This window comes from Hevea brasiliensis, chromosome 1 (assembly GCF_030052815.1).
Source record: "Hevea brasiliensis isolate MT/VB/25A 57/8 chromosome 1, ASM3005281v1, whole genome shotgun sequence".
In the NCBI taxonomy this organism is placed as follows: Eukaryota; Viridiplantae; Streptophyta; class Magnoliopsida; order Malpighiales; family Euphorbiaceae; genus Hevea; species Hevea brasiliensis.
Genome location: NC_079493.1, coordinates 10103519 through 10175607, shown reverse-complemented (window position 1 = coordinate 10175607; position 72089 = coordinate 10103519). Strand labels below are relative to the sequence as shown.

Genomic DNA, 72089 nt, shown 5'->3' with positions numbered 1-72089 from the left:
TCTATTTATACCCGTCTGAGTATTAAATACTCACAAAGTCCCAGGTGACCAATCGGTTAGCGGAACCGGGCTACCTCATTGAAGAGTCGCAAGAAGGTTCCAGAAATATAGTAAAAAAATAGGATAAATGAGATCGGTCAATTAAGGTCATCGGATTGAACAAATTTCCAAACCCACGAATCGGCGAATGGCGATTCGTCTAGGGATCAGATCGAGTACACTTATCAGAGATCGAAAAAATAACCAATGCAATAGCAAAACAAAAACATTTAAGTAAAAATTTCATTTCATTTCCAAAAGGTCATATTACATCATTTGGGCGATCTCAAAAGATTAGATTACATCATTTGGGCGATCTCAAAAAATCTGATTACATCAGTTGGGCGATCTCAAAAGATTTGATTACATTAGTTGGGCGATCTCAAAATATCAGATTATATCATTTGGGCAATCTCTCAAAATCAGCACTATTCCAAAGCCCAGAATGTTGGCCTATGTCAAAGCCTAGTCTTGTGGTTAAATCAAAAGATGTGTTTGATCAGAAAGCCAGCAATAAATACTGGGCAGATGTACAACTCAGATGGGGTGACTATGACTCTCATGATATTGAGCGGCATCATTGTTGATGTCATCAACCAAAACCGAGCTGCAATCAAGACCCTCGAGATGGTAAGGAACCAAGTGAACTTCAAGGGGCGGTCACCGATATTAAGATTGAAATTAGCGGTCCTCTTGTCAGAGATCGGTCTATGAGCTATGCCCATGGGCTGATCCGAGATCGGTGTGTTAGTTAGTTTTGACCTTGATCGGTTAATTAGTCCAGTTCCCTCACCATCATCAGATGACACCCTCATAAACCTCTGATCACCGGAGTTGCTTATTTTCAGGAAATGAACAAGGAAAGTATTCAGAAAAAGATTAAAGTGATTGTCGTGGGAAGTATTCTTGCCAGAAAAGCCAGGAACTGAAGAATGAAACATTGAAGATTCACCAGAGAAAGTTATGAATATGCAAAGGAAAATCCCTTGGCATATATATAGGGCCCCGGCATTTATTGCATATAGAACCCGAAGTGAACGCATCGGTAACTGAAGAATTTATTGCTTTGACCAATGCAAGTTAGATAGAGAGGAAAGATCAGGAATGAGAGAGATCGGAAAATAAGAGGGGACCCGATGTAAGAGATAAAGATCGAAAAAGCAAGGAATGACCCGTAAGATCGGAGAACTCAGGGAGTTGAATAACTACCGATCATGGCCTTTAATTAGCTTCCCCCACCATTAGATCCGTGTTAGTTAAAGTATTGCAGACATAATCCGATCCTCACCACACATCTCATTCGCAACACCCTCCTAGCCGCCAGATGCCAAAACAGTTAAAGCAGCCCTGTACATCCCAATCCACACCGTTGATTATAATTGTAAGGATGGATCTGGAGCCCTCAGATCAAAAGCAGATGACAAATTCGGTGCCTTTTATTCCCAGCCTTTGGATCTATTTCGTAAGGCGAGACCCTTGACCGTTGGATTAAGGGGAGAAGGACAGATATTCTTAACAGAATCCCGACCCTCCATTTTGATTCTCTTTAATTCCCAGACATCAGATTATGTCCTTTTGAATTTGAGCCTTTAGTCTCCCCCTAATAAGATCCTGACCCTTCATTTTGGACACCCATTCCTTATAAATACCTGCATGTAACACTGTAGAAGGAGGAAGGTGGTGATTATCGTAGAAAGACTCTGGACTTTGATTTCAGTCTTGCTACTTGTCATTCGGAGCTTTCAAAGTGTTGAAAAACTTTAGAAACCAGTTTTCTGAAGTATTTCATCAAAATGAGCTTTAAATCCTGAGATTTTCATTTTCAGTTCCTGTGCACTACCATGTGAAACCATATTCACTCCGCTTCATTCCCACCGCCTTAGTATCTGTGTATTACCCTCCGAGCTCAACTTCGTTCCGATCTATTCCCATTACCTCGGGTAGGCTCAAGCCTTTCGGCCGTCAGCTTTCACCTCTCCAAGATTTGTGGATACCAGAGTCAGCCCACTTATCTCCTTAACTTTCCACAGGTAAGCATCTAAACTGTCATTTTGTTGAATATCCTTAGTTTGTTTTCTCCAGTTTTCTTTTAAAGTTTCTTTTATATCCAGTCACACTAAATCTCAGAATAGGTTATCTAGGCCATAGTTATTTCCTGTGCCTTCTTTATTCATTCGTAAACTCTATTTATTGTCACATAGTTTTCATTCCTTTCGAGAGTAGATGTTCGAGTCATCGGCGACTCGTAAATACTCTAAAGAATATAGGCAGGAGTACTTTAACATGAGAGTTTTTTGTTTGAATAAATGAAAAGTGATAAAGGAAGATAGGTGTAGCAAAGGTCGAATAGATTGGAAACAAGATTAGGTCAAACAAATAAGTCATGAGATTGGGCCTTGGAGTGAACCCAGGCGATAAGACAATAGATCGGGAATTAAGATAAGTTCAGATCCCGGGCGAGCGACTAAAAAGAGATCGGATGTCGCAAATCAAAGGGTTCTGATAAAGCGATCATGCGGAAGATCGGCAAGTAGTTCAGTCTTTCATCCACCATCTAGTTATAAGGTCCCAAAGGCCAGGAAAAGCTTTACATAGGGGTTTCCTGTGTCTTCGGTACTTCATAAAAGGGGTCACGAAGGACCTTTTACCTGAATCCTTAATTCAAAGTTCTAATAAATATATTAAGAGATCGGGAGAGTTATTATCCAAACTCAGTCTAATTTTTTGACGCAACATATTAAGAGATCGGGAGAGAGTTCTTACCCAAACTCAGCCTAATTTTTTTTTTAACACAACATATTAAGAGATCAGAGGAGAGTTCTTACCTGAACTCAGTTTAATTTTTAACACAATATATTAAGAGATCGGGGGAGAGTTCTTACCCGAATTCTCGATCAAAATCTTAATGAAATATATGGAGATCGGGGGAGAGTTCTTACCCGAATTCTCGATCAAAATCTTAATGAAATATGTGGAGATCAGGGGAGAGTTCTTACCCGAAATTCTCCGCCTAAATTTTAATAGAATATATTAAGAGATCGGGGGAGAGTCCTTACCCGAATTCTCAGCTAAAATCTTAATAAAGTATATAGAGATTGGGAGAGAGTTCTTACCCAAACTCAGCCCAACCTTTTAATGCAATATATTAAGAGATCAGGAGAGAGTCCTTACCTAAATTCTCTTAGCTTAAATTGAAACTAAAATATACCAAGAGATTAGGGGAGAGTTCTTATCCGAGCTCTCGAATTAAATGCTTAATACACTAAGGGATCGATGAGAGAGGTCTTCCCAAAGTATCCCGAATACTATGTTGAGGCCCGATGGAAAGTTCTCCTCAAGGCACTCATATTTATAAGACAAAATTTTCCTGAGAGTATCACAACTTCAGTATTCATATTAACCCAACAAAAATCCATTACACAATACCTATTCACTGAAGGGTCATCTCATGTACCCGTGTTCTTGGGCAACCCAAAATAGTAAAATATCAAATATTCCTTTTATCCGTACAAAGGATTAACATCATCATTCTAACCCCTAAATTATTAATTTATAAAGAGCACAACATTAAATCTGCTTACCCTCATTGAGGGACTAGGTAGGGTACCTAACACCTTCCCTACCCGTATACGGACCCCGAACCTAGAATCTCTGTTTTCAAAGTGGATTTTAATTTTTTTTTTTTTATAAATGGTTTTCTTTAATTTCCCTCAAAATTAAAGTGGCGACTCCTCACTTTTCCCACTTCGGTGAGAATCGTCCGGCGACCGCAAAAGTCCTTGCAGCACCAATAATCTCTTTAGCAAAGCCTATTCAAACCTGGGCAGACATAACTGAAGAATAAGAAGACGAGCATATAAAATTCACTGAGTCTCAGGCTCCAGAGACTGACAACCAGATTAAAAAATGGATAGAATCATTATCCAACTCTCCTGAAGTACTTCAGGCCTTACAAAACATAACTCAGGCCACTCAGGCCAAGAAAGGTAATTCTCCAAAACTTTTTCCAAAACCTATGAGAAAGGAGAGTCTTGTTTTGAAAAAACCCTTTCTCAAAATGTTTCTCAAGCTAATGAGATTTTACAAATTGATTTCCAAAACAATGTTTTTCAACCGAATTCTTCTCAAATAATTTTGCCACAAACAAAATTAAAAAAGAAGTCTTCATATTGGATTTTAAAAACACATTTTCAAAATGTTTTGCTTTTAGAAGATGAGTTTTCACACAACGATGCCTCTATAGCAGTTTTAAAAGCTGTCCCAAAAGGATGGCACTACAAACCATGGGATCTCACCAAGACCCAAGCCTATTACCAAGCAATTCTTGAGTTCACTGGTTCAGCAAAATTCAAACACTTTTACCTAAAAGAAACCCATGCTGATCCTGTCTACTCAACTTGCCATATCCAAAAACGTCCTTAATCCCACTAATTGGGGACAAGAACTTACAAAACAAAAAATTTCCCCTTTAACATTTCAAAACAAGATAGACCATTGCCAATATTTCAATTATTGAGATTATCAATAGGCATGGTATAATATCTTTTTTGTACAAAATCATAAGAATAGTCATTCATGGTTGTTCTATTTCTAAAACTCATTTGATCCTTCCAAAACCGCTCCTTGATTTGCTCAATGGTGGAAGTATTTTAGTGCACTACTTGAAATTCTTACACCAGAAATCTCAGAGAGCTTAAACCCTTTCAAAACCCATTACAAACCTTTACCCAAAGAGAAAAGGTACCCACCTCTTCTCTTATTTTGTTCAAAATTCTTCTTGCCTTGTGTCCTGAATGGTTCTTTGAATATCAACTCCAAGATGGATTGAACTCCATCACTAGAAGATTCAAGGTCAAGTGGTGGGACTCACTAAATGTCCCAGAAACAATTACAAATCAAGGTATAAAAAACTGGCTTAAGGGAAAAAACCTTTTGCCACCAACTCCATTCTAAAACCTTTCAAATCAATTGTTTTTGGCCCAAAGATCACATGCTATGGCAAGATTAGCAAGAGAAAAAAATGATGAAGAATATTTTGCAATAATGGAACAACTATTGCAAAACAGAACTAATACTTCTACAGCAAATTCGGATTCAGAACCCATAATCGATTTGGGGGCAGATAACGAAGAAGGCTGTGGTATTTCTTCACAGATATAAAATTTTTTGTAAAAAAAAAAATAAATTCAAAAGACCAGCAAAAGAAATTTATGGTGGCAACAAATTATTATCTTCTTTTACTTTTCTTTGTTTAAATTTTTTACTTTACTTTTGTACTTTTCTTTTTACTTTTCCTTTCTTTTTACTTTACAAAACCCGATAGGATACTGTTCATCTGTCACCTTTTACTGTTTATTTTTACTGTTCACATGTGAAGGGAGACAAGAATCACTGTTCACACGTGAAGAAAGCAAATAGCAGACACTATTCAAACATTCCAAAATTACAAAACATGTCATTCGCTACTTCTATTTAAGGGGGCTCTTATTCCATGAGAAGGCACCTCTCTAGCTTGGCATCTTACAAATTCTCCATCCTTCCATCTTTCCAAAACAAGTTCTCTTACAAAACTAGAGGCGATGAAGGAGCAAGAAGATCATCCATCCTGCCCTAACCTCTGTCTCATTACAAAACCTTTGCAATTTCTTTGTGGTAGATACTAGAAAGCTCATGTACTAAGCAACCCTTGTAATACCTACCAAGAATTACAATCTCCAAAATCTCTTTGTACAAAACTTTCAAAAGTTTATAAAATTACAAAGTAAGTTCTTTCAAATCTTTTACAAAATTACAAATATTTATTTCTTTATATGATTATGGCTGGTTATACTACCTATATATATATATATATATAAAACAGATTGGCTCTGCCACCTATTGAATATATGTATATTTCATTTTCATATATTTAAATTCATTTATGTTCATTTATGTTCTTTCTTTTACATTTAGTTTATTTCTTTAATTGCTTTTTTTTTCAAGATTTAGATAGTAGTTTCCTTACTGTTAACGATACCCCCTCTCGGTCCGTGGGTGTTTGTTGGTATCAACGTGGGGCAGGAGTGATTTATTAAACCAAAAATTTCTCAATATCACTCCTCAAAAATTTATATATGTATATATATTGTAAAATAATTATTTATTATAGTATTAAAAAATAATAATTAAGTAATTTATAGTTTATATTGATAATTGAAGAATTAATAACTTAATTATAATTGAAGGAATTAAATAATTAATTAATAAAAAATAAAAAATTTAATGAAATTAAATAAATTATATTTTATAAATAATATAAATATATATTATTAAAACATAATTAAAAATATATTTTTATTAAATATATATTAAAAATAAATAAAAATAAATTAATATTAAAATAAATTAAAATTTATTAAATATATAAAAAGGAGGGAGAAGAATTTTTTTTATATATATAAAAAAAGAGGGAAAGCTTTTAAGTACTTTATGTGAATTTTTTTTATAATATAATTTTAAATTATTTTATTAATTTTATGATATATAATTTTAAAGTTTCAAATAAATAAAATATTAAAAATTTTAAAAAATTAAATAAGAAATTTATAAAATTTAATAACTAAATAAATATTAATTAAAAACATCTAATATTTTCAATCATTTAATATGAAAATTGATGTAAAGATACTTAAAAGAAAAAAAAATAATTGAATAAAAAAATAAATTAAATATTTAGCAGAAAATATAATAGTTATTATGATTATAAAATATAATAATTTTTATATAGTAAATGTCATATGATAACACCAAAAAAAACATGATAATCTATATATATTAGGGGTGCTCAGTTCTGATTTCATAATGATTATAGCTATGAACGAGAATCAAAACCAAATCTTTGGTTTTTTGAATTTTAGAAACTAGATTTAGAATCAAATTTCGATTTCGGTTAGAATTTATTTCTATGCATTTTTGACTTGATTTTAATTTTAATATTGGTTTTTTATTTCAATGAAAAAAATAAAATAACAATATAAACATTAAAATAATAATACTAATATCAAAAATATATTTCTTAATAAAAATTTTATTTTATCTTTTATATATTTTTTAATGATATAGCATTTAGCTAAAAAGATACATATATAATTAAGAATTAAAAAGTATATTATTTGACTAACATGTGATTTAGTTATATAATTTAGTATTATAAAATAATTTAATATATCAATACTAAATTATTTAAAAAATTAAAAAACATATATTAAATTATATGCACTTATATATATATATATATATATTATATTCGTAATCATATATTAATATATATAAATTTATTGAAATTATAAAATATATTAAAATAATAAAAAAATATTGTTATAAAATTGATTATTTGATTTGGTTTTAGTTCGTTCTTATAGTAACAGTTTTTTATATATTTTTTTATTATATTTGAATAAAATATAATTAGTAAAATAAATTTAAAATCGTGTAAAGGATTTAGTTTGATCGTTATTCAAAAATATAAGTATTTGTCTTAATTTATAATTTATTCAAATCAGCTTATAAGTTCTTAAAATACATTGATTGATTTGTTTATAATAATTTTTGAACTTATGAATTGAACTTATAAGTTAAAAAAAAAAAAAAAATTGAAAGGCCTCAACTTTTTTATTTTGGTGCGTATAAGCTTATATTTATAAGTTAGTTTGATCAAATATTTTACTATATTATCTTTATTTAATTTTAAAAATTTTTATCATAAATCTCATTTAATATTTTTTAGTCATTTTAATAATAAATGTACTTATAAGCTATTTTTTTTAAACATATTAACTGTTTATCAGTTACTTATAAACACTTTAATCAAATACATAACTGTTTAAAATTTTAGAGTTAATCAGTTCAAATTAATTTATAAGTACTAAGCTGATCTTCATAAGTCAAAGCAAAACCTACATAATTTAAAACATATATTAGAAAAAAAAAGTTGCAAAAGCCATTAATTATTTAATAAAGTTGCTATCAAAGTCGCGAAAGATTAGGGTCTAGTTAATTTAGTGATTATGAATTTTTTTGTTAGGATTAGTGATGATTGATACAATTAATTATTTATAATTTAAAAATTAATAATTATAATTTTTAACTTTTATTGATATAATTATAATTATAAACTACAAATTAATAATTATAAAAAATTAATTTAAAATTTGAGACTTGCAAATTAAAAAAATTAGAACTTATAATATTTTGAATTTATTTAGCATTATTTTTTAAATTATTATTAAGAAAAATATTATCTTAAATATATTAATTAAAATTTTCTAAAATTAATTTTAAATTAAATTTTATATATTTTAATAATTAAATAACTTTTAATAGTATTTAAAGTAAGAATTTTCAAAGATATATACATATTTTTTTATCTAAAGACAGAATATATATATAAAAAGTAGAGTGGTGTTCCCTTGGTGCTGCCACATAGGATTTTAAAACTATTATATTTATGTCATATGGTACTATTTAAAATAGTCAAATTTTCTTCAGTGCTAAGTGGCAATGCCAAGTGACAATATTAAATTGAATTTATTTCTAATAATATTTTCTCTTTCCTTCATATGCCAATTATATTAAATTGAATTTATTGCTAGTAATTTTTTTTCCTTACCTCATTTGTCAATTTTATTGATAGCAATTTTTTTCCCTTATTTAATTTTTAAGTTATAATCCAAATTTAACTTTTTACTGCCTAAATACACATAAAAAGGATGTTCAATATGCTTAAATACACTTTTTTTTTTTATCAATATCAAAGTTTAATTTCTTGAGTACAAGAAATTAAGATAATGATATTTTATCAATATGTCTAAATACACATAAAAATAATCTTCAATGTCACGACCCAATCTATGGGCCGGACCAGCACTAGGACCTGGGCCGGCATAAAGCCCCCGAGGCCTGTAGTAAGCCTTACTGTTCTCAAACCCATGACCAAGCCCACAATTTAGGCCCAATATGCATATAAAATAATTTAAATTAAATTGTTATAATTTTATTTCGGGCCAACTTAACCCAGTAATTATCAGAAACTAAAATTAGGGGAGCCCAGCTCAACCCTGTTACACCATTTACAAACTATTTAAAACTCATAAAAATTTTTCATTTGTTAATACAAAAACTTAAATTCATGCAATCACTGACAGGATTAATGCTACTACTAGTACGTACGGAGTTCTAAATTACAAATTTAGATAATAATAATAATACAGTTAAGTAATTTTTATTTTCATAACCTGCGAGGAAAGGAACAGGTTATTCTGAAAAAGGTCTTCTCCTGTAGTCTATAAATATATGGTGAACAGGAGTGAGCGTTCGACTCAGAGAGTAAAATATCAATTTTAACCATAATCTCTATAGCTATCTAAAACTAATACACCCTAAGAAGTGAAATGCAACATCGTCATAATTTTTCATATCATAACAGCAAAAAGGTAATTTGAAGCACTAACATACCTAATAATGTCAAATAATATATATAGCTGATCCCCTATACAACCCTCTTAATCCAACCTCTGCCAGCAAAGATCTCAAGCCGGACTTTCGCTTAATAAACCATATACGGGGTCCCAGCGAAGATCTCAAGCCGTGTCTACCCCGAAGGATCGAGTCCAGCGAAGATCTCAAGCCGTGTCTACCCATCCTGTCCATATCCAGTAACATATCACACGCACGCCAACGCACGTACACTGCTCCAAATCACCACAAATAACATCCATGGCACTTCAACATTTATGAATGCAATGTAAAACGTGCCCTAGTGTTTAACTATATAGACATATACATATAAGTGATGCATGAGCATGTCTGAACATATAATAATATTGAAATTATAATTAAAATTAATATTTTACTCACAGTACACCGAGGACTATTGTAGCTGCTAGATGGAGAAAAATAGCTGACCTTGATCACCTAATAATTAAATTATAAATTTATTAGTACTAAGTCAAAATAAAACTCTAAAGAGACAACAGACAACCTAATTTATGCCGAAAATCCGGCAAAATTTTTCCTATACCTAGGACTTACCTAATCCGCACAAAGATTCAAATAACACTTATAAATTCTCAATTTCCACAATCACATCATATAGCTCCTCCTGGGCCCTCCAAATCAGACAATAGTCATAAACTTAAAAAATTACGTTTTAGTCTCTATAATTGACATTTCATAAAAATTCCCTACGACAAGCTCTAAAAATTCTAAAATTTTGCCCCGCGGTCCTTAATAATATTATAAGGCTATTGCAAAAGAAATTATAATTTTCTGATTATCTATGAATATTTTATGAATTTTATTCTAAATCAGTATTAGTCGAAAATTAGCAACTTGGAGTTCGGGTTTACCTATGCCAATTCTGACACCAGGAACGTGTTCAGAATGTCTGAAAATACTAAGATTGACTATAATATCGATCACATTCTGAGATGGGCTGTTGGGCAGTCGGATCGGGCTGAAAATGCGGTCCCTACGCCGGTGAGCTATCCTCGACCCGATCGCGCCTAAATTAAGTCCAAATTGTGTTAATAATTATCATAAAATTATTTTTAAATTTTGGGAATCGAAAAATTTTGAAAATCTCACCAAGCGATCTGGACCGTCTGATTATCGCCTTTTTCATACGGTGTCCGATCGGAGTGGGACCAGTCCTATCTCGAAGATCTCGTCGTCCTGAGTCCAACGGTGGCCTCGGATTTCTGATCCAATGGTCGAATCGCCAGAAAAGTAGCCGGAAAGCTCAAAACCCATATGTTTTTCTTCCAACTTTCCCTCACCGAATCTTCACCCTCCGGCCACCGTTGGAGGCGAGGCTGGTTGGGTTTTGAAGTTGTGCCAGAAGTTGAACAGGCCTAGCCTCGTCGGAAACAACCACCAAATGACGTCAGAACGAAGCTTGAAAGTGGCAGCCTCGCACATGCGTCCACCTCCCTCTCTCTTTGAAACTAGCCTACATTGTTGCCCTTTGCCGCCTTGCTTTTTGCCGTTGAGGCTCACGGGAGCATGCTGAAGACTCACCGGTCTTCATCGTCGGCAGTGATGTCCTTTGCTGGTCGGAAAAACGAAGAAAGGGAGAGAAGGAGTGGGTGAAAGAGAGAGTTGCGTGGGGGTGAGGGGGGTTGCATGGGTCTGTTTCAAAATTCCCATTTCATTTTTTTTTTTTTTTTTTTTTTTACATTTCACACTGCCCAAGCCAACGTCAATTCCATCAACTTTTCATTTCTTTCATTATATATATATATATATATATATATATATATATATATATATATATATAATATTTTTAACTTTATTAAATCTCTATTTAAAATAATATTTAATTATTATTAATATTTAAAATAAACTCTTACTTAATAAATTAATTAAACATAATAATATTATTAATCATAATATTAGTAATTTTACTAAATTTTTAAAAAAATGTTAAAACCTAAAACTATAATCTAAATTCAATAATCCAAAAGATTAAATCTAAAACTTTATAATAATCTTATAAAATATATTAAAATCACATAATAGTATTAAAATAATATTTAAATGCTATAAAAAAATATAAAATCCATATTTTAAATTTTCAGGTTATTACAATCTTCCCCCCTAAAAAAATTCGTCCTCGAATTTTCGAATAAACAAGGGATAAAGAAAGAGGACTATTGGGATAGGTGCGAACATTTACTCCTCCAACTAAGCAAAGATGGTTAAAACGCTTTATTCTCCAAACTCTTTGTGCAGAATAGATCGCATTCTTCTGCTCTCTGATTTTTACCATAGTGCCATAACTGTCACCATCTTTTACTAGGAATGCTCTTATCTCTTAACTATTCATTGACCATCTTTCTGACATCTCAAGTATTCACTATACCTCTCTGTACTTGACTTGATGTTTCTTAACTTTAATCAACCTTGGCACTTACCTCACTTTTATTACGCCCTAACGTGTCTCTTGGTGACTTCAGTCCTCATTACTTTGTTTCAATAATCTCTGTTCCCCAAAAACATGACTTATGTTCCTTACCCTATAGTATCCTATGAAATGCTTTCCTGTAGCACCTAACTTAGGCAACTTGTTCGAGATCTTTACTCGTCTTGTGACCTCAGTGGTCAACACCTGTGCATCCCTTATAATACCCCAAATTCCCAATTTACTTTGAGTCATAACTAAGGTACTTAGACCAACCTCTGTCCATCTTATGTAACTAGTTAGGTAGAGTTCCCTCCAAGGGCCAAGTGTACCATTTATCAACATTAGAAAGTGAATTGGGTCTCTTCTCTTATATAACAAAAGTGTTTATATTCCCCGACAACTCAATCCATGAGACTTTATCAATTCTCACTCCTCCTCTGGAATGAGAATATCTAGACTTCTTCCTAAAGCTTCTTAGTATGTGGCTTACTTCTGACACATTGGCACTCAGATCGAGGCTCTACTGCTCCTTTAATCTATCATCTCATAATAACTTATTTCAAACGTCTCTTAGTGTGTTCCTAGCATACCTATTCCTTCTTATCCTCATCATTATAACTAGCTTTACCTAGCTTTCTTCCTGTCCTTTGAATCTTATCCACTTCCCTTTCCTGTTTCTACTATTGTTGATACCTTTTCAACCTGCTATATTTATTCCTTAATCTTAGTCCTATTTCACCCTTACACCTTTTTCCTTCAAGGATGTCCATCCTGTCATCAACTTTAACTTTCATTTTATTTCTTAGTCTTATCTTGATTACTAGTTCCATTACTTCGGGAATTCTAACTTTACGATTGACTCCTACCAGCACATTCTTCACATTACATAACACTTGTAATTAACCATAGAAAATTCTTTTTGTATCCCCTTTCCCAACTTACCTATCAGAACATTATCATTCCCTACCAGCCTTAGTAGGAAATTGCTCATCCTGGATAGATAGGAGCTCCAGAAACTATAAGTTCCATCTGAACTAACACGGCTGTGGGAAATGTGTGGCATGCCTTAATTCTAAACAAGATACTTCACGTGTTCATTCTCCTTAATATAATCACATATATTGCCCATAGCTTTCCAAACTTCAGCCTCAACTCTTCCCATTAGCAATAATTTCATCTATTGAAACTCATCCACAATTAGTATTTCCTCCAGCTCATAGTTTAAGATAGTTGCAAGCCTTAGTAGCTAACTCAATTTAACTAGGTCTCCTTGATTCAGTCTCTGTTCCTTATATAACCCTCTAGAACCAAAAGCACAAGCTAAACTTGAAAAGAAAGAAAAATATCCTCTTATATTCAACTACGCCCGATTGTCCATATAATAACGTTTAACCTATGTTTCTTGGTCTTTCTCTTCAAATTTCATCATCTCCTAGAGCAATTGTGCTCTGCCTATAAGGTATCATCTACATGAACCCTTTACCGTACCATTGTCCTTCCTGACATAATATTTTATAATTTATTAACTTTACTTATACTCGACCTATGATTCATATCTATCATCGTTTATATTGTGCCCTTAACTTTTGTTGAATCTTGAAAGATTTCTCTCACTAATAGATTCTTCCAGCACTAATTCCACCCTTATCTATGGTCATTAATTTGATCCTTGAACTTTCTAGTGATTTATAACCACCCATACTTGTCACTTTTCATTCTACCCCTACTGTTGTTCTGTCGTTATTGCTTCACTGCAAAGTGATTCTGTTGATCACACTAAAAATGTTTGCCTGACATTCATAACGAACCTCTAACTACCTTCTCACTATCTCAAAAGTCTAACCTAAAGCCTATGTGTCATTATCTATCATTCTTTTCCTCTCATCATACCTATTTGATCCCTTAGATTGACTTTTATTCAACTTACTACTTATTAACTTATTTTTCTCTGCCTAATTAGATAGTCCGCAATACCATCGCACACCTTCTAGCTTTTGCTCATTATTATTGTATTCCGCGGCTAATCTTCTTGATACTATTAAAAAGAATCTTGCCCCATTGCTATCCACTTCACTTTAGGAATAGGGAATAAATAGAGTATGATCCAATCATGCAACTCCAAGCACTATATTTTAGCCCCTTCAGGTTGTCTTTTCATTTATTTCCTTTGTCTCACCCAAAATAGAACTTGACTATTCTATCCTTGGTTCCATTCTTCTTCCTAACATGACAGCTGTACTTGCTAACTATATCTTTCAGAGTCTCTACCGTGTTATCACATATCTGTGCTACTCAGATTTGGTCCTTTGACCACTCTAGCTAGTACTTCCACTGGCATTTAGATTATATTGCATCTGCAATCAATTGTCCAAACTTTCATTCTGCACTTTCTTTATCCATTGGCCTTCTGTGATTTATCTTCGCTAATTTATTACTCTTAACGCTATTATAATTAGATTATAGTATTGTTTTGAACAATATGAAGTTAGAAAGGAACTCAGGAAATTGCAGTCATACCTTTATCATATGATTTCTATTCTTATCCTTTAACTTACATAATACCCTTACTACCTCGAGAACTGATTCTACAGTAATTTTATTTATTTGTTATTATTATTATTATTATTATTATTATTATTATTATTATTATTATTATTATTATTATTTTCATGTTTACTCAATTAGCCAAAACTTAAGATTCTGGGCACCCAAACCCGTCATCCAATTCAAAGGATTTACATCCATTGTGATCTGATTATATATGATTCCTATAATGGAACTTGTATCCTCTCCAGGATACCCGAGCCAACTACTCTTTACCACACTCTACAGTCCCATCTGAGGCACTATTTTGTTGGTCACCATTATTAGTAATAACCTTCGATCCCTTCTGAAAAGATAGGACTATACCCTAACTTGCTGCAACAAAGGTACTACATTTACCACCTTGCCAAAACCATGTCAAATTAATGACTCTCTTATCATATCATAGCTCTGTAAATCATCAATTCATAGTTTCGACCTTCTCTAGGTAGTAGGGTTGTACTTTACTCCTTACTGATACACACAAGGTATACTATTCTCACTAAGCTCTAAGCAAAATGTTTGTCATACTGCAAAAACCATCCAAAATTCCATACCGAAGACTAGATGGTCTCACTCTATAGGTGTCACCTTTACTTTGCAACTAGTCCGAAACCTCTGGTCTGATGGCAACTCTTAATGTAACTCTAGCTCATGCTAGGGTAACTGAGTCACTGACTCTAGTTATCACCCAACTGTGACCTTTCAATATTCTAACTCTAGACCCCTAAACAGGAGTTCCCAACTCCTTTGTAGATATAAAACTCTGTTCTGGCATAACTGTACCAAAACAGAGGCCATCCGCAAACACCCTCATTATGGAGCACCACGGGGATGCACGCAGCTCTACACAATAATCTCATGTCGGTACTGTAATCTACAGCTTACAGAGCAGACATCAAGAACATTGTATAGTTACTATAATACGTCCTGACCGACTAGTCTCCTAATCTCTTATCTCTCTGGAATCTACTATTATCACAAACTTACTCTGACTGGGTCATCCACTGATGACTGCCAGCAGTGGTATCCTCATCCTTATTTAGGGCAACTGTACTTTTAAGACTTATCTTTATGTACTTGTGCCTTACACTATATAGGCACGACACTTAAACCCATACTGACAGAAACAATACATTTCTTGGAGTACGTATCCTCATGACAAACCTCAACATGTCTGCTAACTCTATTTCAAATTTCTATGTACTCCACGAAAATCAAGACACAAACTGAGACACTTTTATATTTCTCAAGGTATAACGCAGAATCTAGAAACAAAGAATTACAAAAAAAGACAAACAGAATCCTATACTCCGCATGTGAACTCCTAATTGGACTTTTCTTAAAGCTTTAGACATGTACTTCCCATGAATTTGGAGCCTAAGCTCTGATACCAACTTTTTCATGACCCAACCTATGGGCCGGACCGGCACTAGGACCTGGGCCGGCATAAAACCCCCGAGGCCCGTCATAAGCCTTACTGTTCTCAAACCCATGACCAGGCCCACAATTTAGGCCCAATATGCATATAAAATAATTTAAATTAAATTGTTATAATTTTATTTTGGGCCAAGTTAACCCAGTAATTATCAGAAACTAAAATTAGGGCAGCCCAGCTCAACCTTGTTACACCATTTATAAACTATTTAAAACTCATAAAAATTTTTCATTTGTTAATACAAAAACTTAAATTCATGCAATCCCTGACAGGATTAATGCTACTACTAGTACATGCGGAGTTCTAAATTACAAATTTAGATAATAATAATACAGTTAAGTAATTTTTATTTTCATAACCTGCGAGGAAAGGAACAGGTTATTCTGAAAAAGGTCTTCTCCTATAGCCTGGAAAAATATGGTGAACAGGAGTGAGCGTTCGACTTAGAGAGTAAAATATCAATTTTAACCATAATCTCTATAGCTATATAAAACTAATGCACCCTGTGAAGTGAAATGCAACATCGTCATAATTTTTCATATCATAACAGCAAAAAGGTAATTTGGAGCACTCACACACCCAATAATGTCAAACAATACATATATAGGTGCTAATCCCTATACAGCCCTCTTAATCCAACCTCTGCCAGCGAAGATCTCAAGCCAGACTTTCGCTTAATAAACCATATATGGGGTCCCAGCAAAGATCTCAAGCCGTGTCTACCTCAAAGGACCGAATCCCAAGGAAGATCTAAAGTCGTGTCTACCCGTCCTGTCCATATCCAGTAACATATCACACTCACGCTAACGAACACACACTGCTCCAAATCACCACAAACAACATCCATGGCACTTCAACATTTATTAATGCAATGTAAAACATGCCCTAGTGTTTAACTACATAGACATATACATATAAGTGATGCATGAGCATGCCTAAACATATAATAATATTGAAATTATAATTAAAATTAATATTTTACTCACAGTACACCGAGGACTATTGTAGCTGCTGGATGGAGGAAAATAGCTGACCTTGATCAACTAATAATTAAATTATAAATTTATGAGTATTAAGTCAAAATAAAACTCTAAAGAGATAACAGACAACCTAATTTATGCCGAAAATCCGGCAGAATTTCTCCTATACCTAGGATCTACCCAATCTATACAAAGATTCAAATAACACTTCTAAATTCTCAATTTCCACAATCACATCATATGGCCCCTCCTGGGCCCTCCAAATCAGACAATAGTCATAAACTTGAAAAATTACGTTTTAGTCCCTATAATTGACATTTCATAAAAATTCACTCCGACAAGCTCTAAAAATTCTAAAATTTTGCCCCGCAATCTTTAATAATATTATAAGGCTATTGCAAAAGAAATTATAATTTTTTGATTATCCACGAATATTTTATGAATTTTATTCTAAATCGGTATTAGTAAAAAATAAGCAACTTGGAGTTCGAGTTTATCTATGCCAATTCTGACACCTGGAATGCGTCTAGAACGTCTGAAAAAACTAAGATTGACTATAATATCGATCACATTCTGAGATGGGCTGCCGGGCAGTCGGATCAGGCTAAAAATGTGGTCCCCACGCCGGTGAGCTATCCTCGATCCGATCGCACCCAAATTAAGTCCAAATTGTGTTAATAATTATCATAAAATTATTTTTTAATTTTGGGAATCGAAAAAGTTCAAAAATCTCACCAAGCGATCTGGACCGTCCGATTATCACCTTTTTCATACGGTGTCCGATCGAAGCGGGACCAGTCCTATCTCGAAGATCTCGTCGTCCTGAGTCCATCGGTAGCCTCGGATTTTCGATCTGACTGTCGGATCACCAGAAAAGTAGCCGAAAAGCTCGAAACCCATATGTTTTTCTTCCAACTTTCCCTCACCGGATCTTCTCCCTCCGGCCACCGTTGGAGGCGAGGCTGGTTGGGTTTTGAAGCTTGCTGTGCCAGGAGTTGAACAGACCTAGCCTCGTCGAAAACAACCACCAAATGACGTCGGAACGAAGTTTGAAAGTGGCAGCCTCGCACATGCATCCACCTCCCTCTCTCTTTGAAACTAGCCTCCATTGTTGCCCTTTGCCGCCTTGCTTGTTGCCATTGAGGCTCGCCGGAGCATGCTGGAGACTCACCGGTCTTCATCGTCGGCAATGATGTCCTTTGCCGGCCGAAAAAATGAAGGAAGAGAAGGAGTGGGTGAAAGAGAGAGTTGCGTGGGGGTAAGGGGGGTTGCATGGGTCTGTTTCAAAATTCCCATTTCATTTTTTTTTTTTTTTACATTTCACACTGCTCAAGCCAATGTCAATTCCATCAACTTTTCATTTCTTTCATTATATATATATATATATATATATATATATATATATATATATATATATATATAAAATATTTTTAACTTTATTAAATCTCTATTTAAAATAATATTTAATTATTATTAATATTTAAAATAAACTCTTACTTAATAAATTAATTAAACATAATAATATTATTAATCATAATATTAGTAATTATACTAAATTTTTAAAAAAATGTTAAAACATAAAACTATAATCTAAATTCAATAATCCAAAAGATTAAATCTAAAACTTTATAATAATCTTATAAAATATATTAAAATCACATAATAGTATTAAAATAATATTTAAATGCTATAAAAAAAATATAAAATCCATATTTTAAATTTTCAGGTTATTACATTCAATATGCCTAAATACACACATTTTCTTTTTTATCAATATCAAAGTTTAATTTCTTGTGTACAAGAAATTAAGGGAATGATATTTTATTCTCTGTGATACAAATTCTATCATTTGTGAATTGTAATGATTTTTCAAACTTGAAGTAAGGTAAAAAAGTCACCATAGGCCACGTGTCTTCATTTAGAGGTTGTACCATAAACATATTATTAGATTAGCACTATAATCTCAAATTTATAAATTAAACACTAGGAAGATCCATAATAAGATTCACCTCAACAAATAAAATATGCCTCCTATAGTATTAAGGAAAAAAATAATAAATAAAGACAATTTTTGTTTAACTGGCATTAGAATAGAATGATCCTGTTCTTGCAAAAGAACAAACCCAAAAAAATAATATTCTTAGTAATGAAGGTTTTCCGTATTCTTTGAAAATAAAGTTGAAATATTTTCTTTTTAGAGAAATTAAGTAGAAAATCAACAATCCCAACAAGAAACAAAGCACAAAACTAAGTGTAGCTAAGTCAAATGAAAAAAAAAAAAACATAGCAAAATTACCATAAAATAGTGACAGAAGAAGTGGAAATTCATAAAGAATCACAAGGGGGATTGTCATTGTAAAGCAAAACACTAATAAAATAAAGGAGAAGAAGAAAAGAACGGTAACTACAAAAAAGACTTTGTTTTAAAAACCTAAATTTTTCAGTATTTTTCTAAAGAGTTGAAATTATGCTATGAAAGTAGTCACATGGAGTTAAATATTTTGATTTCTTTCTCTCTTTTTTTTATATATTCAATAATTTTTAAGTTACTTTAATGTTATTTTATTTTTATTTCTCTTATTTTAATATTCATTTAATAAAGACATTTTTAATTATATATTGAATGCTATATAAAATGAATTATGGAAAAATGAAATGAAATAAAAATTTATTTTCATAATTATGGTAAACAATAAATTTATATTAATATTTAATTTTCATTATTTTTTTGATTTTTTTATAGTATATTAATAAATAATTAATATTATTGATTTAGTTAATATTAATCATGTTATGTTATATTATTTTATTATTATTTAGAAAAATTAATTAATGATACAATTTCTATAAATTATGATTAAGTTATTAATTCTCTAATTATATCCGACCCGATGACCCTAGTCCAAAGGATACAAGTGGGGAAGAACTGGATTCCAATTGGGTGCTTAGTGATAAGGCTAGTTTTGAAAACATTTCCATCTGCAGCCTTAAAGTATTCTTCATGAGGGACTCAGTATTCTGAGGGTAAGATGGCTGGGTTCATCATGCTTTTGTGAGCCCCGGTATCCAGGAAGCCAATGACACTAATGGGCCGTTCATACTTACTGGGAAGAATATGAATCGGGACTAAAGGAATTGGAATAGTATCTGGGCCATAAGTGGATTGGGAAGATTGGATATGTTGGGCCAGGTAAGACGGGTAATGGGCTTCAGTATCTGAACTGGATTCTTCTGAAGTGATTGAGTAATCTTCTTATGTTCCAGTGTCATTTGATGAATTTCCCCTATAGTGATAGCATTCATTGCTCTTCTGGTAGCAACAATACTTCTGTGGAGTTCTGGTTGTAATGCTTCCGGTAATGAGGCAATGCAGGTATGCCTGAGGTTGACATCATTATAACCATTAAGCAGATAATAGCGTTGAGTCATGCGCTGGTAGTGTTTCTCAATGTTTGATCTTTTTAAAGAACAGCAGCGCATATCAAAGAACTCTTGTCTTAACTGCTTGCTGTATAAAGATGCATCTCCGAGAAACTCAGCAAAGAGAGGTTGATTGCTTGCAAGGGAGTCAGGTGGCAAAATTGGGCTTGCTGATATTCTCCAATGGAGGAAAACCAATCTTGCAATGTGCCAACAGTTCGAGAGATGAATTCTCTGAGTATAGTGTGGGAGTCAGCACCTTCCCGGAGCATTTGAACATCAAGCCAAGCTTTAAATTCTGTAAGGCGATCTCTCCACCTTGATGGGGGAACATCATCTAAGATGAACCATGGGCCTGAACTGGGCCTGGTCTGTTGTGGAGCGCCTGGTAGTCCAAAATCTAGAATTGGTTCATCATCAAGGATTTCAACATGGGGTTCTTGAGGAGGCCCTGTAGGGCCTGTAGTGCCACTGGTAGAATCTGTGGTTGGTGAAGGACCTGTTTGGGAGGCTGTTGGCTGAGGATCAGCCATGAGCAGTGTCGTGATATCCATTCGTCCGTCCTCACTGTCATCAGACGAGTTATCAGAAGAATCTTCTTCTGGTTCTGGCTCAGAAGGTATGGACACCATATGCTGAGGAGGAGGATCAGAATACATTTTGTCCTTCCCTTTATGAATCTTCCTTTTTGGAGGATGGGATTCTTCTGAGGAAGATGGACTCTTTTGCTCATATATGGCAGGTGTTGGAGTAGGTTTGAACAAAGGAGACGGGTGATATGCTGGAGGTGGTTCATATGAATAGTTAAAAGGTCCAAAAGGGGAGTAAGCAGGTTCAGGAGTAGGAAGAAAAGGATTAGGAGTTGTTTGAGCAGAGAAAGGGCTGAATGGGCTGTAAAAAACCGGAGCTTCTGTGGGCTTATGCAAGTCTGCCTCAACTTGGGCCAACTGTTTTTTCAGCCTTCTTATCTCCTGTTCCTTTTGGTTGAATTCTACACCAAATCTCCATTGTTGGATCAAGGCCTTCATATCTCTATCAAGCTGGGTAATTCTGCTTTGTAAGTCCTTGTACATGTTTTGGGCAAAAGCAGTGAAGGAGTCAATCTTTTGATCAACATGCTGAGTCCTGGTGAGGACCTGGTCAATCTTGGAATCAATACGCTGCAGTGCCTTATTCTGGACAGCAGCATTCTTGGTTTGCCAGTTCAAAACTTCTTCAGCTTGAGTGATCCGGGTTGTCTGACCTTCACTATCAACCTTAGTTGGGTGAATGAAAGGTCTGGTGGAGATTTTAGTTTGCTAGTCGGTCTGTTGTGCTAATGGAGGAAAATCTGCTTCATAAGAGGTAGGTGAGAACATCATACAGGGTTGTACCAGAGTATAATACAAACATAACCAAGCTCTGATACCAAGATAAGCCGGGAGCCCTTACCACACATATAATGAACTCATGCTATGCCTCTTCCCTCTCTATAGGTACTCTCTGGCTATGCCCTTTTGTTCATTATACATGTGGTAACGGGACCGTCGCACCTTAATGTCAAAATAAAGATATTTCTGATACACAGGATCCTCTTGAAGAGGCAAGTGTAGAGCATACGTATCTCTGATTATAAGAGTATGATACACATTCAAAGGTTTTCGGAGAGAAGGAGAAGAGTTTAGAAAGCCATAGAAGAGAACTTCAGAGAGTATTATTGAAAGGAAACTGAGTCTGATTACAACTAAAGAGAGCAACTCCTTATATAGGCGAGGAGGCTCTTAACATTACAGGCAACCGATTAGAAACTGGCTACCGACACTCTTAAAGCAACATAAAGAAAGCAAAATAAAGACAGATACATTATTACATTATCGACTGTCAAACTTTTAACTTTTATCATGGAGTGGTAGACAGATTAAGGGTGTCAAAGTCAGAGTCATCAGAGTCGATTTCAAAAAAGTCCTTTGGCCACCGCTTGCACAGGAGATGGTGGGTCGACTGAATGGCATCTCGTGACTCTGTGTCCATTGGATCCTGGGAATCTTGCCACATGGGATGGGTCCAGTCAATGGGCTCATCAGTGAGAGACCGGATGGGACCAAGTGATGTACAATTCACATGAGGAGGCACTAGGCAATAATAGCTGTTGATTTCACAGAGGTACTCAGCTAGTTGTTTTCTCAAGGGTCCCATGGCATCTTTGTTAATAATTGACCCTTTGTAAGTCCTCCATTCATATTCAGTATTCTGGGTCCAGAGGAGTCCATCGGGCCTTCTGGAGAAAGGCCTGTGAAAAATGAACAAGGTTCTGATGTTGGGCTGAGCAGCGATGGGCTTGTCTTCTATTCCATGGGTGTCTATGATGCGTTTCAGGCTGTAGCGCCATGCTGAAATGGGCTTGAACCATTCTAGAAATCTGGACAGGAGAGTCCTGTTAGTATTGTTCATAACATGCTGATATAGGGCCATGAGCGGGAATTCCAGTCTTGTGGAATAGAGTGTAACCATGCACCAGAGGAGCCATAGTTCTTCTAGGATGAGTTCTCTGCCAGGTTGGATACTGAAACAGGTGAGGAAAGGGTTGTCAGCGATAAAGACAGTCGAGGAGGGGAGTAATCCCTTTAGGGTGTTTCTTGCACTCAGGTAGTGAAACAGATGATCCCTTGCGAACTTAGCCATCTTTGTGATAGGTTGGTTTGGTGAGCATCCAGGAGGAAAACTGTCTGGAGTAGGAACCAGAAAATTATGCATTGGAGAAGGAGTATGTGGAGAGGAAGAGGATGATGCCATAAGGATCAAAGGGAGTGTGGAGAAAGACTGAATCAGGTGGAGGTTCTAGAAAAGTTTAATTTAATTAGAGATAGGAAAAATTAAAAGTTAATCATATTAATTTACTAATTATACTCAGTAAACACACATATACTAATTTATGTATATTCCATATTCGCTATTTAATGAAGAGGTTGTTCAGATTTTATAAAACAAATTCAAGAAGAGATAAAATTTTAAATTTGTCACATTTATAGCAAGTAGCAGTTTTTAATTAAATTTATTGATAATAATTTTTTTATTTTTCTTAAACAGTTGTAATATATAATTATTATATAATTTTATTTTTAAATACGATTCTCAATTATTTTGATTTCTAAATTTAAATAATAGAAAAAGTATTGATTACTAAATATAATTGTCATTCATTACAAGTTTTCTATTTTTTAATTTAAAAAGTCAATGGCAGTTACTTTAAAGAAAAGTGAAATATTTTTGAATATATTTACTGTAATTAAATTTAGTATTTAATTATTAATAATTTGACCACTCAAGACATTTAATTTTAAAATCTAACTAATATTATAATGATTATCTAATTATTGCTACAACTAAAAATTTAATTTTATTTAAAATATCTGCTCTAAATTATAATCAATTATATTTGAATTTTTGTGAGAAATTAATGATTAATTTTTTTAAATATATCAAATTATTAAAGGTAATACCTATTTATTAATTTTTAATTTTTTAAAAGAGAAAAATCAATATTAAGTATTTTCTATATTTTTTAAACAGATGTAATATAATTACTAAATATAATTATCACATGTTATTATATTTCTAATTTTTAATTTAAAAAGCCAATTGCAGTAAAATCAAGACTCATATTTACTTTAAAGAAAAATTAATATTTAAAAGTTTTTCCTCTTCCTTTTATGTATTTAATAAATTTTAATTTACTTAAATTTTATTTTATTTTTATTATTATAAAATAATAATATTATTATTATTATATATGAAAAATAATTTATGACCATTAAAAAAAATTATGACTATTAAATTCATTAATTTGAGAATAATTATTAACTTATTTAATTAAAATTTATTACTAAAATTTTAAAATTTTAATATTTTAAATAATAATATTAAAATTCTTTTAATTAAAAAAAAATATATATATATATATATATATATATATATATATATATGGATATTACGCTAGTATATGTATATGGTACTCAAGCACTGGAATTGTCACATTTATAAATTACAATATCAATTATCACGTGGGCTTTTATAAGCTATGGCCAGACACACTTTCCTTCTATGTGGGCTTCATAGCAGGAACCACGAGGACAACACGAAATTTCCTTCTGTGTGGTTAGCAGGAAAGCCTATCGCAAAATTCATATCGCAGGAAGTTTCGTTTTAAATATATTATTGAATAATAATTTATAATTTATTTGTAATTTAAAACTTCCAGAAATTTGTTTGATTATTTTTTTTAATTTATTTATAATTTTCTTATTCATATTAATAACATCTTAACCTTCTCTCATTTTTATCTCCTCAATAAATTATAAAATATCCATTAATCAATTTCTCTAAATTTTTTCTTTGATTTTTATGACTAACACATACTTATTTATAATTATGTTTAGAAGTTTAAAATTATTTTTTTAAATAAAAATATTATTTTAAATATTATTGATAAAAATAATTTTAATTTTCATAATAACACTTATTAACTATCAAATATCTATTTAGCATTACATTTGAAAGTCTAAAATTATTTTTTTAAATAAAAATATAATTTTAAATATTATTAAAAAATATTTTAAAAAAATATTTTATTATTTTAATATTTTTATAATTAAAATTTATTAAATTTAATTTTAAATTATTTTTTAATATTTTTAAATAATATATCTAAATAAGTGATTTCCTCAAAATTATGGTGATGTCAAGCCCTAATTCTCACACTCCTCCCAAGGTGGTACTACTGTAGAAAATTTTCTACTCGATTATAATTTATCCATGACTTTTTTTCAAATTACAGATTTTGCCAAAAATACTATTAAACTATAAAGCATGGGGAATTTAATTAATTCTTTAATTATTATTTATCAAATTATTTGTTTAACGAAATTTGGCAAATTATTAAATTATTTTAATAAATCAAATAAAAATTTTAGAATTAGATTTTTTTTTCTAATTTTTGAAATTGGGTCAATATTGATTTGATTGTCATGAATTTTCCAAATAGACTGCCAGCAGAAATTCTGTTTCCAGGAAGCCAAGCTACTGGTAAACGAAGAAAAACAAAATTTCTTCAATCAATTCTTCTTGTTCTTCAATCTCTGCTCTATTCTATTCTCATATTCTCTTTGAAAAAAATTTTCAATGGCTGCTGATTTGAAGAAATTAGAATACCTTTCCCTGTTATCTCACGTTTGTTCCGAGCTCCAAACCCACTTAGGATTTGCAGACAAAGTATTGGCTGAATTCGTCACGGAATTGGGTCGTACTTGTAATTCTTTCCCGGAATTCCAATCCAAACTGAAGGAAAACGGGGCTGAATTGCCTGAATACTTGGTCAGAAATCTCATTAAGATCATTCATGCCATTCTTCCGCCGCCGAAATTGGATGAGAAATTAGGGAAGGAGGGCTTGATTGGTCGTGTGTATAAGGGTAGAGTTTCGAGAGTTATGGATAAGGGATGTTTTGTTGGGTTGGATGAGTTTAAGGGGAAGGAGGGTTTGGTTCATGAATCCGATTTTTTTGATGGGAATATCAAGGATGTGCGAATTGGGGAGGAGGTTTATGTAAAAGTTGTTTCTGATTCACCTGGGCGAAAAAGGTTGAGGCTTTCCATGAAGGATGTTGATCAGGATACTGGTAAGGATTTGAGATTGTTGAAGAAGGAGAAGGCCAATAGTGATAATTTGAGGACTAGGTTAAAAGAAAGACGCATGATTAGGACTGGTGTTTCTGGAATTAAGATGAGCTTAGAAGTGGAAGACAGAGATGATGCGCAAAGAAGGATGAGAATGAGCTCTCCGGACGAGTATGAATTTAATCAGTTGATTGCTTCAGGGGTTTTGAGTGTGAGAGAGTATCCAGTGTGTGATGGTCATGAGGATGATGCAGAGGCTGAGGAAGAGATTGAGGTAGAGCTGAATGAGGATGAACCAGCCTTTCTGAGAGGGAAAACTAGACATAGTACTGGTATCGATATGTCACCTGTGAAGATATTTAAGAATCCAGAAGGATCAATGAGTCGTGCAGCTGTACTTCAGTCTGCACTCATGAAGGAACAGAGAGAAGTGCGTGAAGAGAAGCTGAGGAGGATGCTTGATTGGATACCTAAGGATCTTAATCGTTCTTGGGAAGACCCAATGCCTGAGACTGGAGATAGGCATCTTGCCCAGGAGCTTAGGGACGTTGGCTCATCTGCATATAGCATACCAGAATGGAAGAAGGATACCTTTGGGAAATCGTTCACTTTTGGGCAAAGGTCGAAGTTATCCATCCAGGAACAGAGGCAGTGCTTGCCTATTTACAGGTTAAAGGAGGAATTAGTTAAGGCTGTGATTGACAACCAGGTGCTAGTTGTTATTGGTGAGACTGGCTCAGGGAAGACTACACAGATAACCCAGTATCTTGCAGAGGCTGGTTACACAGCAAGTGGGAAAATTGGCTGCACTCAGCCACGTAGGGTAGCTGCAATTTCTGTGGCAAAGAGGGTGGCGGAAGAGTTTGGTTGTCGTTTAGGAGAGGAAATTGGTTATGCTGTTCGCTTTGAGGACTGCACAGGACCTAATACCGTGATCAAGTACATGACTGATGGTTTACTTCTCAGGGAAATTTTGATTGACAAGAGTCTGTCTCAGTACTCAGTCATTATGCTTGATGAGGCTCATGAAAGGACGATTTACACTGATGTTCTTTTTGGCCTGCTGAAGCAACTTCTAAAAAGGAGATCTGATCTCCGTTTGATTGTAACATCTGCCACGCTTGATGCAGAAAAGTTTTCTGGCTATTTCTTTAGCTGCAATATTTTCACTATTCCTGGAAGATCTTTTCCTGTGGAGATAATGTATACCAAACAGCCAGAAAGTGATTACCTTGATGCAGCTCTGACAACAGTTCTACAAATACACTTGACAGAACCTGAAGGAGATATTCTTCTCTTCTTGACAGGCCAGGAAGAAATAGATTGCGCATGTGAGTCTCTTGGTACGAGGATGAAAGGGCTGGGTAAAAATGTTCCAGAGATGATTATTTTGCCTGTATATAGTGCACTTCCTGGTGAAATGCAATCAAGGATATTTGAACCAGCTCCTCCAGGGAAGAGGAAAGTGGTTGTGGCAACCAATATTGCTGAGGCTTCTTTGACGATAGATGGAATTTTCTATGTCATTGATCCTGGATTTATGAAACAAAATGTTTATAATCCAAAGCTAAGGGTTGAATCTCTGGTTATAACTCCTATTTCACAAGCATCGGCCAAGCAACGAGCTGGGCGTGCTGGGCGTACTGGTCCTGGAAAGTGCTACCGCCTATACACTGAGAGTGCATTTCGTAATGAGATGTCCCCTACTACAACTCCAGAAATCCAAAGAGTTAACCTTGCAGAAACCATGCTCACCATGTTGGCCATGGGAATTAGAGATCCCTTCTCTTTTGATTTTATGGATATGCCTTCATCCCCAGCCCTCGTTTCTGCCATGGAACAACTGTATAGTCTAGGTTGTCTGGATGAGGAGGGGCTTCTGACTAAACCAGGAAGACTAATGGCAGAATTTCCTCTTGATCCACCACTGGCTAAAATGTTGTTGGCTAGTGTTGATCTTGGGTGCAGTGATGAGATTTTGACTATTATTGCGATGGTCCAAACTGGTAACGTATTCTACAGGCCAAGGGAAAAACAAGCTCAAGCAGATCAGAAGAGGGCTAACTTTTTCTGTCCAGAAGGGGACCATCTGACTTTACTTGCTGTATATGAGGCCTGGAAAGCTAAAGGTTTCTCAGGGCCTTGGTGTTCTGAGAATTTTGTTCAGTCTCGATCATTAAGGACGGCACAGGATGTTAGAAAACAACTTCTAACCATCATGGATAAGTATAAGCTAGATGTTGGGAGTGCTGGAAAGGATTTTAAGAAGATAAGGAAAGCAATTACTGCAGGATTCTTTTTCCAAACAGCTAGAAAGGATCCACAAGGTGGTTATCGGAGCCTAGTTAACAATCAGATAGTTTATATCCACCCAAGTAGTGCTCTTTTCCACAGACAACCAGACTGGGTCATCTATCATGAGGCAGTAATGACTACAAAGGAGTACATGCGTGAGGTAACTGTTATAGACCCTAAATGGCTTATAGAACTGGCACCAAGATTCTTCAGAGCTGCAGATCCAACGAAGATGAGCAAGCGCAAACGTCAAGAACGCACTGAACCGCTTTATGATAGATATCATGAACCTAATTCTTGGCGCCTCAGTAAACGGCGAGCTTAGTACATGCTGTGGCAATTCTGAGTATGCTGGTTTTTGGAATGGTGTATTTTTATTTTGATTGTTTAGTACTCTCTTAATTTGGTTTTTAATTTTTTTTTAATTTTTTCTTAGATTTTTAGAAATATTTACCTGAACTCAACTTAGCATCAGTGTTAAACAGGTTTGGCTTGATTATAATCCTTTTCGTCCATCTTGTTCACATTGGATCCATGTCAGAGAGATGTAGCTAGTATCCTGCTGTCAGTTAACCTAATGCAGTCCTCCTTGAATCATAAGGTGATTTTTCATATGGATGAATTCGTGGATGATACAGGAAATTTCTTCTGATATTCTAAACTGGATGTTAAACTGCTGATTGTTTAACTTCTCTTACTATTATGTTTTCTTGTTGATTTTTTTCTTTTTCATCCTTAAAGGTTAGTCTTATTAGCACTTTAACCTGCAAAGTAACTACTTATGTATTTTAGATTATTTTAATGTCAAATCTTTTATTTTTTGCCTCTCATTACTGACATATGGCTTGTTGAACTAAAATTTAGTTGCATTAGTTGCTTGTGATAAGTTTTTAGCTTATCAACTATACTCGATATACAGCATAAACATTTAAAGTTAATTCTGTTGCACAACTGTTTTCTCTATAGTGTGAAGCAATGAAAATATAGCACATAAAATGTGTTATTTACTTCCTGTTTAAATAGATTCGTTTCACTTGTTTGATTCCATCACTCTTATCTGCCATTGTGATAATTATTTGCTAAAATGGTGTTGATGCATTTCTGCATGCATGGATATGAAAATGTTTTATGTGTTTTATGTCCATGTCACTGTTAAGCATTTCCTTCCGAGCTTGCTGACTATGCCAATTGCACTGCAAACAATGAAAGCAAATCTTCAGCCTGGTTTCTGTTACTTTACTAATTTCATAGGAAATCTTTAGGCCTTCAAAAAGTTTCAAGGAGCATTGCATCTTGCGCATTACAAATCATGTGTATGCTTTGCTTTGATAGTTGAATATTGTGATTCAAGGTCAACATGTTGCATTTATTTTATATGAGAAGTAGGGGAACAGCAAATTTTCAGAAATGGATTATTAATGACATTATTACTCTTCATCTCTTCCTTACTGAACTTCATATTTGCCATGTGGCAGCTTGCAGAGCAGAATGTCAGCAGTCTTTGAAGAAGCAAGCAAGCTGATGAATCAAAATCATACCTACCGTAGCCTTTGAGGGATCCTTCCCATTTTCTTGTTTGGTCCTCTTTCCTATTATAACGTGCCATTTATTTTGTGTGCTTGCTTACACCTATGCACTTGAATTTAACAGAATGTTGCCTGGATTTTAGGAAATTAAGGTGTCACTTAGAGGACTGAATAGTGCAAGTTTTTGCTATTGAAGAGTTGTATTCTTTTTATGTTCTTATATAGGAAGGAACTTGCTGCTTTCGGACTTTCAGCATATAACTTTTTAATTATAAAACAGATCATCTATATGTACCATTGGAGAAGTATAACTTTTGAAATAAGAATCAGCGATCAAATGTTCCATAGGAGAAGGGAGTCTGTTTTCATGGTATTTGCAAATAGGATCATCATGTAGATGACTTTTCTCATTTAAATGATTCTCTGTTTGATGTTTATGTGATATATGCATTCATTCTATGGGTTAGTCTGCATAATGTAGGATTACATCCATATGCCACTTTTTTCTTGGTTGTTTGAGTAGTAAAAATGTATTTGAAAGAATCAATCCACTTAATCTGGGATGATATTCACATGGCTATATTCTGTTTGCTACTTGACAGTGGAAATACATAGGCATCTATCTTTCTTTTTACTCAATACTGACCCCGCTCAACTGTCAAAATCTGGTGCAAGAAAACCTGTCCATGTGAGTTTGACTTCATGAGGTAGGATGAATAACATAGTACCATACCTTCTCTCCTTATTTTTTTAATTCTAATTCTTTTCCTGTATTTTTATTGTTGTTTTCCGCTTGTTGTTCTTAGTAACATGAGGGAGGAAAGAAGTGGTTTTGTATCTCAGGTCCTCACCTTTATCATACTTGTGGTCTGTTAGGATTGCTTCCACCCCTTATTAGGTTGTTGTAAATAAGAGAGAGAGAGAGAGAGAGAGAGAGAGAGAGAGAGATTTTCATGATGCTTTATCTATTTTTACCCAGCATGTAGAGAAAGTTTTCATACAATTGGTGACTGCCTCAGGGTTTTTTTTTTTTTTTAATATTACTTATTGCCTCGGTTGATATTCATGTACTGTTATAAATTCCCCTGTGATGGTGTAACATACGCCATTTATGCCTAGAATAGCCAATAAACATAATTTTCCAGCAAATGTGGGTTGGATCTAATGTGTTCTCCAATGAATCTAAATATTGAATGGGAAATTGGCAAATTTTGACCAGCTAGCAATCAAGCATCAATGAATGACTCTTGGTAATTGGCCAATTACTTTCAGTAGCTTTGCTTGATTTATGATTGGTACTTGTGTTGGTTGGATAGCCATTTCGTGGCCTTTTGGGGTGGGGTGGATCAGTAATAACTTGCTTGATTGGGCTGTTAATATTTGACTGTCACAAGAATAAGCTCTGGATTGGAGCTTGTGGTTGTCAATTTTCTTGAACCTTCTGATCAGGTTCAGGCCGTATTTGCTATAGATTCACGGGTCCTTTTAACTGTTAATGGCTAACTAGAGTTTGTATTGGTATTTTAGTGGGTTGCTGTGTGAAATTGTCACTGTAATTCCATTGTACCGGTTTTTGAGTCTTTTTAATTTTTGTAGGTGATGGGGTGATGGTTGGGTATTTCCCAAAGAGGTTGGCATTGATGAATCTGTGGTGGTGGTCAAAAGCAATGAAATAAATCTCATGCACGGATTTCATTATTGTCTGCATTTTATATGGATGTGAAGCAAAATCTACATTATGGTGACTGGGATTTTGCTGTATGATCACTTAATGGTGGGTTAAGTCTAAACTCCTGAGTATTCCTCTTTCTTTCTTGTCATGGACATAAAATTTTGAAATCAGTCTTCTGAATGCTCGATGGAAGGCATATTTGGTTTAACTATTGGACATAATTGATAACTGAATAGCTGATAATTGATTGTAATTGTTTGGTAAAACTATGCCTAGTTTTGAGGTTATTTTCATATTACTTATCATTCAAAATTCACATTTATCTAATTAGACTTCATTAAAATTATGTTATTTAGAATAATTAAAATGTAAAATGCATGTTCTTATATTATTATTTGGCTCTTATTTGTAATATAAAAAATATAATTTAAGTAATGATGTTTTAAGGTTTCAGAAAGTTTATTAAATAGATTAAATTCTAATAAAATCATCACTTTAATATGAATTTATTTTTTTCAAAATGATTTTTTTAAGTAAAAATTTTAACTGAGAAAATTGAAGTTTAACAAATTTATAAACATAAAAATTAATATATTTCAATTAAATTCAACATTTCATCTTTAAACTTTTCAAACACAATTCAACATGGCACATGGAAAATAAATGACACAACTAGTAGAGAATCAAACAGGTGAAGCAGAAAGATCACTTCCTCCATTGTTTCCTCAGGAAACTAGCATGGTGAGAATACCAACCAGGGAACTGGGCATGTCTGAAAATTTGGAATGTGCTTGATCTTATAATTTTCTTCACCACCCAATCTTCTTGCTAGATCTCCATGTGAAGGCCATAAACGCAACTCTCGAATACTAGAAATGTTCTCTAAACCTTCAGGAAGAAACTTCAAATTTAAACAATTGAAAAATTGAAGTGTCCTCAAACATGGGAAAGCTCCATTCACGATTTCAGTCCACTCCACTAAATCCTCTGAACAAATTGTCAAAGTTTCCAGCTTTTGAAATCCACCTTCCTTACAAAACTCTTTACCAATGAGCTTTGTCTTGTAGGCATTCCGTAGAGTGAGATGTTTTAATTTAGAAAGAAACTGAAGAACTGAAGATGGATTCTCTAAAAGATTAGAGTGATATAAACCTAGATTGGTTAGATTTTCAATGGATGCAAGCCAATTAGGCAATTCAAATAGGCCTCCACGTAAATGAAGCTCTTTAAGATGAGGTGGAGGAGAAAATTGTTCCATTTCAGGAAGGAATGAACCCCGACGGGCTTGTTCTGCAGATATTGACAGGGAGACAAGGTTTTCCAGGTTTGTGATGACTGCAAATAGTTCATCTGCATGATCCTCAGACACATTTCGAATGTCAAGGCTTCGTAGTTTGGTTAAAAGACTCAATTCACTAGCGAAGCTTGCACCAGAAAATATAGCTGTGAAAGATTGAAGATGTATCAAAGTTCCAATCCCTCTTGGAACTCTAATTCCACCATCAAATTCTAAGTAATCCTTCAATAAAAGGTGCCTCAGCTGTCTGATATTCAGAATTTCTACAGGTAATTTGCATAGGTTTTCACCACAACTTATATCCAAAGTTTGTAGTTTTTGAAGATTGCCTATAGTACATGGAATCTTCTTTATCTCTGAGCACAATCCTAAATACCTCAGGTGAACCAAATCTCCAACTTCATCAGGTAAGTACTCTACTGTGCCAAGCAATTCCAAAATCAATAGAAACTGTAATCCACAGACAGTTTGCAAATACGCCTCAGAAAAGGCTCCTATATATTGAATCTGATCATGCTCTATCGCAGTCGCAAACAAGGATCGAATTCGAAAGTTTTTGAAGTCAAGAGGCAGGGTTTTCCCATCATCTTCAATTACAGCATGGATAGGCAAATTCGCAGCATTAGCAACAAAATCTTGCTCATCAACTTCAACAAGGCATGATTCTTGATGGAATTCAGACACATGCACTTTACTATTAAACTTTTGATCTTCTTCAAGCATCTCAAGGCCAATTAATTCTTTGATAATATTTGCTGCTACATCCTCCATAATCTGGCCTTGTTTTTCTGGTATTAGACCTTGAGCCAACAAAAGCCTAACTAGTTTTTGTTTCTCGATAGAAAATTTCTTGGAAAAGATAGAACAGTAATCTAAGCAAGATTTGAGATGATGAGGAAGCTGTTCGTAATTTGATTTGGAAGCAGACAAGGAAGAAGACTCACCTTTGTCTTGTTCAGCTCTGCTTGGAATAACATCAACTTGAGATTTTCTTGCAGGCATCTCAGCGAAAATCGACTCAATTTTGCCATCGGATTTACGACTGTAGTAGAAGATAGGCATGATTATGGATATTTTTGGATCAAAATGATGAGATACAGGCAGTGCTAATTATGCAAGATCAGAAAAAGATACAATCTACCACTCTGAAAGTCAAGGTGTCAAATGATTTTAAAATGATGAAAACTGCAACTTGTTTTCTATTTATATTTGTAGGTGTTGAATATTATGTGCAGAGAAATTCTTACCTTGGGCCTAATTTATCATGGATCAAGAAACAAATATATGGTACATGTAATGTAATTAATAAGTATATTTCATTTACATGTAATGTAATTAATAAGTATATTTCATTATATATCTATGTTTTGAGTTCACGGTGGATAAAATATAGAAAAGAAAAATTTATTAGCAGGATGTTATGCACAAAATTGAGGACCAAATATTTTATATTTATTGTGAATATTATGATAGATTGTAATTAAGGAATGTAATTTTAAGGGAAATGGCCTATTTAATCCCTTAAAATTAAGACTAAAAAGGAAATAAACTCTTGAATTATTGGATAAATTATAATTTAGTTTTTGAGTTTTAATAAAATTTATAATTTAATTTTTATATTTTTAAAATTAAATAATTTAGTCTATAAAATTTGATAAAACCTACAATTTAATACCTGCCATTAGAATTTCATTAAATTACTATTAATTTTAGAAAAAATGATCAAAATGCTTTAATTTGAAAATAATTTAGTCTCTGAAGTTTTATTTTCTTAATAATTTAGTCTTTAATATTTTATTTTGTTAACAATTTAATCTTTATATTTTTAAAATGTGGGTCCCATTAAATTAAAAAATTTTAAATTTAAATTATTAAAATATGAATTAACTACTTTAAAGTCCTTAAAAATTTTGTTTAATTACAAAATCATTCGTATATTTACAAATTTACTATTTATAAATAAACCATTATAATTTTGTAAAATTCTATTGATCCAAACTCTTTATCACTGAAAAAAAAGAAAAAAAAAAACAGAGAGATCAAGAAGAACAGCATGCAGAGGTGACTAGCGGCTCTTGAACCCATAATAAAGACCTGTGGCAGATACTCTACTCTCGCTTCTTCAGTTTTCCTCTTCTCCCATCAACTTGTCAATTTCTCAAGCCTCTTACTTCCAGATACATCAAGAGAAACCACTGTGGCAGATGGGTCTCTTCTTCTTCAATGGCCTCTCTGCATCTCATAAGTGATCCTAGTGCTTGTGGGGTCGTCCTCATTGTCTCATTCCACGGGACAGTCTATGAAAAACACCACATTTCCAACCTAGTTTTCTCTTGGCCTCAGTTTTCATGTCTGCAGGATTGCCCTGTTAGAGGTAGCAGAATTGTATTTTCAAGTTACGGAGATAGGTTAGGGCAGGTTCAAAAGTTTGCATGCGTTTTTCATCGCCTTCTGACTCGCAAACATTCATAAACTCTTTAAAGGAAGGCTTGAAGGACGTTAGAAATCTTGGACGTACAAATAGCAAATTTGGACCAGAAATGACATCTCCATATGAGCATTTCTTTATGAAGACCACTCATGAGAGAACTGTTGAGATATTGAGCAATGTGGATCCTGGTGGGAATTACGAACCCGTACTACAGCTCATGTCAGGTCATGAAAGCATAAAACACATATGTTCCAAGGAACCAATGCTTGCTTATTGCTTGGAAGCCACTTGTGCTCCCTTACCTCCCAGCTTCATTGCTCTCCCCTTTGACTCTTGCACAAAGGCAGAAGAACCACTAAAAGAACCTGAGGCATTTTATCTGAACACCCAAGAAGTGATATGTTGAGTAAACTACAGATTCATTGGTGAATTGGGGGAGGCTGATATGAAAAAGATGATGAATGCTGACGGCCGCGGAGAAAACTAGAGATGGTTCTTCAATGTTCTCTGCTACTTGATTCTTCTTTTAGGGAAATGCAAAAGATGATGGATGCTGTTAGATGGAAACGGACGTTCTTTTCACGAGCTAATGTAATTCATTTTTCATTTCACTTTATCAAATTAAAAATAATTTTAAAGTAATACTGCTCATTTTAAAAAGTGTATGAGTTCAAATAAAACTTTTATCTAATTCTAAAGACAAAATCTCCTTTGATTTCCATGAATCCTGGAGGATATATTCTTCTTGAAAGACTATAAATTCTGGGGTGTAGATCACCCAACTATAGTGTTCTTTCCTAAGAATTCTTCTTTGTTCTCTGAAATATTCATGGTGTTCAGAGCCTACCTAGACAAAAGCTCTTTCTGCATTCATAAGCTGGATATCAAGTTCTGTGGAATCACAAATAGCAATGAACCTGCGACCGTTTGAGACTGCTGCTGAAATGTGGAATTATCTTAACAGAGACAGAATTTATCACATTGAAGGCGAGGCCAGAGGATTTCAACTCAGAAACATTCATGAATATACTCAAGGAGATAAGTCCATATAGGAATATTACTCTGGTTTCAATTTTTATTATAAAATTGAATGAAGGACTCTAATGAATCTAAGGAAATTAATTATGTTATCCAATGAAACTAAATATTGAATGGGTAATTGGCAAATTTTGACCAGCTAGCGATCAAGCATCAATGCATGACTCTTGGTAATTGGCCAAGTACTTTAAGCAGCTTTGCTTGATTTACGATTGACATTTGTGGTGGTTGGATAGCCATTTCGTGGCCTTTTGGGGTGGGGTAGATCAGCAATAACTTGCTTGATTGCAATGTTGATATTTGACAGTCAAAAGAATAAGCTCTGGAATAGAGCCTGGTGGTTGTCAATTTTCTTGAACATTCTGATCAGGTTCAGGCAGTATTTGCTATAGATTCATGGGTCCTTTTTATTGTTAATGGCTAACTAGAGTTAGTATTGGTATTTTGGTGGTCTAATATTCCAATTTGTGCTAGTACTTGTACTGTGTTACATGGCGGGTGGTAGCTGACCGATCAGGAGACTGTAATGGATCTACGCCTGCGCCAATGATGGGGATTAAATTATATGTAGCGAGTGACAAAGAAAAATATCTCTAATTATTTTTTTTTAAATTTAATAAAGGCACAATATTTAGAGGACTATACGAGTGAATAATTTTAAAATAAATAAACAGAAAGAATTGAATCTTTTCATTTTTTAACAAGAAAATTTATTAGTCTACCTCTACGTCTAATTTTTTTTTTATTTAGCGTCAGGAATATTTATATCTAATCTTTGATTTTTTATTTTTATTCTTGTTTCTCAAAATTTTGAACTAATATCGTTTGGAATTAAAGTTTTTCTTTGTGTAGCATTTGACTAATGATCTTGTAATGGTCATGTTTTTCTGTTTGGTACATTGGGAAATTGTAATGTTCATGTTTAATAGCTTATTATTCTTAAATAAAATCCAAGAAAAGGCTCTTATAGTGTGCATATATATATATATATATATATATATATATATATATATAAGTGAAAGTTCAATTAATTTGATAGTAGAGATGATTGTTTTTTTTTTTACTATTGACTTTAATTAGGATTCGAATTCAATACCTCACAATTTTGTACAAGACTTAAGATTCTCTTTTTCTTAAATTTTTCTTGCATATTTACAGATTTATTTAAATTTATCCTTCTAAATTTAAGTATTGAATATTTCTTTTTAATGGAGAATGTAATCAGTTGACCCTTATATATTGAGTAAATTATTATATGCTCATGATGTATATACAACTTCACTTACAAATGTGTGGATTTCTTTTTAAATTTAAGACTTTACTGTTTTTATATGGTATTCATTTATTATTTTTTAGTGCAATAAATATATTATGCAATTTGTCTATATATTGATTCTGGAAAAAATTTTTTCTAGATTCATCACTATTCATATCATTGAATTAAAACTTATTACTAAATTTATATTTTTTCATATTGGAGATAGAAAAGGTGATTTTTTTTTTCAATTAATTTGAAGTTAAAAATTTAAGTGAAAATTCAATGAGAAGATGAGAAGAACATTATATATGAAAATTGATTTGTGCACACCATATTCAAGAATCATTCGAGATTAAAAATCAAACCTAAATGTAAGTTGGTATGGATAATTTTTTCAAAGAAGAATACTCAACTCAACTCAACTAAGCCTTTATCCCAAAAATTTGGGGTCGGCTATATGGATTCGCTTTTTCCACTCTGAACGATTTTGGGTTAAATCCTCAGAAATGTTTAACGCTTCTAAGTCATGTTGTACTACTCTCCTCCAAGTTAATTTAGGTCTACCCCTTTTTTTCTTTCTATCCTCTAACCTAATGTGCTCTACTTGTCTAACTGGAGCCTCCATATGTCTACGCTTCACATGACCAAACCACCTCAATCTCCCTTCTCTTAACTTATCTTCAATTGGCACCACTCCTACCTTTTCTCTAATACTCTCATTACGGACTTTATCTAGTCTAGTATGGCCACTCATCCACCAAATTTTAATATCTGCAACATTATTTTGTATTTTAATTTCTTTCAGCAATTTCGCATACAAATTGAAGTTTTTTTTTTTTTTTTTTTTTTTTCAGCTCTGCTTTTTTAGATGGTCCGTTGGTGGATATTCTCATGATTACTCTTCCTTATGGATGGCAACGAGTTAGATTTTATATATAGGGTATCCGTTACCTAAATCTGTTTATATAAATATTTAATTAAACATAAAATATATACTTTTTTATAATAATATTTATAAATTTTTATACACTTTATTTTATATAAAATAAAATTGAAATATTATATGAAGTTATTAAAATTTTAAAATATAAATTATTAATAAAAATAATTTTTTATATAGATTATTAATTAAATATATAAAATTAAACAGGTTCAGGTATTTTTCGGATAATAACAATAGGGTTTGGGACGGGTTCGGGTAGTTGAGAATAAATTTTAATAGAGTTTGGGACGGTTTCGGGTTTTGAAAATATTAATCGGGTTCGGATTTGGGTAGGGTGATTTTCGCGGATACCTTACCCGTTGCCATCCCTTCTCTTCCTCTTCCACTTTTTTCCTATGTGTTTTCTCTCTTTTGCGTTTGATTTTATATTTTTTTTAATACTAAAAGAAATTAAAAACATGGCAACTAAAATTACCGACTAAATATAAGGTTAATTAGTCAGTAATGAAACCGACCAATTATTGATCAAATTTATATTAATCAGTATTTGAGTTGTCGCTATTAATTACCGATTAACTATTTAGTTGATAATTAACAACTCAATTATCAACAAAAAATTTATTGGTAATTACTAACTAATATTTAGTCGGTACATTGTATATATTGGTCGATATTCTTATCGGTAGATCACAAGCAATAAGGGTCAAATTTACTATTTACCGACTGAAAGTTAGTCGGTCCTTACCGACTAAATGAGTTAGTCGGTAAAATATAAATTATATTTTAATTTTGAAAATATACCGATTAAAATATTTGGTCGGTAATATTTTTTTTATTTAAAATTGAATAGTGACAAAACAATTTGTAAATAAATTTATTCGGTAATTTATAGATACTGATCGGTAAGGAGGGCAAATAGCTACTATTTACCGTCTAAAAGTTAATTAGTAATTATTGACCAAATAGATTTAGTCGGTAAATTATCAATTTATTTTTTATTTTGAAAAAAATTACCAACTAAAAGTGTTGTAGGTAATATTTTTAATTATTTTAAAATTAATTACCAACAAAAAAAATAATAAGTAAATTATGTATTTATTTTAATTTGAAAAAAATGTACTGACTATATATCCGTATTTTGAATTTATATGTAATTTTTAATTTTTCAAATTTTAAAATATTTTATAATTAAATCGAAAATTAAAATTAATAAGAAAATACTAATAATGCATAATAGCAAATAATAATAATAATAATAATAATAATATTATTATTATTATTATTAGTAAAATTCAAAATAAAAGTAATTACAACGTATAACAAATTAATATAAAATTCATAGCAGTAAAATAAAACGTACTAAGGTCTAATAAATTAAATATAAAATCCAAAATCCTCAATTTTGTGGAGGTAGAGGCAGAGGTATTGGTAGGACTCTGATTAATCTCATCATCTCCTCCATCGTAGAGCTTTTCATGCATTTCATATTCATCTCCATTTCCAACTTCATTTGATCCATTCGTTCTGTCATAACTTGCCTCTCATCCTCAAGCTATTTCTCCAATTCTTATACTCGTCGTTGTAAGGCAGTATTTTGATAATTGCATGATATAGACGCTCTAATAGAAGATGCTCCAACTAATGGGTAAAAAGTAGATGATTTAGATCCAAGGTCATACACCTTCCGTCTCTTCTCTTTGCCTTTGACTACATTCAAATAAAGTTGGTTCTTAGTGATTTATCCGATGTGGTTTGTGTCAGCTCCTCCCTCCTAGCTACTATAGCATCCTATGTGCAATAAAAAATGAAAATAAATTATAATTAATTCATCATGTAATGCAATAAAGAATCAATCCACTTAATCTGGGATGATATTCACATGGCTATATTCTGTTTGCTACTTGACAGTGGAAATACATAGGCATCTATCTTTCTTTTTACTCAATACTGACCCCACTCAACTGTCAAAATCTGGTGCAAGAAAACCTGTCCATCTGAGTTTGACTTCATGAGGTAGGATGAATAACATAGTACCATACCTTCTCTCCTTATTTTTTTAATTCTAATTCTTTTCCTGTATTTTTATTTTTGTTTTCCGCTTGTTGTTCTTAGTAACATGAGGGAGGAAAGAAGTGGTTTTGTATCTCAGGTCTCACCTTTATCATACTTGTGGTCTGTTAAGATTGCTTCCACCCCTTATTAGGTTGTTGTAAATAAGAGAGAGAGAGAGAGAGAGAGAGACGGAGAGAGATTTTCATGATGCTTTATCTATTTTTACCCAGCATGTAGAGAAAGTTTTCATACAATTGGTGACTGCCTCAGGGTTTTTTTTTTAATATTACTTATTGCCTCGGTTGATATTCATGTACTGTTATAAATTCCCCTGTGATGGTGTAACATACGCCATTTATGCCTAGAATAGCCAATAAACATAATTTTCCAGCAAATGTGGTTTGGATCTAATGTGTTCTCCAATGAATCTAAATATTGAATGGGAAATTGGCAAATTTTGACCAGCTAGCAATCAAGCATCAATGAATGACTCTTGGTAATTGGCCAATTACTTTCAGTAGCTTTGCTTGATTTATGATTGGTACTTGTGTTGGTTGGATAGCCATTTCGTGGCCTTTTGGGGTTGGGGTGGATCAGTAATAACTTGCTTGATTGGGCTGTTAATATTTGACTGTCACAAGAATAAGCTCTGGATTGGAGCTTGTGGTTGTCAATTTTCTTGAACCTTCTGATCAGGTTCAGGCCGTATTTGCTATAGATTCACGGGTCCTTTTAACTGTTAATGGCTAACTAGAGTAGGTATTGGTATTTTAGTGGGTTGCTGTGTGAAATTGTCACTGTAATTCCATTGTACCGGTTTTTGAGTCTTTTTGATTTTTGTAGGTGATTGGGTGATGGTTGGGTATTTCCCAAAGAGGTTGGCATTGATGAATCTGTGGTGGTGGTCAAAAGCAATGAAATAAATCTCATGCACGGATTTCATTATTGTCTGCATTTTATATGGATGTGAAGCAAAATCTAGAATATGGTGACTGGGATTTTGCTGTATGATCACTTAATGGTGGGTGAAGTCTAAACTCCTGAGTATTCCTCTTCCTTTCTTGTCATGGACATAAAAATTTGAAGTCAGTCTTCTGAAACTCCACCGTAATAGCTGCTCGATGGGAGGCATATTTGGTTTAACTGTTGGACATCATTGATAACTGGATAGCTGATAGTTGATTGTAATTGACAGAAGTGTTTGGTAAAACTATGCCTAGTTGTGAGGTTGTTTTCATATTACTTATCATTTAAAATTCACATTTATCTAATTAGACTTCATTAAAATTATGTTATTTAGAATAATTAAAATGTAAAATGCATGTTCTTATATTATTATTTGGCTCTTATTTGTAATATAAAAAATATAATTTAAGTAATGATGTTTTAAGGTTTCAGAAAGTTTATTAAATAGATTAAATTTTAATAAAATCATATCACTTTAATATGAATTTATTTTTTTCAAAATAATTTTTTTAAGTAAAAATTTTAACTAAGAAAATTGAAGTTTAACAAATTTATAAACATAAAAATTAATATATTTCAATTAAATTCAACATTTCATCTTTAAACTTTTCAAACACAATTCAACATGGCACATGGAAAATAAATGACACAACTAGTAGAGAATCAAACAGGTGAAGCAGAAAGATCACTTCCTCCATTGTTTCCTCAGGAAACTAGAATGGCGAGTATGCCACCATGGGAACTGGGCAGCGTGTCTGAAAATTTGGAATGTGCTTGATCTTATAATTTTCTTCACCACCCAATCTTCTTGCTAGATCTCCATGTGAAGGCCATAAACGCAACTCTCGAATACTAGAAATGTTCTCTAAACCTTCAGGAAGAAACCTCAAATTTAAACAATTGTAAAATTGAAGTGTCCTCAAACTTGGGAAAGCTCCATTCACAATTTCAGTCCACTCCACTAAATACTCTGAACAAATTGTCAAAGTTTCCAGCTCTTGAAATCCACCATTCTTGCAAAACTCTTTACCAATGAGCTTTGTCTTGTAGGCATTCCATAGAGTGAGATGTTTTAATTTGGAAAGAAACTGAAGAACTGAAGATGGATTCTCCAAAAGATTAGAGTGATATAAACCTAGATTGGTTAGATTTTCAATGGATGCAAGCCAATTAGGCAATTCAAATAGGCCTCCACGTAAACGAAGCTCTTTAAGATGAGGTGGAGGAGAAAATTGTTCCATTTCAGGAAGGAATGAACCCCGACTGGCTTGTTCTGCAGATATTGACAGGGAGACAAGGTTTTCCAGGTTTGTGATGACTGCAAATAGTTCATCTGCATGATCCTCAGACACATTTCGAATGTCAAGGCTTCGTAGTTTGGTTAAAAGACTCAATTCACTAGCGAAGCTTGCACCAGAAAATATAGCTGTGAAAGATTGAAGATGTATCAAAGTTCCAATCCCTCTTGGAACTCTAATTCCACCATCAGATTCTAAGTAATCCTTCAATAAAAGGTGCCTCAGCTGTCTGATATTCAGAATTTCTACAGGTAATTTGCATAGGTTTTCACCACAACTTATATCCAAAGTTTGTAGTTTTTGAAGATTGCCTATAGTACATGGAATCTTCTTTATCTTTGAGCACAATCCTAAATACCTCAGGTGAACCAAATCTCCAACTTCATCAGGTAAGTACTCTACTGTGCCATGCAATTCCAAAATCAACAGAAACTGTAATCCACAGACAGTTTGCAAATACGCCTCAGAAAAGGCTCCTATATATTGAATCTCATCAAGGGCACCCTCTATCGCAGTCGCAAACAAGGATCGAATTCGAAAGTTTTTGAAGTCAAGAGGCAGGATTTTCCCATCATCTTCAATTACAGCATGGATAGGCAAATTCGCAGCATTAGCAACAAAATCTTGCTCATCAACTTCAACAAGGCATGATTCTTGATGGAATTCAGACACATGTACTTTAAAATTAAAATTTTGATCTTCTTCAAGCATCTCAAGGCCAATTAATTCTTTGATAATATTTGCTGCTACATCCTCCATAATCTGGCCTTCTTTTTCTGGTATTAGACCATGAGCCAACAAAAGCCTAACTAGTTTTTGTTTCTCGATAGAACTTTGCTTGGAAACGATAGAAAATTGCTTGGAAACGATAGAACAGTAATCTAAGCAAGATTTGAGATGATGAGGAAGCTGTTCGTAATTTGATTTGGAAGCAGACAAGGAAGAAGACTCACCTTTGTCTTGTTCAGCTCTGCTTGGAATAACATCAACTTGAGATTTTCTTGCAGGCATCTCAGCGAAAATCGACTCAATTTTGCCATCGGATTTACGACTGTAGTAGAAGATAGGCATGATTATGGATATTTTTGGATCCAAATGATGAGATACAGGCAGTGCTAATGTTGCAAGATCAGAAAAAGACACAATCTACCACTCTGAAAGTCAAGGTGTGAAATGATTTTAAAATGATGAAAACTGCAACTTGTTTTCTATTTATATTTGTAGCTGATGAATATTATGTGCGGAGAAATTCTTACCTTGGGCCTAATTTATCATGGATCAAGAAACAAATATATGGTACATGTAATGTAATTAATAAGTATATTTCATTATATATCTATGTTTTGGGTTTATGGTGGATAAAATTTAGATAAGAAAAATCTATTAGCAGGATGTTATGCACAAAATTGAGGACCAAATATTTTATATTTATTGTGAATATTATGATAGATTGTAATTAGGGAATGTAATTTTAAGGGAAATAGCCTATTTAATCTCTTAAAATTAAGACTAAAAGGAAAATAAACTCTTGAATTATTGGATAAATTATAATTTAGTTTCCGAGTTTTAATAAAATCTATAATTTAGTTTTTATATTTTTAAAATTAAATAATTTAGTCTATAAAATTTGATAAAACCTACAATTTAATACCTGTCGTTAGAATTTCATTAAATTGCCATTAATTTAAAAAAAAAATGATCAAAATATTTTAATTTGAAAATAATTTAGTCCCTTAAGTTTTTTTTCTTAATAATTTAGTCTTCAATATTTTATTTTGTTAACAATTTAATATTTATATTTTTAAAGCGTGGATGTCATTAAATTAAAAAATTTTAAATTTAAATAATTAAAATATGAATTAACTACTTTAAAGTACTTAAAAATTTTGTTTAATTACAAAATCATTCATATATTTACAAATTTACTATTTATAAATAAGCCATTATAATTTTGTAAAATTCTATTGATCCAAACTCTTTATCACTAAAAAAAAAAAAAAAACAGAGAGATCAAGAAGAACAGCATGCAGAAGTGACTAGCGGCTCTTGAACCCATGAATAAAGACCTGTGGCAGATACACTACTCTCGCTTCTTCAGTTTTCCTTTTCTCCCATCAACTTGTCAATTTCTCAAGCCTCTTACTTCCAGATACATCAAGAGAAAACACTGTGGCAGATGGGTCTCTTCTTCTTCAATAGCCTCTCTGCATCTCATAAGTGATTATAGTGCTTGTGGGGTCGTCCTCATTGTCTCATTCCACGGGACAGTCTATGAAAAACACCACATTTCCAACCTAGTTTTCTCTTGGCCTCAGTTTTCATGTCTGCAGGATTGCCCTGTTAGAGGTAGCAGAATTGTATTTTCAAGTTACGGAGGTAGGTTAGGGCAGGTTCAAAAGTTTGCATGCGTTTTTCATCGCCTTCTGACTCGCAAACATTCATAAACTCTTTAAAGGAAGGCTTGAAGGACGTTAGAAATCTTGGACGTACAAATAGCAAATTTGGACCAGAAATGACATCTCCATATGAGCATTTCTTTGTGAAGACCACTCATGAGAGAACTGTTGAGATATTGAGCAATGTGGATCCTGGTGGGAATTACGAACCCGTACTACAGCTCATGTCAGGTCATGAAAGCATAAAACACATATGTTCCAAGGAACCAATGCTTGCTTATTGCTTGGAAACCACTTGTGCTCCCTTACCTCCCAGCTTCATTGCTCTCCCCTTTGACTCTTGCACAAAGGCAGAAGAACCACTAAAAGAACCTGAGGCATTTTATCTGAACACCCAAGAAGTGATATGTTGAGTAAACTACAGATTCATTGGTGAATTGGGGGAGGCTGATATGAAAAAGATGGTGAATGCTGACGGCCGCGGAGAAAACTAGAGATGGTTCTTCAATGTTCTCTGCTACTTGATTCTTCTTTTAGGGAAATGCAAAAGATGATGGATGCTGTTAGATGGAAACGGACGTTCTTTTCACGAGCTAATGTAATTCATTTTTCATTTCACTTCATCAAATTAAAAATAATTTTAAAGTAATACTGCTCATTTTAAAAAGTGTAGGAGTTCAAATAAAACTTTTATCTAATTCGAAAGACAAAATCTCCTTTGATTTCCATGAATCCTGGAGGATATATTCTTCTTGAAAGACTATAAATTCTGGGGTGTAGATCACCCAACTATAGTGTTCTTTCCTAAGAATTCTTCTTTGTTCTCTGAAATATTCATGGTGTTCAGAGCCTACCTAGACAAAATCTCTTTCTGCATTCATAAGCTGGATATCAAGTTCTGTGGAATCACAAATAGCAATGAACCTGCGACCGTTTGAGACTGCTGCTGAAATGTGGAATTATCTTAACAGAGACAGAATTTATCGCATTGAAGATAAGGCCAGAGGATTTCAACTCAGAAATTATATTCATGAATATGCTCAAGGAGATAAGTCCATATAGGAATATTACTCTGGTTTCAATTTTTATTATAAAATTGAATGAAGAACTCTAATGAATCTAAGGAAATTAATTATGTTATCCAATGAAACTAAATATTGAATGGGTAATTGGCAAATTTTGACCAGCTAGCGATCAAGCATCAATGCATGACTCTTGGTAATTGGCCAAATACTTTAAGCAGCTTTGCTTGATTTACGATTGACATTTGTGGCGGTTGGATAGCCATTTCGTGGCCTTTTGGGGTGGGGTAGATCAGCAATAACTTGCTTGATTGCAATGTTGATATTTGACAGTCAAAAGAATAAGCTCTGGAATAGAGCCTGGTGGTTGTCAATTTTCTTGAACATTCTGATCAGGTTCAGGCAGTATTTGCTATAGATTCATGGGTCCTTTTTATTGTTAATGGCTAACTAGAGTTAGTATTGGTATTTTGGTGGTCTAATATTCCAATTTGTGTTAGTACTTGTACTGTGTTACATGGCGGGTGGTAGCTGACCAATCAGGAAACTGTAATGGATCTACGCCTGCGCCAATGATGGGGATTAAATTATATGTAGCGAGTGACAAAGAAAAATATCTCTAATTATTTTTTTTTAAAATTTAATAAAGGCACAATAATTAGAGGACTATATGAGTGAATAATTTTAAAATAAATAAACAGGAAGAATTGAATCTTTTCATTTTTTAACAAGAAAATTTATTAGTCTACCTCTACGTCTCTATTTTTTTTTTTTTTTATATTTAGCGTCAGGAATATTTATATCTAATCTTTGATTTTTTATTTTTATTCTTGTTTCTCAAAATTTTGAACCTAATATCGTTTGGAATTAAAGTTTTTCTTTGTGTAGCATTTGACTAATGATCTTGTAATGGTCATGTTTTTCTGTTTGGTACATTGGGAAATTGTAATGTTCATGTTTAATAGCTTATTATTCTTAAATAAAATCTAAGAAAAGGCTCTTATAGTGTGCATATATATATATATATATATATATATATATATATATATATATATATATATATTTTTATCCTTTTAAATTTAAGTATTGAATCTTTCTTTTTAATGGAGAATGTATTTCTTACTAATAGGAAATCAGTTGACCCTTATATATTGAGTAAATTATTATATGCTCACGATGTATATACAACTTCACTTGCAAATGTGTGGATTTCTTTTTAAATTTAAGACTTTACTGTTTTTATATGGTATTCATGTATTATTTTTTAGTGCAATAAATATATTATGTAATTTGTCTATAGATTGATTCTGAAAATTTTTTTTTCTAGATTCATCACTATTCATATCATTCAATTAGAACTTATTACTAAATATATATTTTTTCATATTGGAGATAGAAAAGGTGATTTTTTTTTTCAATTAATTTGAAGTTAAAAATTTAAGTGAAAATTCAATGAGAAGATGAGAAGAACATTATATATGAAAATTGATTTGTGCACACCATATTCAAGAATCATTCGAGATTAAAACTCAAACCTAAATGTAAGTTGGTATGGATAATTTTTTCAAAGAAGAATGACAAATTTTAATATCTGCAACATTATTTTGTATTTTAATTTCTTTCAGCAATTTCGCATACGAATTGAAGTTTTTTTTTTTTTTTTCCTTTCAGCTCTGCTTTTTCAGATGGTCCGATGGTGGATATTCTCATGATTACTCTTCCTTAGGGATGGTAACGAGTCAGATTTTTGCGGGTACTTGATCCGATCGAACCCTAATAGGACGGGTTTGGATAGTATATAATTGGGTTTGGGGCGAGTTTGAGTTTGAAATTTAATACCCGTGACGAGTTCGGGTCGGATTCAAATTTTATATATTGGGTATTCGTTACCTAAATCTGTTTATATAAATATTTAATTAAACATAAAATATATGCTTTTTTATAATAATATTTATAAATTTTTATACACTTTATTTTATATAAAATAAAATTGAAATATTTTATTAAGTTATTAAAATTTTAAAATATAAATTATTAATAGAAATAATTTTTTATATAGATTATTAATTAAATATATAAAATTAAACAGGTTCAGGTATTTTTCGGGTAATAACAATCGGGTTTGGGACGGGTTCGGGTATTTGAGAATAAATTTTAATAGGGTTTGGGACGGGTTCGGGTTTTGAAAATATTAATCGGGTTCGGGTTCGGGTAGGATGATTTTCGCGGATACCCTACCCATTGCTATCCCAACTCTTCCTCTTCCTCTTTTTTCCTATGTGTTTTCTCTCTTTTGCGTTTGATTTATATTTTTTTTAATACTAAAAGAAATTAAAAACATGGCAACTAAAATTACCGACTAAATATAGGGTTAATTAGTCGATAATGAAACCGACCAATTACTGATCAAATTTATATTAATCAGTATTTGAGTTGTCGTTATTAATTACCGATTAACTATTTAGTTGATAATTAACAACTCAATTATCAACAAAAAAATTTATTGGTAATTACTAACTAATATTTAGTCAGTACATTGTATATATTGGTCGATATTCTTATCAGTAGATCACAGGCAATAAGGGTCAAATTTGCTATTTACAGACTGAAAGTTAGTTGGTACTTACTGATTAAATGAGTTAGTCGGTAAAACATAAATTATATTTTAATTTTGAAAATATACCGACTAAAATATTTGGTCAGTATATTTTTTTATTATTTAAAATTTAATAGTGACAAAACAATTTGTAGATAAATTTATTCGGTGATTTATAGATATTGGTCGGTAAGGAGGGTAAATAGCTACTATTTACCGACTAAAAGTTAATTAGTAATTACTGACCAAATAGATTTAGTCGGTAAATTATCAATTTATTTTTTATTTTGAAAAAAATTACCAACTAAAAGTGTGGTAGGTAATATTTTTAATTATTTTAAAATTAATTACCAACAAAAAAAATAATAAGTAAATTATGTATTTATTTTAATTTGAAAAAAAATGTACCAACTATAAATCGGTATTTTGGATTTATATGTAATTTTTAATTTTTCAAATTTTAAAATATTTTATAATTAAATCGAAAATTAAAATTAATAAGAAAATAATAATAATAATAATAATAATAATAATAATAATATTATTATTATTATTATTATTATTATTCAAAATAAAAGTAATTACAACGTATAACAAATTAATATAAAATTCATAGCATTAAAATAAAACATACTAAAGTCTAATAAATTAAATATAAAATCCAAAACCCTCAATTTTGTGGAGGTGGAGGAAGAGGTATTGGTAGGACTCTGATTAATCTCATCATCTCCTCCATTGTAGAGCTTTTCATGCATTTCATATTCGTCTCCATTTCCAACTTCATTTGATCCATTCGTTCTATCATAGTTTACCTCTCATCCTCAAGCTATTTCTCCAATTCTTGTACTCGTCTTTGTAAGGCAGCATTTTGATAATTGCATGATGTAGATGATAAATGCATAATTTATTAATTTTACTCCCATCACATTTAATGTTTTTAGTGTGTTTTTATGTTTAATTCAATTGGTTAAAATATATTTATCATCTAGGCATATTTTTAGATAGTTGTGAAATAATTGTGTTAAATGGAGAAATTTTCAGCATTTTACCTTTGCTGTATTTTTCAGGTGTTTCTAAAGTTGTGGGTCTCCAATTTGAGTGTTGTTTAATCTATTGAAAAGCTAAGATAGAGCACTTCAAATGATAAAGAGGGACTAAAGCCCAAATCAGTCTCCAAAGTTGACAAAATGAGTTATGGATCTATTGCAAAAGCCCAAAATCAATGTGTCACGACCAGTTTCAGTATTTATTTTATATCTGGAGTTTCAGATATCCAAATGAAGCAAGGCCTAGCCCAATTGAACCTTAAAAGCCACCTCTACAACTTTTATGAAGGGCTAGACGCGAGATGAGACCATTTTAATTGTCAAAAATGGCAATGAAGTTGTCACTATGGGCTGGACCATCTGTCTGAACCAGTCTTAGTTTTTGGGCCATAACTTGAGCTATAGACCTCGGATTTGGGCAAATAAGTACCCGTTTGAAAGCTAAGAAATAGGGTTACAACTTTCCTGAAGAGGACAGAGGCAGATTCGGAAAGAAAGTTGTTGAAAATCGGCCTTGATTCCAGAAACATGAATGCAGGCTGAAAATCTACCTTTTTGAATTTCAAAACTTTTCCTAGTTTGGTTCCTATCTTTGGGATTAGGTTTTTTACTATAAATACGTCTTTGGGCAGCAGCTAAAAGCATCCCAATTCAGACCTTCGTTCTCCATTGAAGGCTTCCATTCTCCTTTCTCTTTTCAGATTTCTTCTTTATTTTTCCTTTATTTTTTTTGTAAGCCATGAACATGAGTGGCTAAGTTTTTAATTCAGTTCAAGGGATTCAAGTTCTTATGTGTGATTTGTGAGACTAGGTTCTTAATTTAATTTATGTCTTTTTGAATATCTATTGTTTTATGATTTAATTATTTTTGATCTGTTGAATGATTTGCTAAAAAGGCCTATTAGTTAATTATTTGATTTCATTTTCATAATCTGTAATTGTTGTGTAAGATTGAACATGAGTAGCAATTAGATTTTATTGATTATGATCTAAGTTTTCGATAATAACCTAAGGAAACAATAGGGTGCATTAAATGATTTATGCTTCATAAATTATTGTTCAGCTTAATTACTTCCTTTTCTTAAAGCAATTATTAATTTGATGAGGATTGCTTAATACCAACTCAGTTAATAATTAGAGTCAATAAGAGTGCTGGACTCGAATTGATGAGTATAAGGAAGTTAGGGGTTTACCTCGCTGTTTGGTAAGTCTACGTTAAGTATTCAATAAGATATAATTGTATTTCTTTTGTCTATGATCGAATCAGTGCATTAGAATGAGAATTACCTTGGACTGAAGTTTATTTAATTGGAGAGTTTCTTATTTTTAGATCTTAATTTTGAATTTTTGATTTCTTTGGATTGTGAATTAACACCCCGCCCCCTCTCAACCTTTGTTTCTTTTTCCATTATACAAGTACACGAAATTTAATAATTCAGTCTCTAGGGTTCGACTTGGATTTACCACTTACTGCAGAAAATATTTCATAATTGGTGATTTCAGTTAATTTAATTTCTGGTAGATTCGACAGCCATCAATAGACGCCCTACTAGAAGATGCTCCAACTAATGGGTAAAAAGTAGATGATTTAGATCCAAGGTCATACACCTTCCGTCTCTTCTCTTTGCCTTTGACTACATCCAAATAAAGTTGGTTCTCATTGATTTTGTTCGGTGTGGTTTATGTCAGCTCCTCCCTCCTAGCCACTATAGCATCCTATATGTAATAAAAAATGAAAATAAATTATAATTAATTCATCATGTAATGCAATAAAATTTTGTAGTTAAATAAATAAAAGAGTACCATACATGCATGTCCTTGGATTTTTTGTCCACGAAAGTTTTCTTGTCATGCTTTTGGGTGTGTGCGGACAAACAAGTCAGTCGGAGTTGGCTTTCGACCCAATTCTTTTTTCTGAACAAAAATATACAGTTATCACAAGCTAATTGTTATATGTATAAATAATAAATTATTGAAATTTATTATGAAATGAAAATAAAAACCGGCAGAGTTTTCCCTATATTTTGACATTTCCACCTGTCAGGAATCAATAAAAATCTCACAATTCAATAACACAACAATCTACAATATTTTTCATGACAATTTTATCAAATTACTTCTTATTTACATCAACAACCATCCACAATATTTTTTTCTTTATATGAAAATACTAACTAATTTATCAAACCATTCAGCATATGTTATGGATCCACCTGTGTGGGTGAATGGTCCAAGAGCATTTGTAACACAATAGCAATTTCTAAAATATATCTCTGACCACCGAATGACCTCAGGGTCATTCCAGTGTTGCTCAAAGTTTGCCCAGGTTTCTTTAGAAATATATGAGGGCCTTTTCCTAAAATTCTTTAAATCTATGATCATGTCCTTATAGCGTACAGTTGCCTTTGATCTCCATGCAGCTTTTATCCCTGCTTCTTCGAAAATATTTTTTCTGCAATAAAAAAAAGTACATATTTACAATGATTAACGTAAAGATCAAAATATGAAAAAAAATAAGAAAACCAAAATTGATGTTACCTTCAATTCTTTCTGTAAATACTATATTTTGTCAGAATCTAAATTAAATTTTTTTATAAAAAGAAGAAAAATACTCTGTTGGGTCTTAATTTTAGCCTTTAAGTTTGAGATATTCTCCCATTTTAATTTTTAGGGGGAAGTAGAAGAGGATAGAAATTAATTAAAATAGGAATTAATTAAGGATCAATTAATTTTGTTAATTTCCTAAGCTACCTAGGTCTCTGTAGAGAAAACTGCTCCTCTCCTTTTGACTGACTCTTTAAAAACCCAAACCTCTATTTAAGAAGAAAACAATGATCCTCTTTGGATACTGGCTCTCCATATAAAACTCATGCTATCTGCTCTCTTTGGAGGAAGAGATCAGCACTTGTTCTCACAAAAAAAAAAAAAAACACCCCCTATTTTAGTTTCAGACCCATTTCAGCTTCAGGTTGAAACCAATGGCTCACCTGTTCTTCTTCACCAATATCAGTGTTTATTCTGCTCCAGATCAGCGCCTTCAAAAGCCACCCATTCTATTTGTTTTTGCCTCAACCCCAGCAGATCTATAGTTATTCATTAAGAAGATACTTGTTAGATTTGATCATTGGCTTCATAAGTGGATTCATTTTTTTTTTCGGTGCCATTGCATCTGTTACTTCTCCGGTACATTTTTTTTACGATTTGTAAATTGATGACCATGAGACTATGAATTCATTTTTGTTTTTTATGGTAATCATTGATTATTAATCAAGCATATTGGTAATGGGTAGGGAGGATTGATACTATGTGGTTGTTTATGATTGCTTAGTTTTATTGTTTTATGTATATACTGAATAATAATGAGGGAAGGTTTGGAATGAATTGAAATAGAGGTTGGGTTGTTTGTTGAATTTGAATTTTTAGAATTGGATTAGATGGTTTGATTGTTAATTCTTGATGGATGGGGTTTTGAAAATAAATAGATATAGCTGTTGGCTACATGACAAGGATTTACTTGATTTTTTTAGTTTTTAGTGTGGTCAGTATTTGTTGATGTTAAAACCCACAGATTACGTTTTGATGCTTCCTACTTATATTACTAAAATAATAAAAAATCTTGTTTTCGGGAATACTCAGTTGAAACTTTTATTTTATGCTAATTTCCATAAATGGTATTGTATTAGATCCTACTTATGACGAGGTGGTGATTTAAGCCAGAAAATTATGAGAATAAAATTTTTATATAGTAGAATTATCAACATCAGTGTGGGCATTCTAAATGCATTCTTGGGTATTTGGGAATACTTTCTTAAGTATGGTTTCTTCATGAAATAAGTGTCCTGTTTATTATTGAAAAAGTCTAAGATTGTGAGTTGGAATTCTTCCTAATTGAACTAGTGGCATGATCCTACCTAATTGCGGCTGAAGTTCATTGAGCGTTATTAGCATTTGGCTCATCACAAGTGGAATCTTAGTGATAAAACCCAAGTTCATGCATCCTGTTAATATTTTAGTATTAGTAAATAAAGCTTAAATATAAATTTTAATTCCTAAGCCCTTTTTATATAATGATGCCACGTGTTTTGAGGATGGATGTTTAAATAGACGAGTAGATATTAAAATTTATTGGAAGGCCCAAATCATTTTGATTGTAAAATAAATAAAATATTATAAATAAATGAATTAATTAAAATATTTAGGATTTGATGATAATCTCATCACAACCCCTATTAATTAAAATATATAATAATCTTGAGGTCTAATGATAATTTCATTTTATACCTCATAAGGAAAGGAATTAGATAATTAATTAAAATTGTTTCAGAACTAATGATAATTGCATCTTAGACTTTAGGCTTTAAAACTTAAAGTTTTGTTAGGATTTAATGATAATTTCATCTTAAATCCTACAAACTTGAAATAAAGTATATAAAATCTTTCAAGGTTTAATGATAATTAAATCTTATAAATCAGATAAAAATCAAGATTTTGGAGTTTAATGATAATTCCATCTTAAACTCTATAAATCAAATAAAACTAAAATAATTGAAGATTTAGTGATAATTTCATCTTAAATCCTTAAATTAAAAAATAATAAAATCCTTGGAGTTTAATGATGATTTCATCTTAAACTCTATAATTGAGTATAATTAAAATAATTAGGTTTTTTTGGGGTTTAATGATAATTTAATCTTAAGCCCTACAAATTAAAAGTTCTTTGGAGATTTAATGATAATTTCATCTTAAATCTTATAAACTAAAATTAATATTATTTTTGAGTTTAATGATAATTTCATCTTAAGCTCTATAAATCAAATAAAATAATAAAACCTTTGGAAAATTTAATGATAATTTCATCTTAAATCTTGCAAAATAAAATAAAATAAAGATCATGGGTTCGATGATAATTGCATCTCAAACCTAAAGAAATAATAATTAATGGTTGTTGGGCGTAATGATAATTTCGTCTTATACCCAATAAAATAAATAATTAGATTAATTTTTATTAAACTATTCTATACGTGTTCAACTCATAATTTACATTTGTATATAATTAGGCGCACCACACACATAATACCCTCAGTTATTTGGACACTGATGATGGGATCAACAATGGAGAGTTGAAAGTTTTCACAATCTATTGGAATCCCTAGGAATTAAATGACACATTTCCCGGTATTAAAGTTTTAATTAAGGAAAGGGAGAAAATCAATAAAATGTTAAGTAGACATCACTTATATCACATCTATGTTTGACTCATTTTTTGTATTTAATAAAATAACTGAAACTTTTTGAATAAAACTAAAATTCAATTTCTTAAAAATAATTGGCTTCTATTTTTTAAATAATGAGATTTAAAAAAAATAAAAATTAAAAATCTTACAACCAAAAATCTATTTTAAAATCCATTTTCAATTTCAAACATATTTTAATTTTCAAGTTAATTTCCAAAAATTTTAATTTATAAATAAATTTTCTCAACAAATTTAATTTTGAAAGCTCAATTTAATTTTTCAAACGGAATTTAATTTTCAAATCAAATTTAATTTTCAAATAAAATTTCATTAGATTGTTCGTCAAATTTAGAAGCCTCTTTAAAACAAAAAGTTTTCAAAAAATAAAAAATAAAACAAAGATCAAATGGAGTCAAAATTCACTTTTAGGATCGCTTCACTTACTTTTGTATTTGACTTACCCTAATAGTGAGATATTTAAGTGTTTCTACATTTATATTTTCGATCAAATGTAAGGAACCAACATTACAAATTAAGCTCCATTTCAAATTATTGACATTAATTCATTTGAGCACATCCTTAAATCCATCTGCCCTTTTGGGACGATGTGGGATGCCTAACACCTTCCCCACACGTATAAGAACCCCAAACCTTGAATCTCTGGAATAGTAGTGGATCATTTTCTTTAAAACAAAATTTTTGAAAATATAATAAAAGGTTTTCTCTATTTTTCCCGCAAAAATTAGAGTGGCAACTCCTTACCTTTCTACTTCGGTGTGAATTGCCTGGCAATAGCAAAATACGTTGCGACAGCTTGGCGACTCCACTAGGGACTATACTCAAACCGATGCTTCTGGTCTAGAGGTTCAATGGTGGATTTATTTTTGTGCTCTAATAAATTAAAGTTAATAATTATGGAGTTTAATTTATGGTATTCTTGAAATTTCTTGTGTTTGATTAAACTCGTTAAATTTGCCTCATCTTATTACTCTTTTTATGCTTTATTTGTTGATTGGTAATTTCCATTTATACTTAAATGTATATTTGTGTATATATGTTTGTTTTTATTTTGCAGTTGCTTGGGTATGGTAGTGTAACCACTGAAAGGGAAGAGGTTTGTATGTCCCTTCACACACATTCACTTTACACAATGTCCTCACACACTTGAGCTCTACACCCGAGCTATTTTAACCCTTTAGGAATTAGGAGAAAGTCGTGTAGCAGTACTCGTGGGTTTCCCCGTCACTATCCGCGAGGACTTTTGCTCAGGTTGGAACTTGTTTCATGTACTGTGATGCACGTGGATTCCCCGTCAGTAACATGGAAGTGAAATGGGGCTCTGCTATTTACAGTAGGGACAATCTAGGAACCTTTTAAACATTAACAAGTTAAATCTTGAGTTGAAACTCTGCACGTTAAAAGCTATAGTTAACCACCTTTGAGGATAATACCATCCCATTAGATAACCTCTTCCAATCTTTAGGATGGTTCCCTGCTAGGACAAAAGGGACATGCTTACTTCTCTCTTACCCTTTTGCATATCATCTCACAGTCATTTTAGGAGGTGTGATGCCTCTCCATCAGTAGTCGAGTTAGTAAGAACTTGAATCATGTTCTATTAATAATAAAGAATATTTTCGAATTATATTATCAAAGTGAGTCAATAAGCATCTTCCTACTTTGACAGATGTTTAAATAATTTTTCTCACCTTGATAATACAATTCGAAATTGGTGAATAAATACAAGCATAAATACGCATATCAGTGGGAATAATTTCTCACAAATTTTGGATGCTGGGATTGTCCATTCTTTGTGTTTTAACTTATACTTTCATAAGTGCAGGCATCACTAGTTGTTGTTTGCAAAGGGTAATTAAATCATCTTCATGGCATCTTCAAGCTAATCACCCGATCAGATCTTGCAACAAGAACAAAATATTCAAGAGTGGACAGAGCTAATACAAGAATCAGAGCGTATGCAAGCTTTGGAAGGTGATGTTGTTACAGAAATTCAACCTTTGTCCCCTCTTGACTTTGCTTAGATTAAGATAAGAAGGCCTGATATCACTAGTTTGGTTAAATGTTGGGAATCGCTCTCAAAAGAATCATAAATCAAGTTTGAGAAAAAATATGGGAAAATTATAACTCTGTTAAGGGTCAAAGAGTAAGAATCTGCTTTAAAAGTTCTCCTATCATTCTGGAATCCTGCATATAGGGTATTTTCTTTCAATGATGTTGATACAGTGTTAACAATTGAAGAATGCCAAGCTCTTCTACAAATACCTTATATAGCTTCTGATTGCATTTTTCTACAATTGGATTATAGACAGACTTGGAAACGCCTTGTTAGGTTGCTACAAATGACAAATGATGAGGCCAAAAATAGTGAAGCTACTTAGGGCACCCCCCGTGGATGGTTTTGGACTTTTATTGAGCAAGTTTTTCATAAGCATTTACAATCTGGGAAGGACGAGCTTGCTATAAGAGCATTGGCTCTAGCTATTTATGGGTTGATCTTATTGCCTAGACCGCCCAATGCCATAACTCATAAGGTGGTGGAGCTATTTTATGTGATAGAATTCATGCACATAAATCCAATTCCTGCTATTCTTGCAGAAGCTTTCTTGACTTTAACTTATTGTCGAGAAAAAGGAACAGGAAGCTTAAAGTGTTGCACTCAACTGCTATATTTATGGTTTATTGTTCATTTTCTTTCGCAAGAAACTCGAGGGCTAACATGGAATTTGGGTCGATTGATTATAGAAAGCTTGGTGTAAAAAGTTATAGAGAGCAAAAGTGAGATGGTGTGGCAACAAATCATCTTGAGTTACAATAGCCAGAATTATCCTCAAGCTTTGGCACACATCTGATCCTTTCATCTCCAGAGCAAGGGATTATCAATTTATCCCATTGATAGGGGTCCCAGGATGTTCTGGTTACTCACCAGCCCTAATAATGAGACAGTTTGCTTCTTGCCAGTTTATTCCTAGAACAAAAAATTTCTCGGAAGTGCACTTTTACAGCAAAGAGGAAAAAGTCAAAGAATTGAATGCAATACGAGGAGCTTGGAAGAAATTGACTTTAATGAGTCGGGGACCTAAGGGAAAAAGTATGACAGTGGGATATCCTATTTGGAGAAAGCAAAGAGGCAATGGATATTTCACTCCAAATTTCATCAATTCAGAAAGCAAGGCTCTGCAAGAGAATCGCATTGAGGATTATTATGAAGAAGCTAGGGGCAGGTGTGAGTCTTATTATCAAGATTTGGTCTCTGAGAATCAAAGTTTAAAGGCTCAAATGGAACAATCAAAATCGCAATATGAATCAAAATCGCAATATGAAGAATTAACTCAGAAGTTCCATAATGGCCTAGAGCGGCTTTAGCAGTTTGAATTAGAAAAGGAATAGAGGATAGAACAATTTAGGACAAAAATGATCAAGGCACGGGACAAGCAAAAGGGAGAATTGACTCAAGAGAAAAATCAAAAAGTTCAAAAATGGAGGAATAAGTGTATGGAAGTCAAAGAGGGATATCAAAAACAACTTTGTGATGTCCAGTATCAGCTAGAAGAGGCTTAGGGCGAAGTAGCAAGATTAAGAAAGAAAGCAAGGATGGAATCGAGGGCAAGGCAGCAAGAAATCATGGCGTTCAAGTGTGAATTAGAGTAAGTGAAGAAAGAAAAATCCAATTATAAGTTACAGCTCACCATGAGGAAGTTGATGTATGATAAACTCACAGTACAGGTTAGGGATTTAAAGGATGTTATTATCCGACAGGCAGAAGAACAAAGGAGAGTGACAGACACAGTTTTTGGCATGAGAGATGCTTTGGCCTCGCTTAAGGCAGAATTGCTTGAAGCCTCAGAGCATGCATTAGAATCATTTGATTTTGTAAAGCAGGATGAGAGATTTTACAATTACTTACGTAAATGTCAATCATTCTGGGAGCGATTTTTAGCTGGCTATAAGAATTTAGTAATAAAGTGACAATTTTTGTACTCAAACTTTACATTCTAAGGGTTTGCTTCTGTTGCAAGTGATGAATGAATAGTAAAATTCCCGTGGGATTTTTCCTCATCAGAGTTGAGCAAAAGGTCATATGTGTTACATGGACACGTATCATGGATATGCATATGACCCCTTCATTCATACGAGGTGATTATTGAATGATGCCAATGTACGAATGATTTGAATTACCCTTTCTCACAAACAATGACATGACAATTGATATTGTCACTGTATCCTTTAATCAAATAAGAAGCGAACAAAAAGTGACTCAAATAATTTTTAAAAATTAACATAATTGTGCTTTCTCAGGGATTAATTTATCAAAATTGCTAAGATCAAAGGAACTTCGGTAAAGCAATCTAATACGCAAACAAGAATTTACTGGACACGAGCTAGAGCAAGGAAACAGAGAATGGAGGAGCAAGAACAAAATCAGGATTTGCAAGGACAAGTAATAGAGCTGAAAAATCAGATTGCTGAGTTAACAAAAATTATAAAGGGAAAAGGAACGGCTAATCCAGAGTCATCTAGTCATCTGCTTGACACAACTGTTCGTTCTGATATTGCTACTTTCAAGCAGCATGTTGGTGATAATTTCCCTCAGGTTTACATGCTAGAATCCTCGAGACAAACCAGAACTGCTTTTACTTTTCAGCCTCCATAAGCTTTTCACAATGTTTCTACCCCCTTAGAGGGCAATGTTTACACATATGTGATGCCTCTGTCTGCTAGTTTGTCAGTTCCTCCAAATGTCACTAGCTTGCCTATCCCTAATTTTCCTGCCCACCAGAATTACCCTATGGAACGATTGACACAAACCTTAGCCCAAACTTCTCTTGTCCCACCAACTGCTCCCACTACTCAAGCCATTAATTTCCAATATTCAACGGGAAATGAGATACCACAGGGACCTACTGCATTTGAAAAAGGAAAGGGAAAAGTAGAAGATGAGAAGTTTTCTTTAATTAAAGAAAGGTTACGAGCAATTGAGGGGTTGAACATGCATGGATCAGTCGATGTGTCTGCATTGAGATTGGTTCCCGATGTGGTTGTCCCCAAGAAGTTTAAGGTTCCTGAGTTCGAGAAATACAATGGAACTTCTGACCCACGTATTCACTTAACAACATACATAGCAAAAATGTCTGCACTAACTGAGGATGACAAGCTCCTCATCCATTTCTTTCATGAAGGACTTACTGGGTCAGCTTTACGCTGGTATGTTCAGTTAGACAGGAGTAAGCTGCATGCATGGAAAGATTTAGCAGATGCCTTTCTTAAGCAGTATAAGTTCAATTGCGATGTAACCCTAACTAGAAGGGATTTACAGAATCTACTACAGAAGGAGTGGGAATCTTTCAAAGAGTATGCTCAGAGATGGAGAGAGAAAGCGGCAGAGGTGTACGCCTTTGTGATTGATCATGAACTTTGCTCCTTATTCATTGAAACTCTGAAGGCACCTTACTTTAATATGATGATTGGTACTACTTCTAATAGTTTTGCGGACATAATACAGACTGGGGAAAGGATTGAAGCAAATCTGAGACTAGGAAGGTTGCAAGAAATAGCAGGGGAGGGTACTATGAAAAAGGCTACTAATCCTAATAGAAGGAAAGAAGGAGAAGTGCATATTGTAACTCTTGGCAGCTATCAGCCTTTTTTTCCCAGAGGCAATTTTAGCCCAAGATTCCCCAATCAAACTCCCATGGTAACTCCAAAAAGCCCAATGATTGCAAACATTCCTCATATATACAACCAGCCATCATTCCAAACCTATCCTCAATATCAACAAATTCCTCATCCCCAAAACCAATACATCCCTAGACCAGTAAATCAATTCCCCAGACCACCACTACAAGTGAATCAAAATAACTTTAGGCCCCTAAGAAATTTAAATCCTCCACTTCCTATGCCTTTGAGCGATATTTATCGCTACCTACGGAGTATAAACCAAATTTTGCCCATTCCCATGGACCCCATTCAGCCTCCATACCCAAGATGGTATAATGCCAATGCTAAGTGTGATTACCATGCTGGGGCAATTGGCCACTCTATTGATAATTATTTTAAGTTTCGAGGTGTAGTAAATGCTCTCATTCGGAATGGTTGGTTGAAAATTGAAGATGAGGGGACATCTCTGAATGTATCGACTAACCCTTTACCCACTCACGGGGTTAGAAATAGTGGCCAAGTAAATATGGTGGAATTCAAAAGAGGGGAACAAATTGTAAAAATAGAATAGTTGATAGATCATTTTGAAGATATTCTAGAATTGGCAATAAGGGAAGGGTATGTAACCTCAGTAGCACTAAACGTGGATGAAAAGTCTGTTGGGAATCAGCTAGAATTGAGTTGTAGCTTTCATAAGGGAGCTCAAGGTCATGACATCAGTAGTTGTAATCAGTTTAAAGAGGAGGTCTTAAGACTTCTAGATTTTAAAATTCTGAGGTGTCAAAAAGGAAGTTTGGAAAGAGAACAAGAAGTAAATGCTAATGAGTTAACTAAACCCACTTTAGGATCAGTTAGTGGCCCCAGAATCTCATTCACCATTTCCATCATGTCATCACCTCAAGTAGTTATCAGAGCTCCTACTCAACTCCCTGTCACTAACACTCATGCTGTACCTTAGAATTACAATTACCAGATATTTACCCAGTCTGCTATGGTTAGCACTCCCTTTCCACCTTTGAGTAATCCCACTTTTGCCTCACCTGCTGTGTCATCTAGCCTACGTTTAAATACATCTCCAAGCCTCAAAATAATTTACATGGGGCCATCTTACCTTGACAGTCACTTAAGCTTACCCAATAACCAAATTGAGCCTAAGATTGAGTTTCAATCTCTTTACCCTCAAGATAGTTCAGTTGCTGAAGAAGGGGAAATAGAGTATATCACTAGAAGTGGAAGATGCTATGGCTCAGAAGAAGTTGAAAGGGCCAAGAAAGGGAAAGCAAAGGTAAGAGAATCAACTGAGAGTACAGAAGAAGTGCTCAAAGAAAAGGAAGAAGGGGAGGCAAGTGAAAAGAAAGATAAAGGGGAATTGTTGCTACAAGTGATGAAACAAAGTGATTATAGTGTGGTTGTCCAACTGAAAAAAAAAAACCAGCCAGAATTTCACTTTTAACCTTGATTCTGAGTTCAGAAATGCATCGACAAGCACTACAGAGGGTGTTAGATTAGGCTTACATTGTTCCTGATATTTCTCCAGAAAAGTTTGAGAAAATTGTAGGGCAAATTCAAGCTTCGAATTTTGTAACTTTCTCCGATGATGAAATTGACCCAACTGGGTTAAAGCACACTTAGGCTTCACATATCACCGTAAAATGTAAGGAATGCATGGTAGCCAAAGTTTTGGTTGATAATGGATCTGCTCTTAATGTATTGCCAAGTGCCATTTTGGCTAAACTTCCTGTTGAACCTTCTCTGATGCATTCAACCAATATGGTAGTTAGAGCCTTTGACGGGACCAAAAGAAAGGTGTTAGGGGACATTGAACTGCCATTACAAGTTGGGGCTTGTACCTTTAATGTCATTTTTCAAGTAATGGATATTGAGCCTACCTATACGATGTTGCTGGGTAGATCGTGGATACATTCGGCTAATGCTGTACCTTTCTCCTTGCATCAAAGAATCAAGTATGTTGAAAATGGAAAGCTAGTGACAGTCAAGGGGGAAGAAGCAATGCTGGTTACTAAACCTCAATCGATCCCTTATATAGAAACTACTGAGCAAGCACTTGAAAGTTTTTTTCAAGCACTGGAATCAGCAGGTATACCTAAGCATACTTTGGAGGCGTCCATCATGGTGGCAAAGGTGATGTTAAAGAGTGGATATCAAAAGGGAAAAGGCTTGGGCATTAGGCATCAAGGGATAGCAAAACCTATTACTATGACTAAGAGAGAAGGGTGTTTTGGGTTAGGGTACAGTGAAAATGGTTTGTTTGATAAGAAGCCCTAGATGAAGCATAATTTGATAGATTGGCGCTTTAACCAATTTTATGATGAGAAGATGGTTATTCCTCACATTCAAGAGACTTTGCTCTCAGTTACTCAAGTAGCTCGTCCACTCCCAGTCATTCAGGATATCACTGAAGAGATTGAGGGGTCTCTGTCAAAATTATCCGTTAATGTCCTTGAGCCAAGTCAGAGCTATGATATGTTGATTGTGCCTATGCAAGAAGGTGAGCAGCTGAACAATTGGGAAGAAGAGGATGCTCCAGCATTGTTTTTAAAGTAATATATGTGATGTTACCAACCCCTTGATTACTTAGTCCATGGTGTCGAGTTGGTCTTATGTAAATGGACCTTATTTTATGATTTTGCATTAATAAAAATAGTGCATCTTTCAAATCTTGTTTCTTATGTTTCATTCTTCTTTCTAAGCCAACAATTGACTTCTACTTTTTCATTATTTTCCAGACCCAATGTTGAAAGTAATAATTCAATCAATATGGATATTCCCCAGATTAACTTTGATAAACCTTTGATTGCCATGGAGGACAACAGTGTTGATGGGGAAGAAGAGTGTACACCTTTAAGAGAAATAGTTAAGCAACTAGAAATAGATGAACCCAGTCTAATACCTTGTGGTGACGGAATGAACACATCGAATTTGGGAACAGAAGAGGATAAAAAGGAGTTAAAAGTCATAGATAATGAGGAGATGAATGAAATGGTTTCATTACTCAAAGAGTTCCTAGATGTATTTTCTTGGACTTATAATGACATGCCAGGAGTTGATCCGCACATTGTAACCCACAAAATCCCTCTGGCACCAGGGACGATACCTATGAAGCAAAAACTTAGAAGAATGCTTTCGGACATATTGATAAAGGTTAGGGATGAAATCAAAAAGCAATATGAGGCTGGGTTTCTAAAAGTGGTAAAATATCCTGAATGGGTAGCTAATGTGGTTCCAGTAATGAAGAAAAATGGTAAAGTAAGGGTATGTGTGGATTATAGAGATCTCAATAAAGTTAGCTTAAAGGATGATTTCCCTCTCCCACATATCGATGTACTAGTTGATAATGCCGCAGGTTTGGGCAGGTGTTCTTGTGTTGATGGAGCCTCTGGTTACAATCAGATTCTAATGGATGAGCTAGACAAGGAAAAGACAGCTTTCATCACCCAGTGGGGAGTTTTCTACTATAGAGTCATGCCATTTGGGCTCAAGAATGCTGGGGCAACATATCAGCGTGCTATGGTTACTTTGTTTCATGACTTGATGCACAAAGAAGTTGAAGTTTATGTGGATGATATGATTATTAAATCAAGAGGGGCAAAAAGCCATGTGGCAGTGTTACAAAAAGTGTTCGAAAGATTGAGGAAATATAGACTGAAACTGAATCCTGCAAAAATGTGTCTTTGGGGCGAAATCGGGAAAATTGTTAGGATTTATTGTCAGTGAGAAGGGAATTGAAATTGACCCCGATAAGGTCAAAGCTATCCAGGAGATGCCACCACCGCAGACTGAAAAGGAAGTTCAAAGCTTTCTAGGGAAACTGAATTACATTTCTCGATTCATTTCTAATCTCACAGCCAAAGCTGAACCAATTTTCAAGTTATTGAGAAAAAATGACTCTGCTACTTGCAAAGATTAAGAATTACTTATCAAATCGACCCATTCTGGTCCCACCTATTCTAGGCAGACCATTAATGTTGTACATGGCAGTTCTTTAGGTCTCAATGGGATGTGTTTTGGGGCAACATGATGAGTCTGATAAGAAAGAAAGGGCCATTTACTATCTGAGCAAAAAGTTTAATGATTGTAAAGCTGGGTATTCATTTGTTGAGAGAACTTGTTGTGCACTAGCTTGGACTACTAATCGCCTTAAGCATTATATGTTAAATTACAAGACCTGGCTCATTTCCAAAATAGATCCAATCAAGTATGTGTTTGAAAGTCCATATCTATTGGAAGAATAGCCAAATGGCAAGTCATACTGTCCCAATATGATATCGTCTATATAACCAAAAAGGAAGTAAAGGGAAGTATTATAGCAGATCTCTTGGCAGAAAATCCAATTGAGGAATATGAAGATTTGGATTTTGAATTCCCCGATGAGTATATAAATATAGTGGAGGAAGAAATGTGAGAGCAGAGTGATGTCTGGCAAATGTATTTTGATGGAGCAGTCAATTTATCAGGTAGTGGAATCGAATCAGTCTTGGTATCTCCAGGTGGAAAACATTTCCCAATTGCAATAAAGTTAAAATTTGAATGTACAAACAATGTCGCTGAATATGAAGCATATGTGAGTGGTTTACAAGCAGCCATTGAAATGAAAATCAAGAAGTTAGAAGTATATGGCGACTCAACTTTAATAATTTATCAAGTGAAAGGGGAATGGCAGACTCGAGATCCTAAATTGATTCCATACCAGAAATATCTCATTGAATTAATTAAGAAATTTGATGAGATTACTTTTACTCATTTAAGTCGTGACAAGAATTAATGCGCCGATGCTCTAGCAACACTAGCTGTCATGGCACAAATTGAGGAAGGTAAAGGAGTACAGATTCTTCTTATAAAGGCCAGAGATAACCCTGCTTATTGCTTGATGATCGAAGAAGAAGTGGATGGGAAGCCCTGGTATTATGATATTCAACAATATATCAAGACAAGGGAATACCCACAAGAAGCAAGCAAAAATGACAAGAGAATGATCAGAAGAATGTCTTTAGGATATTTCCCTAGCGGGGAAATCCTGTACAAAAGGAATTTTGATGGGGAATTGTTACACTGTGTTAATGCAAAAGAGGCTAAAAAGATTCTGCTTGAAACGCATGAGGGGAACTGTGCAACACATGATAATGGACACATGATGGCTAGACAGATTCTCCGTCGGGCTTATTTTTGGCTTACTTTGGAAAAGGATTGTATTGAGTATTTTCGAAGATGTCATAAGTGCCAAATTTATGCTAATAGAATAAATGCTCCTCCTCATCAGCTTTTCAATTTAGCAGCCCTGTGGCCCTTTGCGATGTGGGGCATGGATGTTATTGGTCCAATCACTCCAAAAGCATCAAATGGACATCGGTTTGTTCTTGTTGCCATCGATTACTTTACTAAATGGGTTGAAGCAGAATCATATGCCAGTGTTACTCAGAATGCAGTAGTGAAATTTTTTAAACGAAGCATTATCTGTAGATATGGTCTTCCTGATAAGCTTATAACTGACAATGCAAAAAACTTGAATAGCTCAAAAGTCTCAGAGTTGTGTGATCAGTATAAAATTCATCATCTCAATTCATCACCATACCGGCCACAGATGAATGGGGCAGTAGAGGCCGTGAATAAGAATCTTAAGAAGATAATTGAGAAAATAACAATCACATATAGGGAATGGCACGAAGTGCTCCCATTTGCTCTACATGCATACTGGACTGCGGTGAGAACTTCTACTGGGGCAGCTCCATACTCACTAGTATATAGAATGGAAGTAGTCTTGCCAATAGAGGTAGAGATACCTTCATTGAGGATTTTGGCAGAAGCAGAATTAGATGACATGGAGTGGGTTCAAACGCGGTTGGATCAACTTAACTTGATTGATGAAAAACGGTTGGCTGCTGTGTGTCATGGTCAATTGTATCAAAGTCAAATGGCTCGAACATTTAATAAGAAAGTCTGTGCTCGAGAGTTTCAAGCCGGAGACATTGTTTTGAAGAAAGTTTTATCGAATCAAAGTGATCTGAGAGGAAAATGGACACCGGCTTATGAAGGTCGTTATGTAGTCAAGAAATCATTTTCGGGAGGAGCTCTAATATTGACACACATGGACAGAAAGGAGTTTCCAAACCCAGTAAACTCAGATGCGGTGAAGAGGTATTTTGCCTAAAAAAAAAAAAAAAGGTTGCAAGGATGAAAACCGGAAAGGGCGTCCTTGGCAAAATGAGTGAAAGAGGGTGAAAACTCGAAAGGGCACTCTCTGCAAAATGAGAAAGGGGCGAAAACCTGAAAAAGCGTCCTATAAAAGGAGAGAAAAATTGAAATAAAGAGAAAAAAAAAAACATAAGAGGATGAAAACCTGAAAGGGCATCTTCAAAACTTTAGAGGAATAAGGGAGATTAGTACAACAGTTGAAATGTTTACCAAATCTAGAGATTCAAGCACTAAGGTACTTTTCAGAAGAATCGAATTACCAAAGAGATAGGGCTGCTGGCATTCATGGCAAGAAGAGGTTTTAAAAGTTAATCTGTCGAATTTTAGAAATTGTCTACCACTTTCTGTTCAAAGTCGTAAATCATATTCTTGCTCCTAATCCTTATACAAGTCTATCCAATAAAATAACACCTTTGTCATCATCTTTTTCCTTCACCTATCATATTTTCTCATGAAAATTGTGTTGTTTTTCTTACTAATGCTTAATCATAAAATAAGAGATTACAAATTCAGGTGACATTATGTATCTTGCTTTTTGAATAGTGTTGGAAAGATTTCCTGATAACTTGAACACGTAGATACAAAGGACAAGTGGATTTCTCTGATGGCTTAAACATGTAGATATAAGGGCAAGAGGCCAAGCTCGACCAGGGCAGCAATTGGTAGAGAAAGTTTCCCAAGCTCTAGTACAAAAAAAAAAAAAAAAAAAAAAAAAACTCAAGGATGAAAACCCGAAAGGGCGTCCTTGGCAAAATGAGGGAAAGAGAGTGAAAACCTGAAAGGGCACTCTCTGCAAAATGAGCAAAAGATGAAGACTTGAAAAAAGAGAGTAAAAGGAAAAGAAAAGCTTGAAGGGGGGAACCCGAAAAAGGTGTTCTCAGCAAATGCACAAAAAAGTATACAAGTCCTTCAAGTTCTATTGGGATTGACTCTCTGTCTCTGTTTTGGCTTCAAGCTTAATGTCCAGTAAGCTCTTGCAAGTAAAAGGATCCTTTACTAGAGTTTCTTTAAGATCTTACACTATTTTGTAGGTCTTAAATCAAGACTATATTTACTCATTCAGGTTTTCCTTAAGTGCGCAGATACCTTAACAAATTTAGGAGGCAACTTATTCAAAAATTACAGGTAATTTTTTTTTTTTTTCAATTCTTACGTTTAAATTTCTGTTGGGCTATTTCGCCCTTCAAGTTTTCATATTGCTTTTAAATTTCTGCTGAGCTATGTCGCTCTTTCAATTCTTGCATTTAAATTTCTGTCGGGCTATGTCGCCCTTCAAATTTTCATATTGCTTTTAAATTTCTGTTGAGCTATGACACTCTTTCAATTCCTGCGTTTAAATTTCTATCGGGCTATGTCGCCCTTCAAATTTTCATATTGCTTTTAAATTTCTGTTGAGCTATGACACTCTTTCAATTCGTGCGTTTAAATTTCTGTCGGGCTACGTCGCCCTTCAAATTTTCATATTGCTTTTAAATTTCTGTTGAGCTATGTCGCTCTTTCAATTCCTGCGTTTAAATTTCTGTCAGGCTACGTCGCCCTTCAAATTCTCATATTGTTTTTAAATTTCTGTTTCTATTGAGCTATGTTGTTCTTCTAATTCTTGTTTTTTTTTTTGTTGTTTTTTTTTAAATTTGTGATAAGCTGTGTCACTCTTTAAATTTTCTGTTTTCCAATTTCGCTGAGCCAGGTCACTTTTGAAAATTTTCACTTTTAAATATCTGGGAGCTATGTTGCTCTTTAAATTTCCTACATTTAAGTTTCTGTTGAGCTCAAGTTGTTCATTTATTTCTTCCCTTTTGTCCAAAATATGAGACTATACTTTCTCATGTTTCCTGTTCTGAGAAAAGTAGAAAATTCTTTTACTTTTTGGACTTTAGTGTCCATAACTTTGCATCGTACTTTAAATTTCTCTTACTTAGCTTGTTTCTTCTCCATTTTAAATTTTTTTTCTTTGTCTTTTAATTTGCTTATTTTGCCTTTTGATTTCTCCCGTCCAAAATATATGTCTTTTTGTCCTTACATGTTTCCTGTCTTGAGGAAACTAGAAATTACTTTTCTTCTTTCCTCTAACAGAAAACATGTAAAGAGGGACAGCTGTAAATACTATATTTTGTCCGAATCTAAAATAAATTTTTTTATAAAAAGAAGAAAAAAACTCTGTTGGGTCTTAATTTTAGCCTTTAAGTTTGAGATATTCTCCCATTTTAATTTTTAGGGGGAAGTAGAAGAGGATAAAAATTAATTAAAATAGGAATTAATTAAGGATCAATTAATTTTGTTAATTTTCTAAGCTACCTAGGTCTCTGTAGAGAAAACTGCTCTTCTCCCTTTGACTGACTCTTTAAAAAACCCAAACCACTATTTAAGAAGAAAACAACGATCCTCTTTGGACACTGACTCTCCATATAAAACTCACGCTATCTGCTCTCTCTGGAGGAAGAGATCAGCACTTGTTCTCACAGAAAAAAAAAAAAAAAAATACTCCCTATTTTAGTTTCAGACCCATTTCAGCTTCAGGTTGAAACCAATGGCTCACCTGTTCTTCTTCACCAATATCAGTGTTTATTCTGCTCCAGATCAGCTCCTTCAAAAGCCATCCATTCCATTTGTTTCTACCTCAACCCCCGCAGATCTATAGTTATTCATTAAGAAGATACTTGTTAGATTTGATTGTTGACTTCATAAGTGGATTCATTTTTTTTCGGTGCCATTGCATCTATTACTTCTCCGGTACATTCTTTTTGCGATTTGTTAATTGAAGACTACGAGACTATGAATTCATTTTTGTTTTTTATAGTAATCATTGATTATTAATCAAGCATATTGGTAATGGGTAGGGAGGATTGATACTATGTGGTTGTTTATGATTGTTTAGTTTTATTGTTTTGTGTATAGACTGAATGATAATGAGGGAAGGTTTGGAATGAATTGAAACAGAGGTTGGGTTGTTTGCTAAATTTGAATTTTTAGAATTGGATTATATGGTTTGATTGTTAATTCTTGATGGATGGGGCTTTGAAAATAAATAGATATAGCTGTTGGCTACATGACAAGGATTTAGTTGATTTTTTTTGTTTTTAATGTGGTCAGTATTTGTTGATGTTAAAACCCACAGATTATGTTTGATGTTTCCTACTTATATTACTAAAATAATAAAGGTTCTTGTTTTCGGGGATACTCGGTTGAAACTTTTATTTTATGCTAATTTTTGTAAATGGTGTTGCATTAGATCCTACTTATGACGAGGTGGTGATTTAAGCCAGAAAATTATGAGAATAAAATTTTTATATAGTAGAATTATCAACATCAGTGTGGGCATTCTAAATGCATTCTTGGGTATTTGGGAATACTTTCTTAAGTATGGTTTCTTCATGTATTAAGTGTCCTGTTTATTATTGAAAAAGTCTAAGATTGTGAGTTGGAATTCTTGCTAATTGAATTAGTTGCATGATCCTACCTAATTGCGGCCGAAGTTCACTGAATGTTATTAGCATTTGGCTCATCACAAGTGAAATCTTAGTGATAAAACCCAAGTTCATGCATCTTGTTAATATTTTAGTATTAGTAAATAAAGCTTAAATATAAATTTTAATTCCTAAGCCCTTTTTATATAATGATGCCACGTGTTTCGAGGATGGATGTTTAAATAGACGAGTAGATATTAAAATTTATTGGAAGGCCCAAATCATTTTGATTGTAAAATAAATAAAATATTATAAATAAATGAATTAATTAAAATATTTAGGATTTGATGATAATCTCATCACAACCCTTATTAATTAAAATATATAATAATCTTGAGGTCTAATGATAATTCCATTTTATATCTCACAAGGAAAGGCAATTAAATAATTAATTAAAATTGTTTCAGAACTAATGATAATTGCATCTTAGACTTTATGCTTTAAAACTTAAAGTTTGGTTAAGATTTAATGATAATTTCATCTTAAATCCTACAAACTTGAAATAAAGTATATAAAATCTTTCAAGGTTTAGTGATAATTAAATCTTATAAATCAGATAAAAATCAAGATTTTGGAGTTTAATGATAATTCCATCTTAAGCTCTATAAATCAAATAAAACTAAAATAATTGAAGATTTAGTGATAATTTCATCTTAAATCCTTAAATTAAAAAATAATAAAATCCTTGGAGTTTAATGATTATTTCATCTTAAACTCTATAATTGAGTATAATTAAAATAATTAAGTTTTTTTGGGATTTAATGATAATTTAATCTTAAGCCCTACAAATTAAAAGTTCTTTGGAGATTTAATGATAATTTCATCTTAATTCCTATAAACTAAAATTAATATTATTTTTTAGTTTAATGATAATTTCATCTTAAGCTCTATAAATCAAATAAAATAATAAAACCTTTGAAAAATTTAATGATAATTTCATCTTAAATCTTGTAAAATAAAATAAAATAAAGATCATGGGTTCGATGATAATTGCATCTCAAACCTAAAGAAATAATAATTAATGGTTTGTTGGGTGTAATGATAATTTCGTCTTATACCCAATAAAATAAATAATTAGATTAATTTTTCTTAAACTATTCTATACGTGTTCAACTCATAATTTGCATTTGTATATAATTAGGCGCAACACACACATAATACCTTCAGTTATTTGGACACCGATGATGGGATCAATAATGGAGAGTTAAAAGTTTTCACAATTTATTGGAATCCCTAGGAATTAAAATGACACTTTTCTTGGTATTAAAGTTTTAATCAAGGAAAGAGAGGAAATTAATAAAATGTTAAATAGACATCACTTGTATCACATCTATGTTTGACTCATTTTTTATATTTAATAAAATAACTGAAACTTTTTAAAATAAAACTAAAATTCAATTTCTTAAAAATAATTGGCTTCTATTTTTTAAATAATGAGATTTTAAAAAAAATAAAAATTAAAAATCTTAAAACCAAAACCTATTTTAAAATCCATTTTCAATTTCAAACATATTTTAATTTTCAAGTTAATTTCCAAATATTTTAATTTATAAGTCAATTTTCTCAACAAATTTAATTTTGAAAGCTCAATTTAATTTTTCAAACGAAATTTAATTT

The 72089-nt window shown here is 33.1% G+C and overlaps 4 protein-coding genes across 5 annotated transcripts; 2 read left to right on the top strand and 2 right to left on the bottom strand.

Moving 5' to 3' along the window:
* Positions 1-25400: 25400 nt before the first annotated feature.
* LOC110651034 (probable pre-mRNA-splicing factor ATP-dependent RNA helicase DEAH5) lies at positions 25401-41835 on the top strand. 2 transcript variants are annotated; one of them, XM_058143951.1, is made up of 3 exons: positions 25401-28948; positions 29823-30561; positions 41408-41835. In XM_058143951.1, the coding sequence occupies exon 1, from the start codon at positions 25559-25561 to the stop codon at positions 28670-28672; it is 3114 nt and encodes a 1037-aa protein (XP_057999934.1). In that variant the 5' UTR covers positions 25401-25558; the 3' UTR covers positions 28673-28948; positions 29823-30561; positions 41408-41835. The 2 variants fall into 2 exon arrangements, with proteins under 2 accessions (XP_057999934.1, XP_057999936.1); XM_058143953.1 differs by lacking the exon at positions 41408-41835 and having other exon boundaries at positions 25401-28713; positions 28833-28948; positions 29823-30939.
* On the bottom strand, positions 32279-33904 carry LOC131183001 (probable disease resistance RPP8-like protein 2). Its single transcript, XM_058152616.1, has one exon. It carries the CDS (start codon positions 33902-33904, stop codon positions 32279-32281), a length of 1626 nt encoding a protein of 541 aa, XP_058008599.1.
* Positions 41836-42243: 408 nt separating the features above from the next.
* LOC110651037 (putative disease resistance protein At1g58400) lies at positions 42244-43899 on the bottom strand. The gene has a single exon (XM_021806231.2). It carries the CDS (start codon positions 43897-43899, stop codon positions 42244-42246), a length of 1656 nt encoding a protein of 551 aa, XP_021661923.2.
* Positions 43900-59845: 15946 nt separating this feature from the next.
* On the top strand, positions 59846-61369 carry LOC131182997 (uncharacterized). Its single transcript, XM_058152609.1, has one exon. It carries the CDS (start codon positions 59846-59848, stop codon positions 61367-61369), a length of 1524 nt encoding a protein of 507 aa, XP_058008592.1.
* Positions 61370-72089: the final 10720 nt, after the last annotated feature.

Excerpts from the sequence above, each read along its gene's own strand:
- LOC110651034 (XM_058143951.1), top strand. The coding sequence starts at position 25,559 with ATGGCTGCTGATTTGAAGAAATTAGAATACCTTTCCCTGTTATCTCAC.
- LOC131183001 (XM_058152616.1), bottom strand. The coding sequence starts at position 33,904 with ATGCCTATCTTCTACTACAGTCGTAAATCCGATGGCAAAATTGAGTCG.
- LOC110651037 (XM_021806231.2), bottom strand. The coding sequence starts at position 43,899 with ATGCCTATCTTCTACTACAGTCGTAAATCCGATGGCAAAATTGAGTCG.
- LOC131182997 (XM_058152609.1), top strand. The coding sequence starts at position 59,846 with ATGCCTCTGTCTGCTAGTTTGTCAGTTCCTCCAAATGTCACTAGCTTG.